This window comes from Fundulus heteroclitus, unplaced genomic scaffold, assembly GCF_011125445.2.
Source record: "Fundulus heteroclitus isolate FHET01 unplaced genomic scaffold, MU-UCD_Fhet_4.1 scaffold_145, whole genome shotgun sequence".
Taxonomy (NCBI): domain Eukaryota; kingdom Metazoa; phylum Chordata; class Actinopteri; order Cyprinodontiformes; family Fundulidae; genus Fundulus; species Fundulus heteroclitus.
This window is the reverse complement of record NW_023396557.1, coordinates 301,797-373,885: the sequence shown is the minus strand read 5'-3', so window position 1 is coordinate 373,885 and position 72,089 is coordinate 301,797. Positions and strand designations below refer to the sequence as shown.

Genomic DNA, 72,089 nt, shown 5'->3' with positions numbered 1-72,089 from the left:
GCTTTTACAGAGCTGGATTTCCTGATCTACCCTCTGGGCTAAGGAAAGACGGGGCTGTGATTCACAAAGTGACCGCAGCTCGTTGTCTTCCTCCTCGAATAGTTCTTCCAAGGCTGTCTTTTTTGATGGTGGTGGCAGTGCCTAAATTTAAATGAGCATGATGTAAAATAATAAATAAATAATATATAAATCAATAATCATGACAAAACAGCATCCAAAGGTCATTACAAATAAATGAGCCAACTTACATAGTCCTCCTCTTCTTCTTCCTCCTCCCCATCTTTGCAGCCTTCTTCAGGGAGCTTGAGAAGTGATGTAAACATTGTGTTTAAAACACATCAATAACTTTTAACACGCAGAGCCGTAGAAGGTCTCAATCAAAATGGAATCAAATGCAATCAAAAGACAAACAGAATTGAAACAGAAATTAATTAAAATACCTCATCTGTTGCTTCCACTGTATTTGCTTTGATTGCAGCTTCCCTGATCCTGTCCCAGACTTCATCACTTTTTACTTTGTATTTAAATCTGGGATCCAGAATCTCCGAATATCAGCTCCCTTCCATTTCAAAAAGGAGGACAGGATGGTATTAGACTAATGGCCAAAAGAGAAGACAGCAGGAAATGGAACCGATACAAAATTCCAGCCGTTAACAAAAATGGCCAGTTAGATGGCGATAACACACTGTAAACTCAGAAAACAGACCAAGAAACAGGACGAATGAATGGACCACTGTATAAGACCATCCTGAATAGTTTACTACTGTTCTTTAATTTCACCCTTTTTGGCATTTTGTATGGGATTATGCAAATTTGCCTAAAATGTCAAGAAAAGATTAAATGTAGCTGTGCTTGCCTGGTAGCATTTGGAGAGATCATTCCAAATGTTCTCTTTGATGCTCCTTGTGAAAGCAGAGTCACCTTCCTGCACAGTGTACTGTTGCTCCAGCTTCTGCAAGATGGGCAAAAACTCACCGCAGGTTGGACTTTTCTCACCGGAGACAGCCAGTGTGGAGGTGTAATGCTTCCGCATGAGCAGCACAAACGCCTCTGCTTTCCCTAAGTCCTCATTGCCTATTTTGGCTAATCTAAAAAATGACATAAAAACAGAAAAAGGATGTATGTAGCATAAATAAACAACAACAAAACCAGTTTAAAACAAGTTTAAGCTATATTATCATTCAAATATATATCACCTTTCCTTCTCCTTGGACTTTCTTATACGTGGGTCTATGGCTGCCGCCTGGATAGCAGGGAACTGCTCACAGAATCTCTCCATCACCAAATAGAGGGAATTCCACCTGGTCCTTACATCCAGGACGAGCATGTGCTTGGGCAGCTCTAAGGGTTAACATACACACAATGTAAATATGTATAATCTAATGATTTATGTACACATACCTATACATCTATATTTTCATGTATATAATGCAATGTTATGAGAGTATCTTACTGAGCAGGTCTTGTTTCTCTTTTAGAACAACTCTTGCCATGTGTGACCTCTTCATTCAAACTATCACTGCTCGAACTCTTGCTGCCCAATTTGAAATTGTGGTGCACTTGTACAGCTTCTGCGCTCCCAGATTGAGCATGTGGGCAAAGCATGGAAATTTCAGGATGCTCAGCTGTTTGATGGCTACATCCATGTTGGCTGCATTGTCAACAGTTGCTGCCACAACCTTTCCTCGCATTCCATATTCCTCTAGGATGTCATCAATCTCCTCTGCTACAGCTGAGCCTGTCTGAGCTTGGTACGCAGCTTTGGTTTTTAGGACCTTTTCCTTTGCCTGGCCATTGCTCACATAGTGCAGAGTAACTGTGAGATAATGATCCTGACTAAAACTTGTCCATCCATGTTTTCAGCTCAGAGATCTGGAGATTTCCCTTTTCAACATTATACCAAGCAGGGATCAAATGGTTGCTTATGCTTTCTCTGCTTGGGGCTTTGTAATTTGGGTTCAGAGCCATAGTCATTTCCCTAGAGAATATATGACAATGAATGAGTTTATCTGTTTAATGTGGAGAAAATATTTTATTTAGACAATCTGACATGACAACCTGACAACAGCCTGACATTCACCTACTGAAATTCAGGGGCCTCTACTGTAGAAAATTAGTGCAAACCCTTAAAGGCATACTATGCAACATTTTTCAGTTAATTAATGTGTTCCATACCGTTTTGGATGATTAAATGAGTCATTTCAGGTCGAACAAAGGTTTTCTCGGCCGCCCTGGGGGTCTGTGGGGGAAATACCGCACTTGCAATTGCAAGAGCTCACGGCCCGCACACGCAGAAGTCTCGCTTTACGGCGAGAACTCCATGTGTTTTTGCTCTCCCATTCACTATATGCACGCGCAAAAGCAACAACAAAGAACCGCGTGTTAACGTCAAATAAACATGCAAGCATATCGAGTTTTATTATCCATCCATCCATCCATTTTCCAAACCGCTTAATCCCTCATGGGGTCGCGGGGTGCTGGTGCCTATCTCCAGCATTCACCGGGCGAGAGGCAAGGTACACCCTGGACAGGTCGCCAGTCTGTCGCAGGGCAACACAGAGAGACAAACAGGACAAACAACCATTCACACCTGAAGACAATTTAGAGACACCAATTAACCTAACAGTCATGTTTTTGGACTGTGAGAGGAAGCCGGAGTACCCGGGGAGAACCCACGCATGCACAGGGAGAACATGCAAACTCCATGCAGAAAGACCCAGGGGTGTACTGGAACCCAGGACCTTCTTGCTGCAAGCCAACAGTGCTACCCACTGCGCCACTGTGCAATAATATTATTATTATTATTCATTTTTTTTTATGTTGGCGAGACGCTACCGCGGCGGCGAGGCGGCGGCGGCGGCGAGGCGGCGGCGGTGGCGAGGCGGCGGCCGAGGCTTGGCGAGGTGGTGGCGGTAGCGTCTCGCCAACATAAAAAAAAGAAATAATAATAATAATAATAAAACTGGCGCCAAGCCGCCGCCGCCGCCGCCTCGCCAAGATAGCGCTGCGGGAAGCTTGATGTTCATACCTTCACTGTGTTAGTCATTGTTTGTACTGCCGTTTTTTCCACTTTTCGTTGCGTTCGCCTGTCTGCTAAGCTCAAAACAACCGCGCCTGGCTTGACGGAGAAACCAGAACAGCTGAGCATCTTTACGACAGTGCACTTTTACTTTCGCCCTCTGGGGGGAGCCTCGCTGGAAAATCAACCCCGGTTGCATAGTATACCTTTAAATAAAACTACTGGTAGCTGGAGGATACATGATTCTAGCTATTGCAGTGGATGTAACGAAACACGCTACAAAGTTGCTCCACAGTTCAGGGAGGGAGAGATTGGTGATGCTCGTTTATTTAAATCATGAGTTTATTTCCCAAAATTGTACAGTAATGCTTTTTCATTAAATGGAGGTCTTCTCCGTTAGATTTAGATAACTGTGACGAGACGGGTAGCCTGGCTGGCTCAGAGGCTGGCAGCTCCCGTTCACTACCTTCTGTTTTCGCTGAGGCAGCCAGAAATAAAATGTCCCAGGTGAAGGTAGATGAGTGTCACCGTGCAATTACAAAGTTTTTTGTTAAAGGTATACTATGCAACCAGGGTTGATTTTCCAGCGAGGCTCTCCCCAGAGGGCGAAAGTAAAAGTGCACTGTCGTAAAGATGCTCAGCTGTTCTGGGTTCTCCGTCAAGCCAGGCGCGGTTGTTTTGAGCTTAGCAGACAGGCGAACGCAACGAAAAGTGGAAAAAACGGCAGTACAAACAATGACTAACACAGTAAAGGTATGAACATCAAGCTTCCCGCCAAGCCGCCGCCGCCTCGCCAAGGTTCTTTGTTGTTGCTTTCGCGCGTGCATATAGTGAATGGCAGAGCAAAAACACGTGGAGTTCTCGCCGTAAAGCGAGACTTCTGCGTGTGCGGGCCGTGAGCTCTTGCAATTGCAAGTGCGGTATTTCCCCCACAGACCCCCAGGGTGGCCGAGAAAACCTTTGTTCGACCTGAAATGACTCATTTAATCATCCAAAACGGTATGGAACACATTAATTAACTAAAAAATGTTGCATAGTATGCCTTTAAAAAACATGCTACCAGTGAAGGGCTGGATTAACGACAAAGGCACACTCCTCTATAACCCCAAAGAGAGGTAGGAAATAAGTTTATTTCTAGAAATGGGATATGATTTACTAGGAACAACATTAAGCATAGCCAGTGATGTAAAACTTGCTACTTACCAGAGTTGCCTTCCATCCTAGTAGTAACTTTAGCCTGTCCGGAAGGCATCAAAAACACGGCATTAAAATGTATCACATGTTGTGCTCGCAGGTGTTTCTGCATGTCTTAAGTATTTCCTCCAGCGGTTGAAATTGTAGCTTTGCAATGATTGCAAAGAGCCTTCTTGCCATCTTTTTCATTTTTAAAATGAAGCCAAGTTTTCGATCTCTTTACTAGGTGTGGCGCCATTTTTTTGCTTTGCTTTTTTTGCCTGGTCACGCTGTACTTGCTTACTGAATGCCGTGTGCGTAACTTGCGTAAAAAACGTGACGTGAGTCGTGCTGCCCAGAGCCGGCGCTCTAGGCTCTGGTGTTGCCGGGAATGGAAAAGAGAATCGTTAAGCGAGCTGCCAAACGGTGCCATGGAATTGGAAAACACGGAACTGGTTCTGAACAGGAACCGGTTTTCGATTCCAACCCCTAGTGCCTGGGCAGAGCATAGTAACAGTTTGTTTAAACTGTGCTGAATATTTCTAATGTGTGCATACATTATAAGTGATTTTTGCTGTTTTCGTGTTGTTTGGTGGGAGACGAGCTGCGCTGATCGGCTGAGTTAGAATTATTTTTCATATTTCTTGTCAAATTCTTTATCTCAACTGGTTACCGCCCTTCGTTCAAAACATGGCTTCACATTAGGCTAGTGAGTTAGCCTGTGATCTCAGAGCGGCCATCTTACACAAGGCACGCAAGGTGGAGGTCCTATGTTGTCAGAGGCAAGGCAAGGCAAGGCAAATTTATTTGTATTGCACAATTCAGTACAAAGACAATGCAAAGTGCTTTACATGATTAAAATATAGCAAAATAAAACAGAATAAAAGCAAGTAGGAATAAAATGCAGATAGAAAAAAAAAGAACAAAAAAGTGGTGATTCAGTTAACTAGAACAGTTGAAGGCAATCTTAAACAAATGTGTTTTTAATCTTGATTTAAAGGAACTCAGGCTTTCCGCACCTTTACAATTTTCTGGAAGTTTGTTCCAGATAAGTGGAGCATAGGAACTAAATGCTGCTCCTCAGAGTCGCCATCTTGTGCGGGGCACCGAGTAGTCCCAAGGCTGTCAGCTGCAGGCTGTTGTGAAGTCATGCTAACTGATTAGCTATCTTTAGCTGATCTCCACCTTGAAGCCAAACTAAAACAAGTTTGATGTGAACTGTGCATGAACTAACATTGCTAGCGGCTAGTTTTGCCAGAAGCGTTCCCCATCTTAGCCTCAGGCCTGTTTTGGTATACCAGCTTTACTACCTCAGAGCTATTTAGCCGGAATTCTTTCAATGCTGTTACCTCAAAGTGATTACATGTGGATTGTAATGGTCAATGTTGAAGCCAATAAGATTCCTAATGAACTGTAAATTGATTAGACATTGCTACCTCTCAATAACAACTAGCAAAGGTGTTGTGATTATTTTGAATCAGAAATTAAATGGTCTCTGAGAGTCACTGAATTATCTCCTTTTGAGTTAATAACTGAATAAACTGAGATATTTTCATTGGCTTGTGATGAAGGAGTAATGGTTAAAACTCTAATTGCAATTATAAATAAAGCCAGCAAATTAAACGTTTGCTGGACAAGTCTTACCCAGTCAACAACTGGTTAGACAACCCATTTTCCGGTATAAACAATTTAATAACTGCTAATTAATAAGCCAATTGTTAGTGCTAATCATTACTGTTTGGCTCAGAACAGGTGGACCCAGTATTTGAGGCAGACAAACAGTTTCAGTTTAGCAGTTTATTAAGATCAGCAACGGAGCGGGTGTCGTCAGCATCTACAGCGGGAGCCTCTGCAGGAGGAGACAACAGGTTAGTGACTTTGTTTCTCTGAAAGTGCTTGTAGGTCGCTAACCTGGTCTTAATGTCCAGTTCAGGTCCGGTAGCAGAGGTAGATCTCAGCTGGCGGGTTGCCAACCCGGTGTGGCAGTTGCCGCTCATAGTCCTAGAAGCAGGTGTATCGGAGGTCGGAGGACAGGCAGGAGGTCAGAACCGTGAAGACGAACGTGAGCAGGATGATCAGGAGGACGAACCAGAAGCCGATGTCGGGAAAGAGTTCCGAGGTCAGAGCCAGGTGGTCATATGTCAGATGAGGTGCCAGAGGGAGATCCAAGACGAGGTCGGGACACAGTTCCAGGTTCGGTACACGATCAACAGATAGGCTAGAGGAGGGCAGGCAGGCTCAGTAGTCGAGGAACAGTTCCAGTCGGTACACAAGCAGGCAGAGGTCAGGCAGGTAATCAGGTCAGGCAGAAATCAGGTCAAGCAAACGGAATCAGATGGGAAGAGGCAGGCTCAGAAGTCGAAAGGCAAACAGGTCAGGATCAGGGATCAGAACAAGGAACGCTGCAATAAGTCTTGCAATAGCTTGAAATAAACTACCATTGCTTTCTGGTCTAGAAGCTGGTTTTATACTAGTGGGAGCAGATGGAACAGATCTGTGGTGATGAGGAATGGGCGGAGCTAAGCAGGTGTGTGATATGAGAAATTAGACCAGGCAACAGTGCTGAAATCATGACAATTACTGGCTCATAACCCTTGATCACAACCATTTGAACTCATTTTCATTATAGCTATCCTTTGATTTTGAATTATATATTATTAAATTATAATTGACAATTGCAGTTATTAATCATCTTCATAATCAAAAACGTGTAATTGCATAACACAGACCCAGTGCCATTATTTTGGCAAATAAAATACATCAATATTGACCCTATATGGATTATTTGTGGCAGAATGCTGATTGTCATAAAAATAACTTTTTCATTCTTCTAAAGTCTGTAGTTTTTAATGCATAAATACACATAGTAATAGTAATATCATCTTTATTGTCACTGAAACATACATTACAACGAAATTTGTTTTCTGCTTTATCACCCTTGGGGAGCAGTTGGCTGCCATGTGTGGCGCCTGGGGAGCAACGCATGCATATTTTGATAAATCTGTAATATTCCTGGCACTGGAGCTGATCTGATTCTTACTCAACACACCTGGTCACTCTCCACACTGCTTGCAATCAACCTCTACTGGCTTCACCTGTTTCCACCTGCATTTAAGCTCTGTCCTAGTCAGTCTCCAGTGCCAGAAAGTCTCTACTCATCTCGCCGGTAAGAGCCTTCCTGCACTTTTGTTTATGAGCCTGTTTTTTTGTTGCCCGAACTGCGCTCTGTCATTTTATGTCTCTGAGCCTGCCGAGCCCTCTGCGATTCAGTCTGCCTGCCTGGAGCTGCATGAATTTTGGTTTTGGACTGTTCTGTTTGCTCACTGGACCTGCCTGGATTGCGCTGGAGCCCTGCCACCTCTTTAACCTTCCCTTGGTCTGGGTCTACTTATCAGTGCCTTTTTTTTCCCTGGACTATTTTGCACATAGCCCTGTTTTTCTGTTTTTGCCTTCCCCTTTGTTAAAAAACCTTTTGAATCTTTATTTACTGTCTGGTTGAATATCGGGTTCAGACATAATCACTACAAAATCACCATCCTCAGTGTCACATTCTTTAATCCAAGTATGCTATTTTATTAACTGTATGCTATTTTCTTCTTATGCTGATGACACTCAGCTATATTAATCCATAAATCCTAATGAATCCAATCAATTACTTTGACTGCAGTCATGTCTTGATGACATCAAAAGCTAGATGACTATAAATTTCCTGCATCTAAATTCTGACAAGACCAAAGTTGTAATCTTTGGGCCAGAGTCCTCAAAAAATAAACTTCTTAACCAATCACTTAATCTGGGTGGCATTAACTTGGCCTCTGGTAATAAAGTAAAAAATCTTGGTATTATTTTTGACCAAGACATGTCATTTAAATCCCATATTAAACGGGTTTCCAGAGTTTCCTTTTTTCACCTCCGGAATATCGCCAAAATTAGAAACATTCTGTCCAGGAGTGATGCTGAAAAACTAGTCCATGCATTTGTTACATCAAGGCTGGACTATTGTAATTCTTTGCTATCAGGACATCCACAAAATGCAGTTATAAGCCTTCAGCTGATCCAAAATGCTGCAGCAAGAGTTCTGATGAAAATCAACAAGCGGGATCATATTTTTTCCAATTTTAGCTTCCCTTCATTGGCTTCCTGTTAAATCAAGAATATAATTTAAAATTCTTCTTCTAACGTATAAAGCCCTTAATAATCAAGCTCCATCATATATCAGAGCTCTGATTACCCTGTATGTTCCTAACAGAGCACTTCGCTCTCAGACTGCAGGTCTGCTGGTGGTTCCTAGAGTCTCTAGAAGTAGAATGGGAGGCAGATCCTTTAGCTATCAGGCTCCTCTCCTGTGGAACCAACTCCCAGTTTTGGTTCGTGAGGCAGACACCCTGTCTACTTTTAAGACTAGGCTTAAAACTTTTCTTTTTGACAAAGCTTATAGTTAGAGTGGCTCATGTTACCCTGAGCTATCTCTATAGTTGTGCTGTGATAGGCCTAGGCTGCTGGAGGACATCAGGATCTAATTTTCTCACTCTATAGAGTTCTACTGTTCTTCAATTATGCATTGCGTGTCGTCATTTCAGCTTTAACTTTCTGTTCTCTCTCTTTTATCTTCATAGTAGGTACACCTGGTCTGGCGTTCTGTTAGCTGTGACATCATCCAGAGAAGACAGATGGTGCTGATTGGCTCGCGGACTTCCTGTTTGCGGTAAGGCGTATTGTGTCACTTCCTGTTGTTGCTGTGTGAACGACGGAGCTTTGCTCCTGGCTCTCTCGCTTTTTATCTTTAAACCTCTTTGCTGTAACATCTGTTTCCAAACATAAGCACTTTTAAAACATTGTCTGTGGCTGCTCATCACGTTTGGGAACTACTCGTGTTTCACACGGTTTGTTCTTTGGCGTGATAATAGGGCGCTAGCCTAGCTTTAGCCTAGCGTTAGCCTAGCGCTAGCCAAGCCTTAGCCTCATAATGGCTTCTCCGTCTCTGACTAAGTCTCCTATCTGCTGCTCTCTGTGTCATATGTTCAGTTATTCCTCTGCCTCCTTTAGTGATAATGGTACATGTAATAAATGTAGTGTTTTTGTAGCTTTGGAGGCGAGGGTGTCAGAATTGGAGACCCGGCTCCGTGCTGTTGAAAAACCAGCTGATAGCCGCTCTTTTGCTAGCGCAGAGCCGCATAGAGTAACTTTACGTAGCGAACCTAAAGCAGTAGCACCCGAACAGCCGGGTAACCAGGCTGGCTGGGTGACGGTTCGTAGGAAGCATAGCTCTAGATTACAGACCCCAGATCACCACCAACCTGCGTTTCTAATAAATTTTCCCCTCTGAGCGACAGTCTCGCCGAGGAGCCGACCTTAATTATTGGCAGCTCCATAATGAGAAATGTGGCACTAAAGAAACCAGGGACCATAGTTAAATGCCTACCAGGGGCCAGAACAGGCGACATAGAATCCTACCTAAAACTACTGGCTAAGGATAAGCGTAAATACCGCAAAATTGTTATTCACGCTGGCGGTAATGACACCCGGTCACGCCGATCAGAGGTCACTAAAGTTGGTGTTGCTTCGGTTTGTGAGTTTGCTAAAACTATGTCGGACTCTGTAATTTTCTCTGGTCCCCTGCCTGATCTGACCAGTGATGACATGTTTAGCCGCATGTCATCATTCAACCGCTGGTTGTCTAGGTGGTGTCCAGAAAACGACGTGGGCTACATTGATAACTGGAGAACTTTCTGGGGAAAACCTGGTCTGATCCGGAGAGACGGCATCCATCCTACTTTGGAGGGTGCAGCTCTTCTTTCTAGGAATCTGGCCGGATTTATTAGTTCTCCTAAATGCTGACAACCCAGGGTCCAGACCAGGAAGCAGAGCCGTAGTTTAACACACCTCTCTGCAGCTTCTGTACTGTTACCCACCCATTATCCTATTGAGACGGTGTCTTTCCCACGGCCAAAACTTAACAGATCAAAAACTGATCTAAAAGGAACAAATCATAAAAATCTAATACAAATCCATACGGATCACTTTGAGCCAAAAAATAAAAGAATTAAATGTGGTCTATTAAATATAAGGTCTCTCCCTCCGAAGACTTTGTTAGTTAATGAATTGATTTCTGATAATCAGATTGATTTGTTTTGTCTCACAGAAACCTGGCTACAAGAGGACTACGTTAGTATAAATGAGTCAACCCCCTCCAGTTATTCAAATTTCCACATTCCCAGATCTGTGGGAAGAGGAGGAGGAGTGGCAACTATCTTTCAGTCTGATTTATTAATTAGTCCCAGGCCAACTAATAATTACAGTTCTTTTGAACATTTAACCCTCAGTTTCCCTCATCCAAACTGCAAAGCAATAAAACCTCTTCTGTTTGTTGTTTTGTATCGTCCACCAGGCCCTTACACTCAGTTTTTGGATGAGTTGTCAGATTTCTTATCTGATTTGGTGTTAAATACTGATAAGGTTATTATAGTGGGTGATTTTAACATCCATGTTGACACTGAATGTGATAACCTTAGTGTAGCCTTTAAAACTATCCTAGATTCAATTGGTTTTGCTCAAAATGTGCATGAACCGACGCACTCTCGGCTCCATACTTTAGACCTTGTTCTGACATATGGCATTGATTGTGAAGAATTAACAGTATTCTCTCACAACCCTGTCCTGTCTGATAATTTTTTAATAACATTTGAGTTTAATCTAACTGAGTTCTCCACCCCCAAAAGAGGGTTCCATTATAGTAGATTTTTATTGGATAATGCTGTATCAAAACTTAAAGAGTCTGTCCCCTTTTTAATATCCTCAGTATTGCAGAAATGCCCTGTAGAAGGCAGCATTGCTGTTTCTTCCCATTCACAAATCGATACCTTTGCTAACAATCTGACTTCCTCATTGCGTTCTGCATTAGACAATGTAGCTCCCTTGAAAAAGAAGGTGATTATTCACAGGAAGCTGGCTCCTTGGTTTAATTCAGAGCTGCGTTCCTTGAAGCACAATGTTAGGAAATTGGAGAGAAAATGGCGCTCTACACACCAAGGGGAATCCTACTTAATCTGGAGGGACAGACTATTGTTGTATAACAAGACCCTCCGCAGAGTTAGAGCAGCATATTTTTCATCATTAATTGAAGAGAATAAAAATAATCCTAGATTTCTCTTTAGTACAGTTGCCAAACTTACCCAGAGCCACAGCTCTGTTGATCCATCCATTCCCTTAGCTCTTAGTAGTAATGATTTTATGGGATTCTTCATAAATAAAATTGATGCCATTAAAAATAAAATAATTGGCATCCTCCCAAACATGATTACCTCGTCCTCAGTAAGTGAGGCAGCATTGGAGGAATCTTTAGAATCTGCGCAGTGTTTGAACTGTTTAGAAGCAGCAGAGCTTTCTGAGCTATCTAAAATTTTAGCTTCATCTAAACCATCTACCTGTATGTTAGACCCAATCCCAACCAAGTTGTTTAAGGACATATTCCCTTTGATCAGTGGCACTATTTTAGACATGATTAATCTATCCTTAGTAAATGGATATGTACCACAGGTTTTGAAAGTAGCTGTTATTAAACCTTTACTTAAGAAACCTTCTCTTGATCAAGATGAGTTAGTAAATTACAGACCTATATCTAATCTTCTTTTCTTATCTAAAATTCTTGAGAAAGTAGTTGCTAATCAACTTTGTGAACATTTACAAAGTAATGACCTACTTGAGGAGTTTCAGTCAGGCTTCAGAGCTCATCATAGCACTGAAACAGCTCTGGTGAAGGTCACTAATGATATTCTCATGGCCTCAGATAATGGACTTGTGTCTATACTTGTCCTGTTAGATCTCAGTGCTGCGTTTGATACAGTTGATCACAATATTCTCCTACAAAGACTTGAACATACTGTAGGGATTAAGGGGAAAGCATTAGGCTGGTTTAAATCTTATCTGTCAGACAGATTCCAATTTGTTCATGTTAATAATAAATCTTCCTCAAACTCTAGGGTCACCTGTGGAGTACCACAGGGTTCAGTCCTTGGACCAATTCTCTTTACTATATATATATGCTTCCGATAGGCAAAATTATCAGACAGCATGGGATTAATTTCCACTGTTATGCTGATGATACTCAGCTATATTTATCCATAAATCCTGATGAATCCAATCAATTACTTCGACTGCAGTCATGTCTTGATGACATCAAAAGCTGGATGACTTTAAATTTCCTGCATCTAAATTCTGACAAGACCGAAGTTTTAATCTTTGGGCCAGAGTCCTCAAAAAATAAACTTCTTAACCAATCACTTAATCTGGGTGGCATTAACCTGGCCTCTGGTAATAAAGTAAAAAATCTTGGTGTTATTTTTGACCAAGACATGTCATTTAAATCCCATATTAAACAGGTTTCCAGAGTTTCCTTTTTTCACCTCCGGAATATCGCCAAAATTAGAAACATTCTGTCCAGGAGTGATGCTGAAAAACTGGTCCATGCATTTGTTACTTCAAGGCTGGACTATTGTAATTCTTTACTATCAGGAAGTCCACAAAATGCAGTTCAAAGCCTTCAGCTGATCCAAAATGCTGCAGCAAGAGTTCTGATGAAAATCAACAAGAGGGATCATATTTCTCCAATTTTAGCTTCCCTTCATTGGCTTCCTGTTAAATCAAGAATAGAATTTAAAATTCTTCTTCTAACGTATAAAGCCCTTAATAATCAAACGCCATCATATATCAGAGCTCTGATTACCCCGTATGTTCCTAACAGAGCACTTCGCTCTCAGACTGCAGGTCTGCTGGTGGTTCCTAGAGTCTCTAAAAGTAGAATGGGAGGCAGATCCTTTAGCTATCAGGCTCCTCTCCTGTGGAACCAACTCCCAGTTTTGGTCCGTGAGGCAGACACCCTGTCTACTTTTAAGACTAGGCTTAAAACTTTTCTTTTTGACAAAAATTATAACTAGTGGCTCATGTTACTCTCAGCTACCTTTATAGTTTTACTGCTATAGGCTTAGGCTACTGGAGTATATCAGGATCTAATTTTCTCACTCTATTGAGTTCTACTGTTCTTCAATTATGCATTATGTGTTGTCATTTCTGCTTTAACTTTCTGTTCTCTCTCTTTTCTCTTCATAGTAGGTACACCTGGTCTCACAGTTCTGTTAACTGTGACATCATCCAGAGAAGACGGCTCACCCGCTACTACCATCTAATGTAGAACAGATTACTAGATCAATGTGTGCTTCTGTGCTTTTTTGTTTCTCTTGTTGTGACTCTGTTCTGTCTTCTGTAACCCCAGTCGGTCGAGGCAGATGACCGTTCATACTGAGCCCGGTTCTGCCGGAGGTTTTTCCTTCCCGTTAATGGGTGGTTTTTCTTCCCACTGTCGCTTCATGCTTGCTCAGTATGAGGGATTGCTGCAAAGCCATGTACAATGCAGATGACTCTTCCAGTGGCTCTACGCTTCCCCAGGAGTGAATGCTGCTTGTCGGGACTTTGATGCAATCAACTGGTTTCCTTATATAGGACATTTTTGACCAATCTGTATAATCTGACCCAATCTGTATAATATGATTGAACTTGACTTTGTAAAGTGCCTTGAGATGACATGTTTCATGATTTGGCGCTATATAAATAAAATTGAATTGAATTGAATAGATCACCCGCTATCACCATCTAATGTAGAACAGATTACTGGATCAATGTGTGCTTCTGTGCTTTTTTGTCGCTCTTGTTGTGTCTCTGAAATCAACTGGTTTCCCCTTATATAGGAAATTTTTGACCAATCTGTATAATCTGACCCAATCTGTATAATATGATTGAACTTGACTTTGTAAAGTGCCTTGAGATTACATGTTTAATGAATTGGCGCTATATAAAAAAATTTGAATTGAATTGAATTAATAAAGATTATTTCTATTTTTCCTCTTTGACAACCCGCATTTCATTCTATTTCATTATATATCCTGTGTCGGCCCCTCCTGGGCGACCTGCTTTAGGGACCCCTTTGGGAGTCCGGGGTTATGGGTCCCCTGACTCCTGCCTCTGTGCTCGGGGAAGGCGGGCCTTTGGTTCTCCACAACCACTATCAAGCTATTTCCTTCTGGATAATTTTCACCTAAACTAGTGTACTCTCACATCTCCCACAGGTGCTGGGTCCCAGGTATTAAGTGTTCACTTATATACAGTAATCTTATAATTTATTTATTTATGTTCTTTCACTTTCTTTTTTCAAGTATCACATTACACATGTCAGCTTACATAATAATATATATGATTTAGCAATGGCATCTAGGTGTTTTTCGATTGTATCTGTTGCTTTATGTCTGTTGGTTGTGCTGTTCTTTTTGCATCTCTCTTTCCAGGTGACGGAGCAGACGGAGAAGGTTTTATCATTCTCTCCCTTTTATCTCTTCTTTCTTTCACCTCTACTCTTTTTTTTTTATTTTCTTTCTCTTTCACTTCTTGTTCTTCCTTTATTCTCCCATTGTAATGTCCATATAATTTAAAAATTCTCCTTGCAGGAATCACAATAAAGCTATTTACAAGCATAAATCAAGTGGAGCACTATGGTGAAAGCTGTTCGCTCCACTTGTAAAAGCAAAATCTGTCGAGCTCTATCTGACATTGAGACATCAATTCCTATTGCCACATTGCTAGACAGGACACTGGGGGGAAAAAAAAAGAAAGGAAATAAAACCCCTTGATAATGGTGATTTCTTTCCACACTGTATAACAAGCCAAAAAGAAAAGCCCACAGTTTTTAAATTACCTTGAGTCTGTCACACAATTTGAGTTTAGAAGTTGTTAAACTATAGTTATCCTTTTGTTAAATAATTGACCCGTTTGCGGTCACCCCAGGCTCTTTTTCTGATTAATGTAGTGTTTCTATTGTAGACTTTTGTAGTAATAAAAACTTGAAACTAACTATATTTTACCATATTTGTTCTGAAAGGCAGGCGGATGTTTACAGCTTCAGTGCTGGACTCTCATACACAACAACGCAACATGTGCCTGAGTGCCCCCTTCATTCCTCCCACAAACATTAAGTAGGATCAATTTAGTACAGTATGATATCAGTGTTCCGTTCATCACATTGGTGGAGGAGATCATACTAAAATGCAGACATGTACTTGCTGACACATTTTCCTCTAATCAGTCATTCTGTCTAACATCCAGAGAACACCACTATAGAATGATGTTTATCTGAATTAACACGATATTTCAATCAACAAATCCTCTCTACTAGGCTAGTGAAACTTAACTAAAACTACAAAGCAAAATTAAGATAAAAAGAAGAAAAGGAACTATGCACAAACAAAATGTACAAAAAGACAAAATAAAATGGTTGATCATCAGAATGACCCAGTGAATCCTGGTTCACTGAACCTAAGTTAAAGAAACAAAGTGCAGAATGAGGTTGAATTAGCTTAACTAATTTAGAACATTTGGTTTCAACCATTCACAATGCAAATCCTGAGTTAAACAAAACATTATTTGATAAAATAACATTTTAAAGAATGATTTGCTTAGTAAAAATCTGTAAACTTTTAGGACGCTTTATTTTATTAATGTGATTATTCCTCTGAGGTAGCTGTAGTGATCTGTCGCTAAATAGGTTAATCCTAATGTTATACAAAACACCATTAAATCACCATTAATGTTCCATATGAACACGGTAATAATGAACATAGCACTATCGAACGCTGTTGGAGTGAAGCGAAAACAAACCGTATGTTTGAAACGAACCGCAGTTGTGTGGTAGACCTTGAATGATATCCGGGAAGCTAATAGCATTATGCTAGTGTACATTCGGTGCTAATTTTAATCGCTTCAAACTCGATTTTGGTTGTAATGAGCGGACTGGAGAACATCATTCATGAGTTGAGGGTTTCAGTTTTTTTGGGCTTGTTTCTGAAAGTGAAGTCGCTTGTTTTGTGACGCTGAAATATCCCTCCGCCTCATAACGCACTGCGGCTCATCCTGACAGGAGCAGAGTGTAAACTCAGAAAGAGCTGCTCTGCCCGTATTTTCTGCAGTTTATGGTTGCAATAACTGATGATAACTGCTGAAAGTAGATTAGGCGGTGCAGATCACCATTTTGAGCAGAGATTGGTTCTAAAGATGAGTTTTATACTTATAACTTTGCAGAACCCAACCTATAAACCGTACTTTAATGTTTATTTGTTGTCTTTTTATGTCTCTTAATGTTAAATTAGTATTACTTTAAATTTAAATGCCTAATACCATGTCTATTTTTGTTTAAGAGGTTAAAAAAATTTCCCCAAATTGGAATCAATAAGAGAATCGATAAGGAATTGAATAATTTCATAGAATCGATAAGGGAATCGGAATCGTGAAAATCTTATCAATTTCCAACCCTACATGTTCATTTCAAGGAGCCTTTCATTATTTTGTGGTTTTGGATCAATAAAACATACAGATGCTGAATTACAATGTTTGTAGTCTGTTATATACTGTGATCTTAAATATGTATGTGTTGACTGGATTGTGTACATGTATTTTTCATGTGGAAACAAACTAAATGTTTTAAAAATTGATAAAGTCTACTTAAAACTTTTCATTTTTGCACATGAGGCTAATATTCTCATTTGCTAAACTTTATGACAGATTTCTACTTAACAAACACACAACATTATTACTGCTACTTTTATTAAACACAAAGTTTACATTACATTCTCTTGTTGCGCAGTAAATTCACTTTAACACTTCTGGACACGTTAAGATGTAATTCAGCTGTGTAGCAATCATCCCAGCATTTTAAAGCAATTTGTCTTCATCTTGGTAAGAAATTACCTCACAGCAGTTATGGAAAGTTAAGGCAGAATTGGTGGTGGGAGCAAAAACAGATCTTAGTTGATTTAAACAATCCAAAACAAAATCAGTTAAAAGCAAAAACTGACTAAAATAATGTAGCAAGGAAGACAAAGAACGGTTCATAAAATAGATTTTAAGACATACATGGTACACATGGATAACATTTTCATGAGCTTCCTTTCAGTTAAAAATTATAATTTTTTAGGCTTAATTTTTAACAAGGCCACCAGTTATAGCAACTAATTTCTTTTAAATCATGATTTTCAGAGGCACTAAAAAGTTTAAGAAGAACACAATAAAATCAGTATTCAACATAAAATACAAACACAATGGAAAGAAATTAAAAGGTTTATACATAAATGAGTAAAAATCAGATTTTTAACAAAAATATACAGCTAATCATAATTCTGTGGTGATTGTACATTGTCAAAATGAACACCAGCCACAACAAACAAACATAAAGCTGTCCTCCCTGTAATTCACTAAGCCTAATCCTAACTGCTACTGAATCTGGGTTGTGAAAACATCTCAATATTATCATAAAATCCTGCAGCAGTGACAGGTAGTACTGGAGAAAATAACTTTGTTGAAACAGTAAATATAGATTTTACAAAATCTTAGTCTGAGACACTGGGTTTAATTTAATAGAAGCTAACAATCTGTTCTGCCTCTGATGATCAATTTGTCACACGAGTAGCTAATGTTGTATCAGAGAGATGAAGGCTTAAATCACAAAAAGGTTTTACTACTTTCAATAATACTTTTACAATATGTTCTTCAATAGGAAATATAAATGTTTGAGGAAATCTATGGGAAACAAAACCACATGCAATCATGATCTTAGTTTGATTTGGTTTTTAAATTAGAATTTTTAATACAAAAAGCAATTTTTTTTGGATTGGAGTAACTCCTGTTTGATCTCACATGTTCAAGTGTTGATTATTTATAGTGTGTTAAGAAAATCTTGACGTGATAGTACTGACTGGGACATTTTTTAAATGTCCTAAAACATTTTAGGAGAATGTATCTTTGTTTATATTTCTTAAACATCAAATGATGTAAAATGGATATCAATTCTTTTTATTGAGAAAAACATCAACTAATCCTCATCCCTTGCTTAGCTTAGAGGCTTTGGTTGTTTCAGCTCCCCGTCATTTGGTTGTTGGGACATTGGTCTTGCCATCTGTCTTACCTGCAAAAAGTACAATTCACTTAAAAGTCAAGTTTTTTACTATTACTGAGATACATACTTTGACTCTCTATAAAATCATTCTGTTAAGTTTAGTAAAGCAATATTTCGTTTTGTTTCACGGTTAAAATAATAAACAGCATCCATCCAACAGCAAACCTGGGCTAAACAGGTTAAACATGTTTATCACAGGTTTGCCACTGAATTTAGACACAGGAACTCAGCTGAAGGAACTAAAGTGTCTATTTAATAAAGATTTGTTGAAGAATAAAATAATGTCTTTACAAAATTTGAATGAAATAAAATCATGATTAACATAAAAAATAGGTTTTTCCTCTTTCTATGTTCCTGCAACCAGGAGTACTGAAGGACATTATTTTTGTTTAAAAGCCTAACTCATAGATCACTAAAACTTTGAGGCTGAAATGATAATATTCAATTTTACTAATCTGAACAGCAACCAGAAGTGCTGTATTGCAGGATAAAGTAGCTCTTATCTATTAGAAGAAGGACTGAGCTGAAAGTCAAACTTTGTTTTCAAAAAGCACATTTGCTTATGATGTCACATCACTGAGGTGTAGAAAACAAATGCAGATTATTTTATTATTTTGAAAGTTATTTATACATAAATAGGCAGCCTGAAAATTTAAGCTTACCTGAAGAGTTTTTTTGTAGTAGTAGTACTTAAACTCCAGTAAGAACTCCAAGGGTAATTCCAATGAGGACCAAACTGGGAGTAACTGAGATTCCTTTACCTGAAATATGGATTACACGAGAATTATATTATGTTCACAATATATCAGTGTAGCAACCTCCAACCCAGTCCCCAAGAATGGCACAATTATAATATTCCTTCTAATATTCACAACTAACCCCAAAATAAAAAAAATATAAATAAATAAAAAAATTGACTTGATTGAAAATTAAAACAAATCAGTGATGACTGCATTATAATCACAGCCAGCATTAATTATGTAATCCCTAAAAAATATAGACCAGCATTGTGTCATAGATCCACAAATAACACACAATCATGAAGGCCTTATTACAGATCAGTTTGTTTTTTTACATCGTACATGTCAATCTGCTGAGATCACAGGCTGTGTCTTTTCTCAGAGCTTGGAGCTGGGTTTGTGGGACCCATTTCCATTCTTGTTTGGCTTTCTAGAGAACTCAACATCCAATCACAAAACGAACACAATGAAATGGACTAACTGCTGCCTCTGCCCTCAGATCCACTTATGTTTGATTTCAACTTCAACAAACAGTAATATGCAACACTTCAGTATAAGAAAAGCTGAAAAATGTGTCCGACCGCCTATAGTGTTAATACAGTTGAGGTTTGTATTGTTATAATGTGCTTACTTTAAAATTCTGATTCACGATAGTGACACTGCTAAATAGCTCCTTAAAGACTGAGTACAACTTTAATATTTATGGGTAACATAAAAAGCCAATTTTTAATGCTTCTTATTCCACTTCAAAATATTTAGGATCTGTTTATGAAAAATAAATTAAAACTTAAAGCACAGCCTGACTTTTAGCATACTATTCAATTTACTATGAAAGATGACAAAAGGTCTGCTGGTGAAGATTCTCAGTCATCCAGGTGATGGTCATTCCAAAAAAAAGTAAAAAACAAACCTGTTTTTCGTAGTAAAAGAAATTTCGCTTCCTCTCCAGGAAGCTTTCTCAATTTACTTCATAGCAGTTATGTGATTCATCTGCATCATTGATTTGTTTATGTTTTTTGTACTTCAATTCTGTTTTTATTTTATGCTCTGTCTTCTTTCTGCAAATAACTTAACTATTTCTTTACTTTCTTACTAATATGATCTAAACATGATTCTTACTGTTAATATTAGTGTTGCACCGATACCGATACCAGTATCGGCCGGGGCGCCGATACTGCACTAAAATGGTGGTATCGGTATCGGCGAGTACCAACAAATAGGTTACAGATACCATTTTGATGTTTGTATGTCACTTGAACGCAGCCTTCTCTCTCCCGACACTCACTAGTTCTAGTGGATTCACTTTGTATTAGTATTTTTTCCTGCTTTAATAAGGTAGCAGCTTGACAAAGCCATGATAACATTATTTTACATCCACGTAGAATGCTGTTTTTCATATATACACACACACATAAATTTCAAAGTAATGGTATCGTTATGGTATCGGCCGATACTGCCCAGCCAGGTATCGGTATCGGGTCCCAAAAATGGCATCGGCGCAACACTAGTTAATATGCACAAGACTTTATAAATCTAAAGTTATACTGATTTGGTGTGTAATTCATTAGTTTTTTTATGTCTCTCACTTTATTTCAAAATATTAGATATAATATTAAAATAATAATATTTAAAAGAAAATTAAGATCTCCCAACATTATTGTTCCTTTTTTGTTTAATTAAATATTTGTACCCATGAAGACATGCTAAAGCCAATGATGTGTTTATTTTATCTCCTAAATGTCCACTGAGTAGATAATAGATTATCTAGAAAAAGTAACACTTATTTATAAATCTAAATAGCACTTGGTTGAACTTACCCCTGACATATACAAATGTAGTTTCAATATCTTGATGATTACTGTTCTCCTGTGTGGCTATGCAGGAATAGCGGTCTGTCTTGGTCACTTTGGTCTCCAAGATGAGATTATAGGAGCCTCCTTTTTCAATGATGTCTGGTTCTTTAACAGAAACCTTGTTTCCAGCACTGTTGTGCCAGACTACAGTGGTTTTAGGAAGACCACTACGAACTATACACCTCAGCAGTGCCCAGTCATCAGTATGGTCGACTATTGAAACTGTGAACAGAAAATGTTATTCCATAAGTTTAACATTCCTTGAATTTTTTCATGTTTATACTTCACAATATATTTGCACAAGGTGCATAAAAACAGTCCTAAAATCTGATCAAGTATAACTGATTCCCTTATATAGCGCTTTTCCAGTCATACTAACCACTCAAAGTGCTGTACACTAGAGTCACATTCACCCATTTGCACTCTCTAATCCACACATTCATACACCGATACACAGCTGGTTAGACAACTTGTAGTTAAATGCCTTGCCCTGGGGCACATCGACATGTGACAAGGGTAAGCAAGAACCCACAACCTTTCGATTGCAAGACAACTACTCAACCCATCAAGCCACAGTCACCCACAAACTTATTTAGACTTTAATTAGGTTGTAACTGTATAATTTATTTTCAAATAGAGATGATTAAGTAACTACGAGTGGTAATCTAAATAACAATAATAAGCAGTTTCTGGGTTTGTAAAACCAACAGACTTTGGAGATTGACATCATGAAAAATATAACTCACCCGTTATAATGACTCCTGTAGGGGGAAAGAAAGCATATGTTAGATAGCTGTTAATGTCACCAACTTGGCAGTAACATGAAACAGAATAAATCCCATACCAAATGAATCTCTATTATCAAGAGTTAAGAGTATTTTATTGTCACCGCGTGTTACCATGGCAAAATTTCTCTTTGGCCACTCTGGTTCACATTACACATAATGAAGGCTAAAACTGACATACAAACAAGCAATGAACAAGGGTTAAAGTTTTCTTTCTTTAGCGTTCAGGAGAGTCACAGATAGTGCCAGATATTCCCTCCTTTTTTTCCATAACATCTGTTGTGAAATCGTGGTTAAAAAAAAACACTGTATTCCCATCTAACATTAAGATTTATTTTCCATTAAAGGTATACTATGCAACCGGGGTTGATTTTCCAGCGAGGCTCCCCCAAGAGGGCGAAAGTAAAAGTGCACTATCGTAAAGATGCTCAGCTGTTCTGGTTCCTCCGTCAAGCCAGGCGCGGTTGTTTTGAGCTTAGCAGACAGGCGAACGCAACGAAAAGTGGAAAAAACGGCAGTACAAACAATGACTAACACAGTGAAGGTATGAACATCAAGCTTCTTGCAGAGCTATCTTGGCGAGGCGGTCGCCGCCGCCTCGCCAAGCCGCGACCGCCGCCGCCTCGCCAGTTTTATTATTATTATTTTTTTTTATTTTTTTTTATGTTGGCGAGACGCTACCGCCACCGCCTCGCCAAGCCGCAGCCGCCGCCGCCGCGGTAGCGTCTCGCCAACATAAAAAAAGATTATTATAATAATAATAATAATAATAATAATAAAACTCGATATGCTTGCATGTTTATTTGACCGGCTGAGCGGAGCGGGGGGGGGGGGGGGGGGAAACAAACTTTGCACCGCTGACCGGCTGAGCAGAGCGGAGCGCATATCGAGTTAGTTTTATTTTTTTTTTATTATTTTTTTGGAATGTCGGCGAGGCGGTAGCGTGAGGGAAACCCTACAATGTTACTTACAATCGCATCAGCAGAAACGTGAGGTCCGCGTCAGCCTTGCAGCCTTCTATGTTTACCCGTGTACGACTCCTCTCTCTGTCCAGAGCCCTTTTCCTCTTTCTTGCCTGCTCCAACATGGGCTTTCGCTGTTTTCTCGCTGGTTCCGCCATGATAACTGCACAAATATCGCCACTGCGCTACAAACGAGCATGCCTTTCACTGGGGGCGTGTAGCAGTTCTCGCCGTAAAGCAAGACCGACTCTCACGATGCACACGAGACTTCTGAGCCTGTGACTGCGGGCCGACTGCTCCTGCAATTGCAAGTGCGGTATTTCCCCCACAGACCACCAGGGCGGCCGAGAAAACCTTAGTTCAACCTGAAATGACTCATTTAATCATCCAAAACGGTATGGAACATATTAATTAACTGAAAAATGTTGCATAGTATGCCTTTAACACTCTGTAACCTTTTCTTTGAGTATTTACAAAGTATAATAATCATTGATCTTGAGGGGCTTTTTTGCCAAGAGCTGCAGTTGTGATAGATCAACTGCTGGCAAGATCAACTGGTTGAAATTTATGCGCAACACAGTTATGTCTAAAGGGTAGGTGGCTGTGTCGATGTCTGTTTAAAAATACTGTACATGTAACGAAACAATTCAGAAAATGTTAGAAATCCAGTTTGTTGAATATATTTATGTTGCCACTGAGAAAGAAAAAGTTTAAAATCTCTCATGATTCCAGAGCAGCATTGTCAAGGATCTTGCTTTGGGAGCTGTTGCTCATCTTTCCTGTCGCTGAGCGCAACAAGATCAACTTGTGACACACTATACCCCTTTCACTTCACATTTAAGTATACCAGAAACAATAACGGAAATTGCAAGGTTGCATAAATAGTTTTGATGGGACTGGACAGTATCTGCTTTATGTGACCAGCAAGTATTTAGAAAACAAATCATCAGCACTTATTTCATAATAAAGAAGGTGTATCCTACTCACGCCCATTCTGTTAATGGATCTAATTAATTCTGCAGAAATCCTGGGCTGGTCTTAGATACTATTAAGTCATGAAACCACATTTGGACTGTTTACTGGTTTTAGCTGCACTGCATGTACTATGGGTTTATAATATGTTGAAGTTCGAATCAGCATTTCTGACAGAAAGATCAAATCTAATAAAATCAAAATCACGTACCTGCTGGTGTGACATCTCTTTTCTGTTCACATATTCAAACTAGAGACAACTATTAATGATTGTAGGCAATAAGATGATTTTTAGGGCAATTAAATGTAATTTAAATGCCAGAGTTGGCACCCAATACTGCAGTGTGGAGTATTACAACAAGATCACAACACGTTTGTTTGTAATATTCAGATAGACAAGGCAAGAAACATAAAGTTATGAGTAATATCTTCAGCACTTATCCATTGGTTATCTACTGGAGAATAATAATAATAATAATAATAATAATAATAATAATAATAATAACTAGAAAAATTTCTGAAGAAATTTAGCAAGGCGCCTGCCACTTGGTGCGTACCGTACCGTCAGAAATAGCAACAGGAAGTAACACTGCGAATTTCAGGTTCCTACGGTCTTCACAGCCCTCGCAGCGGCTGTTGAAAGGTGCCATGTTAAGTCAATGGACCTCCTAGGAGCCTCTTGCTAGCAGCGTTGTCATGGAGACTCACTGACAGCTACAGCCCTCTCTGTCTGTAAAGGTTGAAGAACTCTGGCTAAGCAGCTGTTGGTAGGACCTTCCTAAAGCTATTTCCGGTTAGCAACATGCTAACGGTTAGCCGCTAGCATGGCTGTGTTCAGTATCACCGGGTGATGTTACTCTGTTAGTTTGGTTGAAATCCTGTACTGAGAAGTGCCTAAAAAGGGAGAAAATCCTAAAATTCACCAAATCTGTCAAGCAGAAGTTTGTACAGGCTTCCTAGAGCTAATTCTGGTTAGCAACATGCTAACCGTTAGCCGCTAACATGGTTGTGTATGGTATCACTGAGTGAGTGTACTCTGTCAGTTTGGTCCAAATCCTGTACTGGGATGTGCCTCAAATAGGGAGAAAAAACGTCATTTATAACGTTGCCATGGTAACTCAAAATGGCGGGTGGTACAAAAAATTACTTCATGGGATCAGCACACATGTTTTGATATTCACACTGTGAGGATTATAATACAAAACTCCAAGTTTTCCATACCGGGAATCGATCCCACGACCTCTTGCATGCAAAGCCTGCACTTTCCATCTGTGCTACACTGTAGCGCCATATATGGGCATGCATTATTGGAAACATAAGTGGTTTGATCCAAAATGGCACAGAAAACTGACACATGGCTGAAAGTCACATGGAAATTTTAAAATGTTAAGAGGAAGTGACTGTGCGAATTTCAGATTTCTACATTAATCACAGCCACTGCAGTGAGCGATGAAAGTTGCCATTGTATCTCAATGGAGCGTCTAGCTCTGGCCCTCAGAGTTCCGTCGTCATGGAAACTCACTGACACACCTGCAGCGGCCGAAGTGCAGACACTTTGGTCACAATAAGTCCCATTGGATTATAATGGAGAACTTTGCCTCGAACAACGCACGATTTCTCCGGAACCGTAAATGGTAGAGATGTAATTTTTTCTGTGTTTATTTCGTAAAGGATAGGGGAAGAAGACTTGCTATCGGTTTTTGCTGGAAAAAGTTTAATAAAGGCGTAAAAAATTATGATCTAAAGGACATTTTTATGAAATTTCAGAAATCCTCTGAAAATGATCCCGAACAAATCGCTCTGGCTAAAAAAGTATAAGAGATATCAAAATAATTCTTTCACTGTGAGTATCAGCAGGCTTTTGATGACCATGTAGCTCATTTTCATATTTTTACAAAAATCGGTGTAGGCACAGCGACGATGTAAAAAAGTGGATGATGTGGGAAAATGCAGCTCCAAAGCGATTTCAGGATTTTGCATATTCGCTACTCCCGAACAAATTATTCCTGTGGAAAAACCGTAACAGTTATCCACAAAATTCATTTTTCTTGAGTGCCAGAAGGGTTGGGACATTCATGTGTGAAAGTCTCATGTCTGTACATAAAACGGTTTAGGAGTAGTGACGATGCGAAAACATGTGATGTTTTGGATTTTTAGACGTCATTTTTCAAAACCGCTCCATAGGAAATGAATGGGGGAGGTTTCGGGTTTGTGTCGCTCTGAGGTGATTTGCGAAAAATCTATAAATGCCACACCAATGAGGGTTACATTTCCCGAATCCTGACAAAAATACCTACGTTTTGATGTATAATTTGTCTACGTAGAGTGAAAATTGAGCGAGAAAGGTCAAGTTGTTCGGAGTTTTGAAATCTTTAAAAAAGCTAGAGTGGGCCACTCTAGCGGTTGGAGAATTCCGTCATTGACTTTCATTGTAAACGATGATTTCGCTGATTTTTGGACATGAGCTTTGAGGAGTAACTGTGAGGAGACGATAAAAGATATCCACATCTCGTTTTCACTTCTGAGTAGGTCACAGATATATCTACAAACTGGAAGTTAAACGGTGTTCATAGGTGAAAGCATGGCGACACAGTACAGCGTTGAAAATGGTCATTTTGAGGCTTTTTTGAGGCTTTCTTTCTACCCGACTCCATTCATTCCTATGGGTTTTTTGGGGGTGGTTTTTTGCTAATTTTGTTGCCATGGTAACTCGAAACCCCAATAAAAGTAGTAGCACACATCTCGTAATCGAGCCACAAGTTTTGATACCTATATCGTGGGGGTGCTCGCTACGGTTCGGGCCGCATTTATCGTGATGTAAGAAAAATAAAGAATAAGAAATAAGCCGTTTAGAGGTGAATAGTAATAGGTGCCTCCATGCATTTGCATTGGAGGCAGTGCTGTGCTTCGCACAGCACTGCCTCCTCATTGCAAATGCTATGACAGGCGCCTAATAAGGGGAAAAAGAGTCTGATCTCGATAGATGACCTGTTCCATTGCTCCTCTCATCCTGTTTGCAAGGGTCTTGGAGAGGATTTTGTAATCCGTGCACACAAGAGACACGGAACACCAGTTGTTTATGTCCTGCAAATTACTTTTTTTTTGCAGGAGGGTGATGACCGCCCTGCGACACGACAGCAGGAGCGAACCAGTGATCAGGCTTTCGTTAAAAACTTCTTTCAGGTCCCTCCGCCAAGATATCCCAGTATGCTTTGTAAAATTCAACAATAAACTAATTGATGTCTGGAGCCTACTGGCTCTGCATACTCTGGAGGGCCGCGTGGAGCTCCTGCACCCCCATGGGGCACTCTAGCTGGGTGATGGTCCCCTCGGTGACCTGGGGCAGTCCACTACAGAACTCCCCGAGCAGCTCGCCATGCCCCTTGTACTCACTACGGAATACCGATGTTAGGATATCAACAAGGTCAAGTGGAACGAGCTGTTTATCCCAGAACTGCATGGCACACTTAGATGGCACTGACCCAAAAGATTGGCACATATCTATCAGATACCACCCCGGAGGTGACACAGCTTCCCTGCTGATGTCACAGTTTGGATGTGTACCGCCCTTGTATGGGTGTGTCCCGAGATCCCTTTATAATGTTTGTGTGATGAGCACTCGAGGCCTCCTGCCGATCAGGGGCCCATCAGCGCTGGTGTGACTGTAACTATTTCTCTGTCTTTACCTAGATAAAATATAACTAAAAGCATACTTGTCTGTTTTATGCGTCCTACATTCAAGGTAGTAAAGTATGTGGGGGTCGCCTGACTGGGTAAAACGAACTGGGTCCACCGAGGGTGCTTCACCATAGACACGGCACGGTGAAATAATAACACCGAGGAGTAGAATCTCATCTCATTTAGCTGAGAGTGTATCAGTTTCCTCTGGCCGCACATTCTCTCCAAGTTAAAGAAAAAGCTGGAAGGTGCATCCATTTCCGTGATGTTCTGCATCTGGATCCTGGCCAATGCGCCTTGAACTTTAGTTTCCAGCAGGATTGCTAAAACTAGCTTTTTAGATTTGAGACCTTCAATGGACTCTCGATTAGCTCCAAAGTTCTAACTTCACTATGTTTTCAGATCTCTAATAGATCTAGTGATGTCACAAGTAACATTGAGAGTGTGCTGTTGACACAGCAGTTATATTTGAACTTTACCTTAGTCCCACCACTGTGTCAGACACTTTTCCTCTGTCTAAAACCAGTCTAGAAATAACTCAGTCTCCTTAAAACTACAGTCATAAGTTAAAACTGAGTTGAAATGCCAGTAAGTGCTTTTAGGTAAAATATTTCTAATAAAAACATTACCTAAAACCAGAGAATGATCCATATGTCCATATGACACATGTTAAAATGGTGTTTAAAATGATAATACCGGTAAAGATGAGCTAAAGAAATGTTTTTTCTTTTTCATGTGGGACCATGTGTACTGCCTGGAGCCTGTGTGCATCCTCCTCCATACATCCAGAGGGCCATGAGATGAGACCAGCTACCGCTGAGCCACTACGTGGGGTTCTGAATGATTGCAGTCTAAAAGTTCATCTTCAGTACAGTTAAAATCCCCACCTATAAAAACAACATCCTCCGACCCACAATCTCCCAGCCTTTCCTCAATTTCTTTTGAAAAACGTGTTTTCTCTGCATTGGCACATGGAGCATAAATATTAATAAAAAACATATTAAAATGTTTAAAACCAGCTTGGACTAAAAGCCATCGATCCTTAACAAGGATCGATACACACACACACACACATATATATATATATATATATACACATACACACACACACACACACACACACACACACATATATATATATATATATATATATATATATATATATATATATATACAGTATATATACAGTAGATAGATAGATAGATAGATAGATAGATAGATAGATAGATAGATAGATAGATAGATAGATAGATAGATAGATAGATAGATGGATAACTTCTTGATGGCTGTGTTCAGACAACAGAGCACATCCACATGCAGTGTTGCATTGGATCCAAATGTTGTTCGAAGACCGTCTGATTTGCTGACGTTAGTGGCGGTAGAGCTTGCTCCAGCTGCTGCTGTGCTGTTTGTGCTGGTTGCGGTAGCTAATGCGGACATGACTGTCCACAAAAAAGTAACTTTGACATTGTTAGCTGTTGTCTGCCCCTTCCAGCTGATCTGTGGCTGTCCACAGTGGTGTAGTGGTCCCTGGAGAAGTGGGTATACTCTCCGTCAGGACTCAGTCAGCTGAGCCAGGCTGTTTTGCTGGCTCTGCCTTTCTCCGCAGGTGTTCCCAGTTGACCGGTGGGTGGGGCACACATGCTGGGATTAATGCAGCAGCGTCTTGCCACGCTACAAGAACTGCGTGCGGACAGCAGGAGGATGCCAGAGTGTTATCAGTCGTGGTATGACTGCAGGCCACTATCTCAGTCCCGAGATAGATCTCTTTGAGCTAACCGCTTGCTTTGTGTCTCTCAGGCTTCACCCAAGTGCTCTTGTCTTCTTCCTGGAGAAGTCCTCTCGACAGATCTCCCTTCGGGGACTCCCTCTCGGAGTTCACATGTTACCCCGAGCTCCTCTGGTTCCCCCGCTGTCCCAGATCATTGGATCGGCGATGCTGCTTGGACCCCCGCTCCACCTACGCCCCTCCCTGGTCCCTGGAGCACCTGCCACTGTCGTTACATCATGCTGAGTCCTTACTGTCCCTCCCCGGTCCGGTCGCCGCGCCCGGTGGTAAGCGTACACACCTCAGATCCTTCTCCCATGAGCCCTTCCTCGTCTAATCGTCTCTCCTTACTTTTCAGTGATTTATCGGGCCTCGTTCTCGTTGTTCCCTCATCACCACTTGGGCTGTCACACCACCTCCCTTGCAAAATAAACTGTTAAACTGATCTCTGCTGCCGAGTGGTTTTCTGCATGTGGGCCATTTAAACATTTAAAGCCAGTCATGACAGAAGAACACTCTGGCCAGACAGGTCCAGCGGATTCCTTCGACAGGGCGTTAACAGCCGAGCAAGATCAGATTCGCGGTTTAGAAACCACCGTGTTTTCCATTCAGAATCAGCTGAAGGACGTAGCCACCCAGCTCAATCAGCTGACGGGTTTCCTACAGGCTCAATCTCAGCCGGCAGTTTCCGCGCAGCCAGACCCGCCTACCTAGTCCGTGTCAGTAGATACGTCACCACCTGTCCCTGAGACTCCTTCTCCCTGTCCAGAGAAATCTCGGACTGTGGTGGCTTTTTATTCCAATGTTCTCTTGCGTTTAATTAAAGCCCCCGTTTGTTCCCCCACAATGATTTCAAGATAGCTTATATTTTACGTTTACGGCGGAATCCCGGTTTCCTGACTGCCGACAATTCGGCTGCACCTCCAGTGATTTCATCTCTGAGTTCAAAATGGTTTTTGCAGCGGAGTCGGATGAAACCACAGACTTCCGACGCCTCCTCGCCCTTAGGCAGCGGGGAAAGCGTGTTGCCGATTTTGCAATTGAATCCAGAACTCTCGCAGCGGCCGCAGGCTGGGAACAGTGCGCGCTGAAATTGGTATTTTTTCAAGCATTAGATGAGCCTTTAAAGGACAAACTGGCCCATTCAAAAGAGCCAGCATTTTTAAATGATCTGATCGCTCTAACTATTCGGCTCGATAACCGCCTTAAGGGAAGATCTTGGGGCCGAACTGAGAGAACTTTTGCGTCTCATCCCCCAGATCATGTTGCGGGTCAGCCCACTGCCTCTCCGCCGCCCCCTCCTAAGCCCATGCAGTTGGGTCGTTTGCGGCTCACGGCCAAGGAAAGGAAGAAGCGCATGGCCGACAAATTATGTATTTATTGCGCTTCTCCTAACCCGTTCAGGTGGAACTCAGAAGCAGAGGCAGCCTTCACTAATCTCAAGAACAAGTTCTCCACAGCACCGATTCTCGTGCACCCTGACCCCTCTAAGCAGTTCATTGTCGAGATCGATGCCTCTGACACAGGAGTTGGAGCCGTATTGTCTCAAAGTTTCGATGAGGACCAGAAACTACACCCGTGCGCCTGTTTCTCTCGTCGTCTTACCCCAGCAGAACGCAACTACGATGTGGGCGACAGAGAACTCCTAGCCATCAAACTCGCCCTGGAAGAGTGGCACCATTGCCTTGAGAGGTCCGAGCAGCCAGTACAGATATGGACAGACCACAAGAACCTGGCTTATTTACAAACTGCCAAGAGGCTGAATCCCAGACAGGCTCGGTGGTCCCTTTTCTTTTCTCGTTTTAACTTAAACATCACATACCGACCAGGTTCCAAGAACCAGAAACCCGACGCCTTGTCCCGCCAGTACGCGCCCGAGGATTCTGACAAAGAACCCGCTCACATCCTCCCATCCACCTGCTCTTTCGGAGCTCTCCAGTGGGAGATTCTGAATTTAATTACTGATGCCCTTCCTGCTGACCCTGATCCTGGCACGGGCCCATCTAACCAAACTTATGTTCCCTCTGCAGTCCGGCCCCGTGTCCTCCAGTGGGCACATTCTGAGAGATTTTCGGCCCATCCGGGTGTTCACAGAACCCGCATGTTTCTCTCCCGACGGTTCTGGTGGCCCACCTTATTAAAAGATGTCAAGTAGTTTGTCCGATCTCAGTCCCGGGATAGATCTCTTTGAGCTAACCGCTTGCTTTGTGTCTCTCAGGCTTCACCCGAGTGCTCTCGTCTTTTCCCTGGAGAAGTCCTCTCGACAGATCTCCCTTCGGGGACTCCCTCTCAGAGTTCACATGTTGCCCCAAGCTCCTCTGTTTCCCCGCTGTCCCAGATCATTGGATCGGCGACGCTGCTCGGACCCCCGCTCCACCTACGCCCCTCCCCGGTCCCTGGAGCACCTGCCACTGTCGTTACATCATGCTGAGTCCTTACTGTCCCTCCCCGGTCCGGTCGCCGCGCCCGGTGGTAAGCGTACACACCTCAGATCCTTCTCCCATGAGCCCTTCCTCGTCTAATCGTCTCTCCTTACTTTTCAGTGATTTATCGGGCCTCGTTCTCGTTGTTCCCTCATCACCACTTGGGCTGTCACACCACCTCCCTCGCAAAATAAACTGTTAAACTGATCTCTGCTGCCGAGTGGTTTTCTGCATGTGGGCCATTTAAACATTTAAAGCCAGTCATGACAGAAGAACACTCTGGCCAGACAGGTCCAGCGGATTCCTTCGACAGGGCGTTAACAGCCGAGCAAGATCAGATTCGCGGTTTAGAAACCACCGTGTTTTCCATTCAGAATCAGCTGAAGGACGTAGCCACCCAGCTCAATCAGCTGACGGGTTTCCTACAGGCTCAATCTCAGCCGGCAGTTTCCGCGCAGCCAGACCCGCCTACCTAGTCCGTGTCAGTAGATACGTCACCACCTGTCCCTGAGACTCCTTCTCCCTGTCCAGAGAAATCTCGGACTGTGGTGGCTTTTTATTCCAATGTTCTCTTGCGTTTAATTAAAGCCCCCGTTTGTTCCCCCACAATGATTTCAAGATAGCTTATATTTTACGTTTACGGCGGAATCCCGGTTTCCTGACTGCCGACAATTCGGCTGCACCTCCAGTGATTTCATCTCTGAGTTCAAAATGGTTTTTGCAGCGGAGTCGGATGAAACCACAGACTTCCGACGCCTCCTCGCCCTTAGGCAGCGGGGAAAGCGTGTTGCCGATTTTGCAATTGAATCCAGAACTCTCGCAGCGGCCGCAGGCTGGGAACAGTGCGCGCTGAAATTGGTATTTTTTCAAGCATTAGATGAGCCTTTAAAGGACAAACTGGCCCATTCAAAAGAGCCAGCATTTTTAAATGATCTGATCGCTCTAACTATTCGGCTCGATAACCGCCTTAAGGGAAGATCTTGGGGCCGAACTGAGAGAACTTTTGCGTCTCATCCCCCAGATCATGTTGCGGGTCAGCCCACTGCCTCTCCGCCGCCCCCTCCTAAGCCCATGCAGTTGGGTCGTTTGCGGCTCACGGCCAAGGAAAGGAAGAAGCGCATGGCCGACAAATTATGTATTTATTGCGCTTCTCCTAACCCGTTCAGGTGGAACTCAGAAGCAGAGGCAGCCTTCACTAATCTCAAGAACAAGTTCTCCACAGCACCGATTCTCGTGCACCCTGACCCCTCTAAGCAGTTCATTGTCGAGATCGATGCCTCTGACACAGGAGTTGGAGACGTATTGTCTCAAAGTTTCGATGAGGACCAGAAACTACACCCGTGCGCCTGTTTCTCTCGTCGTCTTACCCCAGCAGAACGCAACTACGATGTGGGCGACAGAGAACTCCTAGCCATCAAACTCGCCCTGGAAGAGTGGCACCATTGCCTTGAGAGGTCCGAGCAGCCAGTACAGATATGGACAGACCACAAGAACCTGGCTTATTTACAAACTGCCAAGAGGCTGAATCCCAGACAGGCTCGGTGGTCCCTTTTCTTTTCTCGTTTTAACTTAAACATCACATACCGACCAGGTTCCAAGAACCAGAAACCCGACGCCTTGTCCCGCCAGTACGCGCCCGAGGATTCTGACAAAGAACCCGCTCACATCCTCCCATCCACCTGCTCTTTCGGAGCTCTCCAGTGGGAGATTCTGAATTTAATTACTGATGCCCTTCCTGCTGACCCTGATCCTGGCACGGGCCCATCTAACCAAACTTATGTTCCCTCTGCAGTCCGGCCCCGTGTCCTCCAGTGGGCACATTCTGAGAGATTTTCGGCCCATCCGGGTGTTCACAGAACCCGCATGTTTCTCTCCCGACGGTTCTGGTGGCCCACCTTATTAAAAGATGTCAAGTAGTTTGTCCGATCTCAGTCCCGGGATAGATCTCTTTGAGCTAACCGCTTGCTTTGTGTCTCTCAGGCTTCACCCGAGTGCTCTCGTCTTTTCCCTGGAGAAGTCCTCTCGACAGATCTCCCTTCGGGGACTCCCTCTCAGAGTTCACATGTTGCCCCAAGCTCCTCTGTTTCCCCGCTGTCCCAGATCATTGGATCGGCGACGCTGCTCGGACCCCCGCTCCACCTACGCCCCTCCCCGGTCCCTGGACCACCTGCCACCGTCGTTACATCATGCTGAGTCCTTACCGTCCCTCCGCGGTCCGGTCGCCACGCCCGGTGGTAAGCGTACGCACCTCAAATCCTTCTCCCCTGAGCTCTTCCTCGTCTAATCGTCTCTCCTCACCTTTCAGTGATTCATTGGGCCTCGTTCCCGTTGTTCCCTCATCACCACTTGGGCTGTCACACCACCTCCCTTGCAAAATAAACTGTTAAACTGATCTCTGCTGCCGAGTGGTTTTCTGCATGTGGGCCAAACATTTAAATCCAATCATGACAATCCAATGTTTGCCCTTTTAGACGCAGCTCAGTAAAATGCTGTTTTAGAAACAATGACATGTAACACTGCTCTATTTAGTTTACCCAAAAATCCATCAGTAGCGTTTACTCATTTTAGCCTAAAATATTTAGCCTAAAACATTCAGCTACTATACTATACTATAGAGCTACTACATGAGGTGTGAAAATACTGTTGTCTCTTTTTTAAATTCCAAAAAAAGTAAAAAAACAAGGCAACTGGACTTGTTTTTCATAGGTGAAGATGTTTCTCCAGGAAGCTTTCTCAATTCAAAAAGTCTGGAGTAATGTGGAGTACCAAGCTTTATACTACTGTCCAAACAAAGGCCTTGTAATGGCTTAGATAACATGCAAATACAACCGAAACAGGTTCACCCCTTAGTAATGGGCATTCGTTAAAGACATTAAGCCAGCAGACTGAACCAAAACTGGTCCACTCCTCTGTAACGAGGAGTCGTTAGGGTTGTTATTGGCCTGTCTTAAAGGAACGATGTTTTGATCACCCATATGAGGGTGAGAATTGAGGTGATGACTGGCCGGAATTAGTCCTATAGCTGCATTATAGGTTTTTGAGAGTTGGAACCTAAGGCCCCCTCCTCTATTTGAGGTTGGTTTCTCTCTCTTAAAGGCATACTATGCAACATTTTTCAGTTAATTAATGTGTTCCATACCGTTTTGGATGATTAAATGAGTCATTTCAGGTCGAACAAAGGTTTTCTCAACCGCCCTGGTGGTCTGTGGGGGAAATACCATACTTCCAATTGCAAGAGCCCTCGGCCCACACCCACAGGCTCAGAAGTCTCGTGCAAGACCCCGAGAGTCGGTCTTGCATGAGACTGTCATTGTCCTGGATGACTGAGAATCTTCACCAGCATATCTCTTTTTTAAAGATTTTATCCAGCTTCTGGCAGGTAATGTAAAATTTTCTTTGGTTTAACTTTGGTTTAAGTTAATGTAAGGAACATGTAAGGAACAAAGCAAAGGTAAAACCTATTCTTTCAAAGCAAAAATATGGGAACACTACTCTAAGCCTTCATTTCACCATGCCTGGATTAGTGTAATTATCTTTATCTGTCAGTCCTCACTCAAATGTCTGCAGCTGGTTCAAATGCTGCTGCACACCTTTTAATGGAAAAACTTGAAATAAAGCACATTACTCCATCCTGTTTGTTTTTAAGGATTTAAATAGGTTATTATTATTATTGTTGTTGTTTTTTTAAATTGTTGAGTCTTTACCCAAGTAATTTTATTATATGTTATTTTGTTTTACTTCCTGTTAAAGTGCTCAAACAAAAAGATTTTTCACACCTCACTTAGTAACTCAAGGAATTATTTTAAACTAAATATTTTAGGCTAAAATATTAAACTGTTTATTGGTTGTTGTTTTTTCTTCAATCCCACCATTATGTTTAGTAATTTCTGCCAAAAGCTGCAGCATTTTCATTTAATCCATCTGAATGCAGTATTTGCAGGCCCTACTCTGATTGGATGGAAAGAAACCTGTCTGTTATTGGCTGGTGAGGTGGATAGTTTTTGAAGTCACGAGCGCACAGACAAAATCCAGCTAGCGCACAGCTGGTATTGAGCGTGGAAGTAGCAGGTCACAGGCAGACACGGAACCAAGGGCGAGGATAGTGGGTTGGGAGGAGTTTATTAGTTTTGAGCTCACGCGCGTGATGTTTAAACACTGAATACCTGTCTCACTGCGCGCTCAAACAAAAGACACAAATATCGCTCCAGAAGTGGGTATACGGAATTCTAACTGAGAAATATACCCTGGACTACACTGTCAGACTTCATGTGAGATCGTGAAGCATTGACACCCATTGTACAAAGCCTCATTTTTTTTTTAAAACACGGCAAAATCCTTCGTCATCTTTACCGTTGACAGGCTGCAGCCATGTCCTGAATTCCTTGTTTTCCATCCACTTTGGTTGAAATTTGCATTTTCCCATTCTCTAGCTCTTTCTCCGCCTCGAGCTTCTTTTCCGAACATTGTAAAAACATACGGCTTTGCGATCAACTGGAAGCAGTTCCGCGCAAACACGCGGAATCAGTTATATCTGATATAATATATCTGACAAAACTGTTTTGTATGAACATATTTTTTTAGGGAAAAAAAGCATTTTTAATGCCACAGATAATTACATTTAATGTCTTTTAAAGCCAATTAAGGCCTTAATTTAAAAAAAAAAAATTTAATGACTTTTAATGCCCGGCGGGAACCCTGTGTGTGCTTGCCTGCTCAACAGCCACAATTTTTTTTGTATATATGTATATATAATGTTGTACATTTATGGTGTGCAGTCTGAGATTATTTATCTGGCAAAATATCAGTTCCAATATTTATATCTAAAAATACATATCTGTATTGATCAAATCCTGTGTTATTTATAAAATAACAGTTTTTCCTTTGGTCAGTATTTACAGTGATATTTACCATTCTATTTTCTTTAGAGCTAACATTTGGGGCGTTTCTAACAATTTCATAGTGACTTTAACCAGAGACAATTATTCATTAATGTCAGGATTGACAGATTCCATTCTTTTCGAAAATAAATTAACTTGTAAAATGAGTTCAAGAAGATGCTGTTTTATTAAAAAGTGGAAGTTTTTAGTTTTCTGCTACACACAGACAACTATTTTGATATATTTTGTTATTAATGTGTTCTAATGTCCCGCTAAGTGTTGTGAAAAGCTTCCCAAATTTTTACGACCCGCCCATAAGCTATTTGTCCAGCTCAAAGTGTTCAGGAAAAGCCCAACTGCTGGAAACCCACCCAATCTGGCAACACAGACACGTCAATTTATTATTATTTTTTTATTGAGAATTGTTTTCTCGCCATTGTAGGTGCACTGTGGCTTGATGGGTTGAGTTGCTTTCTTGCAATCGGAAGGTTGTTGCTTCGATTCCAGTTTCGCCTTGTCACATGCCGATGTACCCTGGGCAAGGCACTTAACCCCATGTTGCCTTGTGTGCGATTGAATGAATGTGGCTCTAGTGTACAATGCTTTGGGTGGTCTGACTGGAAAAGCGCTATATAAGTTCAGACCATTTACAATTTAGGAGTAGTCACAGATCCACTCTTCAGCCTGAAGCATATTAAAAGTTTTTTTGAAAAAAGTGCCCCCCATTTGAAAATGGAATCCCCCCCCCCTTTAATTTGCTTCAGCAGCCGGGTCTGCTGAAAGGTATCATGTGGGGTGGTTTAACTGCCATACAATTGTTCTGTGCTTTTGCTTATCCACAAAAACACTGCCGTAAAGTGGACAAAAGGTTAAAATAAAAGCAATGTTCAGGTTTTACGTATTATCTTTCTGTTTTTTGTGTAGGTGTTGGTCGGGATGAGACAGCTTCTGGGACCTAGACTGCTAGTTCATGATATTTGTTTTAGATAAAAGCATAACCATGTCTTACACAAATTGTGGAGAACTTTAAAAAAGGCCTTAAGACATTCCTGTTTAAAGAAGACTTTTAGAAACCTTATATTGATCGTATTTGTGTGATATGGCAAATGATGATTGTAAAACGCTGTTTTTAATTTCGGTAATGTCCTGGGGATTGTTTTTATGCTGCTATGTAGCACTTTGAGATTTCTTTGAAATGTAAAGTGCATTATAAACAAAATTATTTATTATTATTATTATTATTGTTATCATTATAGCCTAGTTAAAGTCTAGATTTTAATAAAATTGAGAAATTGTGGCAAGATATGAAAGTTGATATTCAAAAGTACTCCTCATCCAATCTGACTGGGATTAAGCTATTTAGTAAAAATAGATTTCAGCCTCTAGATGTAAATGACTCATACAGAATATCCCAGGAAAACAGGGGTTAACTGAGGCAAAACAAGTTTATTTTTAATTTTTAAATTGACTCTTGGAGACTGAATTCAAATGCATACCACAATGCTCAGATTTGTTCAAAATATGAAAGGTATGTTTCATTTTCCTTCCACCTCACAATTATGTTCTACTTTTTGTTGGTTGAGCACATTAAATTACAATAAAATAGATGAAGGCTTGTGTTTCTAAAATGACAAAATATTATATATATATATATATATATATATATATATATATGTATGTATACATACCATGGACTGTCCCCCACCAGGGAGACAGTCCATGGTGGGGGTGTGAGGGGTCCTGATGATATTATGGACTTGGGACATGCAGCGCTGGGATGAAATGTCCTTAATGGAGGGAAGAGGAGCCCCGATGATCCCTTCTGCTGTCCTCACCACTCTCCTCATGTTCCCCCAGTCAGAGGCGCTGCAGCCTCCACACCACACAGAGAGACAGCTTGTCACAATGCTCTCTATGGTGCTTCTGTAGAAGGTTGTGAGAATGGACGGGGACAGATGGACTCTCCTCATCCTCCACAGGAAGTACAAGCGCTTCTGTGCCCTCTTCACCAGTGACGTGGTGTTCACAGACCCGGTGAGGTTGTCTATGATGTGAGGAATTTGGTGCTGCTGACCACCTCCACAGCTGAGCTGTTGATGAGCAGTGGAGCTTGGTGAGGCCGGTTCTTCCTGAAGTCGACGATGATCTCCTTCGTCTTCTCCACGTTCAGGATCAGGCTGTTGTCTCTGCACTGGCCCACCAGCTGCTCCACCTCCTCTCTGTAGTCCGGGTCGTTGTCGTCTCTGATCAGGCCCACCACCGCTGTGTCGTCTGCAAACTTCACGATGTGATTGGTGATGAACATGGGGACGCAGTCGTGTGTCATAAGAGTGAACAGCAGGGGGCTCAGGACGCAGCCCTGAGGGGAGCCCTGCTGAGGGTGATGACATCAGAAGTGTTCTGTCCGACCTGGACTGACTGAGGTCTGTTGGTTACGAAGTCTAGCAGCCAGTTGCGAACAGGTGTGCTGAAGCCCAGATGTTCCAGTTTTCCTACCAGATGCTGTGGGATGATGGTTTTGAACGCTGAACTGGAGTCCAGGAGCATGCTCAAAGGGACGGGGCGTGGGTGGGCTTGGAACCAGTTAATATCTGCTTGCAGTTCTAGTTTTGTATTTTGGTTCTTCTTTTTATTGTAATTTTGCTTAGTAGTTTTAGTTAAGTTGATTAAACTGTATGTTAATTCAGATAAACAGCATTCCATAGTGATGTTCTCTGGATGCTAATTTTATTTCTGTTAATACATTTTACATTTTTAACAGAAATAATGCTCTGTCTTCTTTCTACATTTAATATTCCCCCACTGTCTTACTAATGTGGTCTGATCATGATTCTCTCTGTGAATATGCACAAGATTTTACAAATCTATCACCGAGTTTGTATGTAATTTGTTACATCATTTTGTTTGTTTTTTAACCACATGTGAATTAATGTCTGTTACAGACCTTATTTCAATTCAAAATAAATTATTCTATTAAAATTTTTTTAAGATCTTGCAACAGTATTATTTCTTTACTTGGTTGAATTAAAGATTAGTACACATGACATGATAAATTCACTGATGTCTTTCTTTTGATTTCCTTCATGTCCCCTTAGCAGACAATAGATTATTTAGAAAAAAACAAAACAATTACTGTACATTTAAAAATCAAAAGAGCACTTAGTTGAACTTACCTCCAAAATGTTGATACGTAGTTTCGTTAGCCTGATGGTGTAGTTCCTCCTGTGTGGCTACACAGGTATAGTGGTCTGTCTTGGTCACTGTGGTCTCCAGGATCACATCATAGTGGTTTTGTTTTTGAATGACCTGCGGTTCTTTATCAGAAACCTTGTTTCCAGCACTGTCGTACCACACTACAGTGGGTTTAGGAGAAGCATCAAGAACTTTACACATCAGCAGTGCCCAGTCATGAGTTTCATTGACTGTTCTGACTGATGGTTTTGCATATGCACCTGTAAACAGAAATGTTAATCCATAAATATATCGTTCCTTGAAATGTTCTCATGTAGCTACATCCTCCACATGCTTTTGCACAAGGACCGCAAAAACCTTGATCAAGTAACCACATTATACAGACTTTAGGTTAAATTTGGGTTATTTTTTACTTAAATACGACCAAATAACTACGAGTAGTAATCTAAATAACGGTGATGAGAAAATGTCTGGGATTACGAACAATTAAAAACGACAGACACTGCAGCTCGTCGATGACGTCATCAGAAACGTAACTCACCAGCTGTCTCTTCTCCTGCTCTGTTCTTTAACCTTATGCAACGCGGAGGTTGTATGCGACCCAATATTTACTTGTTAACAATGATAAAAATACACTGCATGCTTTAGTGTAACTGTAAACGTTTACATAGACGTGTTAGCTTATAGTCAATGTTGATTTTTTTTTCGATCCACAGTTACGTAGTTAGCGAAGCGCATCTAAACATCTCATCTTATTTCATCTAAACATCTCATCTTATTTCACACCAGTAAAAAGTTAGAACATATGTGCCAACACAGTTAATATATTTAGTTAGTAAATATGTCGTCAAAACTACGAAAATAAAAAACGTGGTTCGTTCCTATAAGTAAACTAAACTAATACAGTAGCTCCTGTCCTTTAAATCCAAGCAGAAGTAAATTTACCTGGGGGGAAAAAAAACTTCTGCAAAATCCGTTTAGATGATCAGAACTGACTCAAACTTACGAACTAAAAAACGTCCGTAAGCGTTAAACGTTTCTCTAAAAGAGTTGACCAATGATGTTCAGCTTCTCTGACATAGTAACAACCAGGTAGGAAACTAACCAACCAGCATCCACATTTAAATAACTTGAGATGTTTTTCAACCTTTTTGCTCAGACAACCAATCAGGGGAGAGTATCTCTCATCGGTAACGTTTCTGCTTCCCCCAGAGCTGCTACGTTCATCCAGAAGAAACTCGGTTCGTCTAAAAGTCATCCAGAGATTGTTGCCAATAACCTAGACTCTCTTTATCGCCAATATAAGTCAATGTTTTAAACCTCTCTGATGTTAGAGCTAATGGACATTAAAAATGTCCCTTATCTGTAATACTTAAATCACTTTAAAGACTATGAAAGCAGAGATGTTTAAATAACATGTTAGAAATCCTATGTTAGGTTAGGTGTAACATTATTGGTGACGCTGAAATACGGAAGACCTGTTTTAACCAAATATATTGTTTATTTTATGGTGATTGTTAACTCTGTGTCCATCTACTGGTGATGGGCTGTGTTGCGCTTTATATTGTTTTAATCCACAGCATAACACTGTTTTCAAATTTTGTGCAATTATTCTGGAGAAAACTACAGAGCTACTCTGTGAATTTAAATCTCAGTTGTTTGTTTTTTGGAGGTAATTGAATGTGTTTTAAATGTAAACATGGGAAATAGGTCAATATCTGAAAATCAATGCATTTTAATTGCATTACTTAAGTTAAGCTATCTTTGCTGAGATAACAAGTCTGTTGTGTTTCATGAAAGCCTCCTCTAGTTTACTTTATAACAATAACACGTATGTTATGATTTAAAAGGGGTTCAGGTTTTTCAAAAAACATCATGATGACTGATCTAAAGTTTACAGCTACATGGCTGGGATCAACCCTAAGAGGTTAAGATGTATTCTGTAGGAGAAAGGAAATGATATGTTAGTTAGTTGTTCACATCACCATCTTGGGAGTAACATGAAACAGGATAAATCCCATAATAAGTAGGTTTCTATGATTCCTTTCTTTCATCTCTGGAATATTGCTAAAATTAGAAATATCCTATTCAGGAGAGACGCATCCATAACTTGTGGCAAGATAGATTGTTCAATGTTCCTTTACAAGCTCCATATGAAGCACAGTTATGTTGTATTAAATTAATGTGAGCTGGTTTGGAATATTTTTGATCAAATCGCTGTTGTGAGGAGTTGGTTGAGGTAAATCTAGCTTTTTAGAGACACATTTTGCTGTAAATCTGACTGTACGGCTTCTTTCTGAACTAAACTCTTTCAGTGGGGGGCCAGGGAGGAGCTGACAAAGTCAGCTTTTTCCCCAGGTTTTATGATTGATATTTGATCCTTTAATTTTACTATTACTTTTATCTTTTTATTTTGTCTTACCTTTGTAGCACTTTGAGAAACTTCAAATGCACTAAAAATTATATTAATCATTATCAATTTTATTATTATTTTTAAAATAATCATCATCATTACCTCCAATCCCATTGCTTGGAACTTCATTGTTCTTTTACAGACACAAACTGCCAGTAGAACAACCAACTTACTCATTTAAATGGGGCGGACCAAATTGTTTTTGCACATCTTAACCATTTCAGACGCAATCTTTGCAGATCACCTGCAACACATGCTCCTTATTTTGAAACTTTGAACATCAGGTCCAAAATATGATACTTCTACCATTAAATTGTCTCTCTAGTACTCCTAGACCAGTGCATTGCTGTTTCTTTATTTTTTTATGGAGAAGCTTTCTTTTCCCAAACTTCCAGTTGCAGCAGATGGCCGTTCACACTGAGCTTGGTTCTGCTAGAGGTTTCCTCCTTTTAAAGAAAGTTTTCCTCTCTGCTGTCGCTACATACATACTCAGTTTGAGTGATTGCTGCAAAGTCAAAAACACAACACAAGCAACAGTCCACTGTCCATGAGGAGTGAATGCTGCATGTCTGTGACTCGATGCAATCTTTCCTTAGAGATTTCCTGAGAGAGAAAACCTTTAAACCAACTTGAATGAACTGAACTTAAATTGAGAATCTGAATGCTGTAGAAATAACTAGGATCGAATGGCTTGGAATCTGTCTGTATGACCGAATCAAGTTTACTTTTTTGTCAAGTGCTTTGAGACGTGCAGTGATTTGCTGCTGTATAAATAAGTTGAACTGAACTGAAATTGAACTAAAAGTTTTTTCTCAACACATGTCAAAAAAATGTCATCATTATTGCAACAGAGAAGCTACAATATCAAATATTATACACATTCCAAGTCTTTTACAGACAAGACTGGCTTTATCATCCTGGATTGGGTATTTACATCTCCTCAGGGAACAGGTAGCATTACTAAATAGCAAGAACAACTAAATGTAAGCTTATGATATCTGGGCCAGATGAATAAAGGCAAAGCAGTTGAAAACAGTAAATGACATGACAACCAAACACCACCTAAAATCTCAGAAGTAAAAGAGAAAATCGACGAAAATACATCAAGGTCACAATACAAAAATACATTTTCCAACAGGAGATAAATTACTTTATTTGATAAATCTTTTGCAGAACTTATTCTGAGGTTTTTCTGTAATCCACATTGGGATGTAAATTTCATGTAAAAGTAATTTGACTTGAGTTCTGTGGTAATTTTAATACTTTTGCAGACAAATAAGTACTAATCAGTGATGAAAATAAATAAACTAATTAGTCTAAGTGCTCCATAAAATACTCACCAACAGTAAGCACAACTTGGTTAAGATTCTCTGGAGGACTTTGGTTAATGTCAATGCAGGTGTATTGTCCACTGTCGGACACCTTTGCTTTTATTATTTTTATTGAAGCATTTTCGGATATTGCCCCATTTCGAAAATGAGAGACCCGACCTCTAAACTGATCATGTTGAGTGGAAGGGTTAACTGTGCCACTCTCATATAATAATACATCCTTGTCATCCATTTTCCAGTCAAAATTTGATTTGTCATCTTCATGAAGTGTTTTGAGAGAGCAAGGTAGGATGACATCCTCATCTTCTTTGATGGTAATCTTGACATGACCTGAAAAATAAAAACATGCATCATTAAGAGTTCACACATTCTCAAAAGTTAGTCAACTTGCTAGCATTTAACAGAAACAAAGTGCTATTGAATGTATTTATTCCATATTAAGTGTGCGTTATATGTGTGCTTGGTTTCCTCTTACAACAGAAAAGAAACCCACACAAAAAAAGTCTGTGGAGTTTTATGAAGTTTGTAAAAGCAGATACTTCTACTGCCCTCATGTGTCCACGGAGTAACATTACTGCATGTTTAACAGAACCTAAAAAACTTGATGCATTTATCTTTTCAGGTTCTTGTGGCAGCTTGTCTGACAAATATTATTTATTACACAATCTCTGCCTGCCGTCCACATGAACCATACAAACTGGTATTACAGCTTTGTTGGAACAAAATAAATGAACCGAGAAAAGAACATCTATGAACTGAATTAATTAAAAGTTTACTTTTCATTCATATTTGCTTCTTAAATTTTATTTATTTAAATTTACTATATTTTAACAGCATAATGATATATTTTATTCACACGTTAACAATAGATGGTAAGAGATTCAAGATGTCAATTTCTGTTTTCTTCAATTAAGCAGACAAAAGCTTTCCACTATGAGAGTTAACTGAAGCCAAATCACCTCAGATGATTGAAAGTTTTAGTTCTGTAAAAACACCGGAAGTCAGAGCTCCTTTTTTGGGCACAGAGATGCAGAACCAGTAAGCAGCGTTAGGTAAACAGCACATGAACTGTATAGATTACAGGAAACGGATGTATTTTTTAAAAGACACAGCGCACATCCTCCCCTCAGATTATCTGCTGCGATACAAATGATGCAACATTTAAACTCAATAAAAGGCAATCTCTACTTAACAAGCATGATAGAAAAACACGAGCATGAGGCCAGATAGACGCAATCATTTCCTTGTGTGCCTGAGCAAATTCTTATCGGGATGATCGCACAGCAAGGCTGAAGTGCGATCCATCAGAATTGACAGATTTCTTAATATAATGTGTCGATATATTTTCAGAACCTGAACGAATATGCGGCTGCCTCCGATTTTCAGCCTGTTTGCTGTTCTTTCCTAGCATCACGTCTGCTGTGAAGAATGATGCAGCGTTCTCATTATCCTGAACCACCGCTAGACCAAGGTGTGCCGACTGGCTTATTCATGCAGCAAACAGTCAAGGTCCAGACTTTTACATTTCAAGCAGATGATTTATTTAAAACTGACACGAATGCTTTAGTAAAGAATACCCAACATTAGTAATACATATCCAAAAAATATCCGAAAACACTATAATGAATAAAATGATAAAATAAACATTTTTGTTTTTCTTACCAGTTTCATTACCAAACGTTTTTCCACTAAACATCAGAAGGCAGATGGTCAGCAGTAAAAGAAGCTCCATCTCCATAGCTGCTCTAATCTGCCTGCTAACAATCGTAGCGTTCTGTAAAACACAGTGGAGCCTCTCCTCTCCTCTCAGTCTGACTGAATCTTTAACTTTCAGTTTCCCATGAGCAATAAAAACTCAGCCTTCCGGTGCAGAGCCTACACATCTCAGGATGTATACACAAGTGTTTCAAAAATCATTGCAGTCTTTAGCTGTGTTGCATCATTCCATCCTGGAACAGTTCAAATAAATCATTAAAAAGCACAAACGAATATGAGTGGATATAGACTTCTCTCTAGAATGTTTATTTACGTTTAAGAATTGCTGATAGTTCTAGACTTAATCAAAAACACTTTCTAAAGGAGGAACTAGAACTGAGGCATGGTTCTTACTGCCACTGCTGCTGACCGGTGATGAGAACAAGCATCAGAGGTGTTTGTTTAACAGTAAATATAAGTATATGTTTTGGGTTAAGGCTTTTGCCCACATTTCCCTGGAGTGTTTTGTGTTTCTGAGTCTGATTATGGAGTCTGAAGCAGTGCAGAAGGTGGTTCTGGAGCAAGTCACAAAATAATGAAAGTTTCTCCGGTTCAGAATAAAATTGAGTTATCACATTAAACGCCATCTCTGCTCCAGAGGAGGATATGAAATTTTCTCACTAAGGGTATATCAAAGGGCCACAATATTCATAGAGGGGCCAAGTATTTGTCCAACATCTTTGTACACAATTCCTTTTTGGTCATTTTGGTAAGGTGTTTACATTTCACCAGTCACACCATATTCAAGCACTTGAATGTAATTTTAATGTAATCTCTCCTTACCAGTTTAACAGGCATTTTTCCTGTACATAGACAAAATATTCACAAACGCAGACAGCATGTGAGAAAATCCAGCAGTTTATTCATGCAGACGATCAATGACCTGCCATTGGTTGCCTGAAATGTTGACTCCATCCGAATCACTGAGCTATATAATATACTGGAGTGCTAATCACCGTCTGTTTGAACGAGTCGCTTTGAAGCCACCAGCCGCCATATTGGTACTCCCTATTTCCCCCCAGTAACTAGGGAATATGTGCGCTACAGCATCGAATAACGAGGATTTTCTCATGTTCAGGGGGGGCTTAAGACTTTTAAAATGTCAAATGTCATATACTTTTATGTTATGTTCTAAAAATATCAAGTACTGAGAAAGTCATGTGCGGAAACATTTTGCATTTTATTCATTTAAATATATATGTTTAACATTTATAAATATATAAATAACAATATACAAAAACATATATTTACATATGTGTATACATATATATATACATAAATACATATACACATACTTATATATACATATATATATATTTAATATGAATAACATGTAAAATATTTCAACACCTAATTTCCTAGTAGTTGATAGTGTTAGTACATCCACTGACTGTAGAATTACCTGTGAAACGTTTTCACTCCACGCCAGAAAACTGCTTGTTATTGCAAGCAAATCCTATGGGATTCTGTGAGAGTAGGGAGTAGCAAGATGGCGGCCAGTGACTTCAGTTTTTCGGCAAAATCAGCACTACAGTGTATTATATAGCTCAGTGATCCGAATACCCTGAATAGTAGCTCCTAGCTCCTGTTCCTTGACCTTTCATGAGGTCAGCAATAAGAACTCGTGAGGAGGAAAGGAACTTCAGACTTCTGTGTCAATTTCAGACAGCCTGTGACGCCAACATCATTACGTGACGGAAACACACATGGGCGATACAAGTCAAATCTGGGCCTACTGCCTTCCGAAAATAAACTACAAAATGCACGCTCTCTTTTCTTTGGACATTTTAGTTGATTTCTGTGGGGTGGCTGTGCTTATACGTCATGTAATGCAAAGGATTGTGGGATACCTTAAGGGACGTTGCGAGGCTAAACTAGTCGTGAGAGGAAGCAAACAGGCTCCTTTTCCTACCTCCTTCCTTACTGACTGCACTATTCAGTAAGGAAACTCAAGATATATATTTTTTTGAATTGCAAGGAATGTATGAATTTCATCATCTACAGTCAATAATATCATCAAACTATTCAGACAATCTGGAGAAATCTCAGGATGTCAGTGGCAAGGTAGAAAACGAATATTGACCACCGGTGACCTATAATCCCTCAGGCAGCACTGACATTCTGTAAAGGATATTGTCACATGCAAGTTCAAATTTTACAATGCAAAGGGGAATCCACATATCAACTGCACCCGAAATGCCACTTCTCTAGGCTGGAGCTCATATCAGATGGACTGACACAAAGTGAAAATGTTTGCAGTGGTCTGATGACTCCACTTATCAAATTGTTTTTGGAAGTCATGGATGATGTGAAAAAGAAGAAAAGGACTATTGGGATTGTTATCAGTGCAAAAGCCTGCATCTGTGATGGTAGAGGGGGGTGTTAGTGCTCATGGCATGGCAAACTTGCACATCTGTGAAGGTACCATTAACACTGAAAGGTAAATGCAGGTTATGGAGCAAAACATCCTTCCATCCAAGCGATGTCTTTTTCATGGACGTCCCTGCTTTTTTGAGCCAGACAAGGCTAAACCATGTTCTGCACGTGTTACAGCAGCATGGCTTCTGTAGTAAAAGGGTGTAGGCAGTAGACTTGCCTGCCTGCAGCCCAGACGTGTCTCACATTGAAAACATGAAAGATTATCAAACACGAAATACTACACCGGAAACCTTGGACTGTTGAGCAACTGAAGTTGTACATTGAGAAAGAATGGGAAAGAATTGCACCTATAATTATTGTTCTCAGTCTCAAAATGCTTATTGAAATATCTTGTCTTTGTTGTGCATTCAATTGAATAAAGGTTGAAAAGAATTAGCAAATGATTGTATTCTGTTTTCATTTACATTACACAATGTCCTGACTTCATTGGAGTTGGGGTTGTAATACAGGTTTGATAATTACCTTCTCATCAGAAAAAAGGAGAGTGCATGTATCTTTTTTTGTGCATCTGACAACTTTCAACTGTCTTCTCCTAACCAGTCCCATCATGTAACCGTTAATACTGGAAATGCTGCATGCTGAGAGAAATCACATAGTTTATTCACACTTAAACAATAGCTTCAAACTGTTGATTTCCGTTTTCTTCAATTAAACAGACAAAAGCTTTCCACTATGAGAGTTAACTGAAGCCAAACCACCTCAGATGATTGAAAGTTTTAGTTCTGTAAAAACACCGGAAGTCAGAGCTCCTTTTTCGGCCACAGAGATGAAGAACCAGTAAGCAGCGTTAGGCAAACAGCACATGAACTGTATAGAATATAGGAAACGAATGTGGATTTTAAAGACGCAGCGCACATCCTCCCCTCAGATTATCTGCTGCGACACAAATGATGCAACATTTAAACTCAATAAAACGCAATCTCTACTTTACAAGCATGATAGAAAAACACGAGCATGAGGCCAGATAGATGCAATTATTTCCTTGTGTGCCTGGGCAAATTCTTATCGGGGTGATCGCACAGCAAGGCTGAAGTGCGATCCATTAGAATTGACAGATTTCTTAATATAGGTGTCGATAAGTTTTCTGAAAAACTGAACGAATGTGCGGCTTCCTCCGATTTCAGCCTGTTTGCTGTTCTTTGCTAGCATCACGTCCGCTGTGAAGAATGATGCAGCGTTCTCATTATCCTGAACCACCGCTAGACCAAGGTGTGCCGACTGGCTTATTTCTGCCAAACAGCCAAGGTCCAGACTATTACATTTCAAGCAGATGATTTACTTAAATCTGCTATTGGGTATTCTTTATTAACAAATATCCAAAAATATGATAAATAAGAAAATGATAAAATATATATTTTTTTGTTTTTGTTACTAGTTTCATTACCAAATATTTTTCCACTAAACATCAATGGAAAAACACTGATGTTTAGTGGACGGTGGAGCAGACGTGTCTCACATTAAAAACGTGAAAGATTATCAAACACGATATACTACACAGGAAACCTTGGACTGTTGAGTAACTGAAGTTGTACATTGAGAAGGAATGGGAAATAATTGCACCTATAATTAGTGTCCTCAGCTCCCAAATGCTTAAGTTTTATTAAAATTATGGGTTATGTAACACACTGGCAAACATGCCCCTGTCCCTTTTTATGGACATGTGCTGCTGACATCAAATAAAAACAATTTTTGACTATTTGCCAAAAAATAGTTTATCAGTTTGAAAATTAAATATCTTGTCTTTGTCTTGTATTCAATTGAATAATGGTTGAAAAGAATTAGCAAATGATTGTATTCTGTTTTCATTTACATTACACAACGTCCTGACTTCATTGGAGTTGGGGTTGTAATACAGGTTTGATAATTACCTTCTCAGCAGAAAAAAGGAGAGTGCATGTATCTTATTTGTGCATCTGACAACTTTCACTGTCTTCACCTAACCAGTCCCATCATGTAACCGTTAAAACTGGAAATACTGATAGTAAGAAAACACATCAGTGGGAATAGGGCCGGAGGGGAAGAGTTAAACTGTAGGGCTTGGAAGCAGATTACCTCTTGCATTTATAGGAATCATTGAAGTAGAAAGTACATGTCAAATAAAAAGCAGCAAGCAATGCATTATTGTTTTGTTTACATGCATGCATCAATGAGGAAAATTAACTTGAAATGGCTTTAACTCAACATCCAACAATTTCATTAAGACAGTTTTGCAAACTGAACTAATAGAAAAGGCTGGAAATGATTGAGAAATCCTACTACTATAACCACAGTTAAGGGTAGATTTTTTTTTACAACTCAAACATGCTGATGGAAATACATAGCAAATGCTATCTGCTTCATTTTATACAAGGAAGGAAAAATTCATGTGAATTGTTTCTCTTTATTTTTGAGGTGATTGCTTTATGACTGTTCCATTTGTCCACAGTAATCAGAAATTTTCCAGCTCTGAGTCAGAAATTTCAATTGGAACGGCCCCTAAAGTTGGATTTACGGGTCAGAAAGTTATTGCAACAGGCTTATACTCGACTTCCACATTCATGATGACTGCTACTTGCAGCAACATTGAGTAAAACTTCATATTTTGACTGTTTTAGCAGTCAAAGTAAGGTTGAAATGATGGTTAATTCTGATAGATGTCCTCTAAGCAGGGCTAGAGGTTTATGTCGAGGAGGTTGAGCGGAGTAGTTATATTGCAGACCATGTTTCGGTGGTGCAAGCAAAAATCCGGATACCCAAAACGCACATTCCATTTCTTCAAGCAGCAGTGGATTGATTTCTGTATCATCTTCATAAATTATTAGCTTTCTCCTGCTGCTACTGGATCCATAGAAAATGTTCGGCTGCGCTCCAAAATTGACTGTCTGCCTGGTTCAGGTTCTGGCTAATTTCTTCTGTCAAGTTAAGTGAGGCTGTCTCTGGATCAGAGTGCAGATAGGACTTAGGAAGCCGCATGATGAAATTAAGGTTTTAAATGGATATGTTTTGGTTTATTGTGGATACTGAACTTTGGACAAGAAACAGCCTAATTCTCAGCCTGTTCATCATTATCATATACCTGTTCCTCACTGTCTACCATCCAGCTTTCTGCCTTTCTCTTAATCTCTGCTCTCCTCACTTTTGATCATTCCCTAAGCTAAACCATAGTTAAACCTTTTTAATATTAAATAAGAAATTTTATGTAGGCCCACATTCACACCTGTCTCCTTGCAACTTAATTATTAGGTTCTATCTTTAAAATCTTATCTTTTAAGATCATCTATATTTTACTTTTCTCTTTGCTACGGATGCTGTTATGTGAAAAAAACGGCAGTAAATCTAACAGCAACATGGATTTGACTGACTGAACTGTGAGATGGATGAGGTGTTGGGGAGACCGGGGCTAGTTGTCACACTTTTTACACTCATACATAAATATTGGAATCAAAACACCATATATAAAAAACATTTGTACCAGATGAAAGACCAAAGTCTCAGGTATATATTTTGCATTTGGTTATATTTCATGTCTTATTCCCGTGCAGAGTTATAAGTGATCTAATGGAGCTTGTCACCATGTGACAAGTTGCCCCTCCAAGGGGTAAGTTGTCACACTATATGGGGTAAGATGTCACACGGGGTTTTGCAACCAATAAAATAAGGGCAAAATTAATTTTGTTGTCATTTTTTAATGTTAAGTGAATAAATGACAATAACTCACTTATACTATTTATGAAATAACATGAAATAGTATGCAACATGCATTACAAAACTGACACTTAAACATTGAATACAAACAAAAGAACAGAAGAAACTCTCACGAGTCAGACTCCTCATTTGAGTTGCAGTTTTAGCATAGCCTATGTAGATTGAATTGCCAGGAGCACATGCATCATATGAAATAACATGAAATAAAATGAAATATTCTGAAACATTAATTGATAGCTGTCTGACCCTGAATTTCCGCTGGTGTGAATGTTTTACAGCATCACCCCAAAGTACGGTAATTGATATTAAAGTCCTTCGCTGTACTCCTGTTCGACTTGTGACCTAGGGTCACCTGCCTGACTGCCCTCAGCATCACGTCAGGTGCTGCACGGCCATGCTCTGTTTTTCTTTTATAACTCACTTTGTCCTCTCTTTTAAGTCGCTCTTTTTTCTGTAAAAATAATGTAACATTTTTATTAGGATGTATTGATTTAAATTATTTTTGAAAATTAACATGTTGGGGTAAGTTATTACATGTGACAACTTACCCCCAAAAAAAGTAGTGACAAGTTGCCCCAAATTACCATGTTTGCTAATGCTAGCTCTATCTTAATGTTAGGCTAAATCAGAACAATGACTGAGCTATGACTGGATGCCTTAATATCTAGTTTAACAAGTCCATATGTATAACAGCTAGAATTTTTTATCTGAATGAAGGTTCTTTAAAAAAAGCATATTTTTTACTTTGGGTAGTGGAAAATGGTCAATTGGTGCTCACCTCAACTTACAATGTCTTGTCCTCTTCTCACTCAGTCCGTGAGACTTGACCATGCAAAGGAAAAAAACTAGTATTCCATTTTTTGGTTGCACCCTCTGATGGAGAAGATAATTGCAATGTGACAATTTACCCATGTGACAACTAACCCCGGTCTCCCCTACATATGTTAACATCCACAAAAACAACTTTTAGGCCTTACAAAAACCCTGTAAGGTGAATCTTGCTCTTCCTGCCAGACGCAGAATAAAGTTGTGGGCAACAGTGGCGCAGAGGTTAGGGAGTTTATCCTGCAATTGGTGGGTTGCCATTTTGATCCGATCTCAGTCGTTGTGTCCTTGGACAAGACACTTCACCTGCATCGCCTGCTGGCGATGGTCAGAGGGCCCGGTGGCGCCGATGTATGCCAGCCTCGCCTCTGTCAGCTGTAGCTGGGGCAGCTGTAGCTACTTACATAGCTCATCACCACCCTCAGGGTGTGGATGTGTGTGAATGTCTAACAGTGGTGTGAAGCGCTTTGTGGTCATCAGACTAGTTAAAGCACCATACAAGTACAAGCCATTTACCATTACCATTTAAAGCTCCAGCTTCAGAGTCCTTCAGAGCACACATAACATGACTCATCTGTAGTGTTAAGTACAGTGATATTTTCTTCTGATAAAATGAGGAAAGTAGGATTATGACTCTTAACTTTTTAAGTAAAAAGGATACATTAAAAAATGTTTTTGCTATTCATTTTGATTTGTAACTAAAATGAAGAAATCCTAACTCTTATTCTGAAATCAGTTAATAAACTACAGACAGTGAGAGTTGTGATGGGAAAAACCAGTGTAAGAGTGAATGATTGAACCTAGATTCAGTAATAATTAACATGTAATATGCAGGTAATGGTGGAATTATGACTCAGCAATCATTAACTATTAAGGATGACAAGATTACTCACCTATGAGTAGATACTAAGGACCATTACAGTATGCGCAATCTTGGAGTACAGTTAATTATTTGCAAATATACTTTTTATCACAGATTGTTGTGCTCAGACAATTGAACGGACAATTTGCTGAATTTACGTTGTATTCCAGCTGTATTGTTTACAGCTATTTATCATTATTTATTCAGCAAACAAACATATATAATTTTTATTCTTATAAAGACATAGTGAGAGCAAAAACTTTCACCACTCTGAACCACACAAATGTCTTAGGTTTGACCTTTCACTTATTTTAATAAATGTTTTTCTCAAGGTTACTAGGAATTCGTCCGTTTCCCTTCAGGTGACAATTCCTCTTTACTCATTAATTCGGTGAGCAAGCTGTGACTGGTTCCAAGATTTAATGAAACATATCCTGAAACTTTCTTTCCCCTTTCTCTTCTATTTAATCACAGATTAGTTAATTGTTTAGCGGCTTATGATGTACTGGTGGATGAGCAAAATGGTTTAAGAACTCCTGGAGATAGGCACCAGCACCTCTCGCGACCCCATGAGGGATAAATGAGTAAGAAAATGAATGAATGGATGGAATTTTCATATTTACATACTCGTTTTTGGCTGTTTGGTTTCCCATTCCTTTTGTAGTGAAACAGGGAGATTTAAGAATTTTGTTATGTGCAGATTATATTGTGTTGGTCGCAGAAACTGAGATTAGGTTACAGAAAATGTTCGCTTTATTAAGTTCATGGTAAAGGAAATGGAAATTTACAGTCAATAGAGATAACTATTATTAGATAGGTATGTCTGTTCAATAGCTTAATAACACAAACACTGACTCAGTTAATCACATGGCAACTTGAGTGTCCAGAAAGGCGCCTTTTAAATAAAATGTGTTATTATTAATAATGTAAACTGAGCGTCAGAGGGGGAATTAACTGACTTTTGGGGGTGGTTGTTATTGCCAGGTGGGCTGATCTCTCTCCCTGCTGATCTCAACTGACATTTTTATTCATAACCATCCCTCATATTTATAGAGTATGGTTCAAACAAGAGAAAGTGACCAGTGGGCAAAAAGATATGTGGAATATTATCTCTGAATGAACAATCAAACCATGAATCTGTTCGGCTACAGCAAATCCTGTCATATAAAAACTATTCACATTCAATTTTACACTGGAAAAACATTTCCTGTACTGGAGAGTCCTGATTTCAGCAGCAGCATTTAGATGGTGCATGGACTCGAAAATGGTCACCCAAAAAAGAAGATCCAGCTGAATGGGTCAATATTTAGTGGTTCATCTACACATGAAAGACAAGGACACCGTTTGGATGATAGCATTATTAACATTTTGTACAAGGTAGACAGGTGGTGCAATAAAGAATGAAAGAAGTCATCTGTGGTAAGCATAGAAAAACAACAATCGACAGGATGTGGCCTTGTTTCAATTTTTCTAACACCTGCAGGGCAGCCTTGTCTGACTCCACATTCAAGTCAGACCTTGAGAAATGTGATCTAAAAGGTTGGCCTCATTGCACTGTTTGTCAAGCACTGATCTGAATAAAGGGTTCGACCAGTAACTCCTGTGGCCTCGATACCCTTATTGTTTGTAATTGTTTTGACTACAGCTTACAAACCTGATACTTCCAACAAATGTTCAGAACTAAAGAAACCTTTTGGATCAAAGGTCAATGTCATCCAGAAAAAGGAGATCCGGTTGCTGTCTGTTTCACATTACCATTCATGACCGTTATCAAAACTATTCAAACTACAATGAAGATAGAAGCAAATAAATAAAACCTATCAGCTCTGAAACCGGTGTGAGCTTGTATATGGTTTCCTGCATGTAGTAAAGATAAGAGATGCCTTTATTACTGTAATTACACATAAAGAGTAGGTGAGTAGCTCTTTATAGTGAATAGAAACTAGATCAAGCCTTTCACTTGTAGAAAACACACCTGGACATAGTAACTACGTTTCAGCTGTAAGGTGATAAAATACTGTTTCATTTCTAACGAAACATTTAAAGTTTGTCATTGAAAGACTGTACTTAAACTGAAAAGACTTTATTTACAAGGTAATCCATTGTTTGTAAAAAATAAAAGATTTTAGATTAAATACATTCTTAACAGCTGTACGCTTAGAGACTGTTGTGTTAATTATTGTGTCACAAAGAGGATTTATTATCAGCGGAGCCAGTTTTTATTTCATACGGAAAGAAATTTTAGAAGAATTTTATTGACACATTTATTTAAAGACTTTGGCTCTCAGACATCGGCAGGAAACATTTGTGCTGAATTTTACTTTAATATGCATAAGCAGGTATAAGAGAACAGGGATGTTTCCCTCCAGGTCTGAAACTGATGGTGGAGTGGAGATAGACAAAATTTGGTCAGTCCATACACGCTGGTTGGTGAGACAATCTGTTTGAACTGTATTGGTGAAATCTAGTAGAGTGCGAGAGCTGATACTTGTGCTTCACTCAGACCCAGAAAGATAGATGTCCAGTTTGGATAAACACAGGTTTGCATGAACCTGTCCATTATGAGCAAGCATGAAGCAACAGTGGAGAGGAAAAACTACCCTTTGGGGAGAAACCTCTGGCAGAAACAGACTCAACATGGCGGTCTTCTGCCAGACCGATTGAGATGTGACAGGGAATGCAGTAAGAGTCCGGGAGGAATTACACTCTGATAGGGACAAGGTTGAAGGAGCACCATGGAAAAGCCAGATGGAGCTAGGCTACGATGGTGGAGAAGGGGATGGAGGTGGATTGTATCCGGGTCATCAGAGTCTAAATCAGACATTGTGCAACCACTGCTTGCGCTTGGCTGGGTAGCAGGCTGAGACGTGGATTTGAAGTTCTTTTAAGATGAACCCAGGATGCTGATTGGGCTTCGTGGAGGTGTTGTTCAATGCTGATTGGCTTGCGTCGGAGGCGGATGAGCCTCTGATTGGATGAATGTAAGTAATTCAGTTTCATCAGTTGAATTTCCGCCTAGGCTTCATTTTAGTTATATTTGACATGGTGCCCTGTGGTAAACAGGAATATGAATAAAATAAACTAATATTAAGTCTGGTGATATTTTTTTTAGTCCAAGAAGGACAACACTGAGCGTTAAAAAGAGAGCAGGTGAGGGAGAATTTCCCTCTTTTCTCTTTTTTATCTGCCAAATAAAGGACATTACATGTGAGTGCTTCCTGAAAAAGCACCTAAACTATGAGGAGAGATTTTATTGTTTTTTTGTAGATGAAGAAGGGAAAGAAAAAAACACGTGATCCATTCTGCTTGTAAATCACTCAACACTGTCTCTGAATGCAGGAAGTAGATAAGTGATTCCTGTCTCTAAACAATGTACACAATGTTTTATTTTTTTATTTTTTCATTTTCAAGCTTAAACTCTCTCTGCCATGATGGGGTATTCAGAGCGTTTCTGACAAAAATCCAGAAAAGCAGGGAAAAAAGTATAAAAAATATAAACTACCTTGTGTGAACCAAACGAAGATAGAAGCAGCCAAATATGGTGTTGAGTATCATAACCAAACATTTCTATTTTGGTCAACTCTATTTGAAAGTTTTTTTTTACAGAGGTATTTGCAATCTTGAGTCCTACTGTCATCTCCAGGTGAAAGAAACCAGGTGTAACAGGCTATAATTGTTCTGTCTCAGTTTGATTGTAAGGTCATAATGCTTAACAGTTAACGTGCTGCACAGATGCTGTAGATTCTGAGAAGGAGCTCTTGGGTCTTGGCAACTGCACGGTAAAATCGTCTTTGTTCCTTGTGTCACGATCCTTAAAATCGGATCGTGACACTTAGATTAATCTTATTTAACCATTTTGTGTGTTCAAGTAATTGTTATCTGAAGAAGTTTGCAGCTCAGAAACCTGAAGCTAAATCTTTTTGCATGGTGTCTTTCTCCCTCTAGTGTCAAACTGCAAGAACTGCAGGAAGTAAGAGTCCTAAGGGCACAATAAATAGAATTAGAATAGAATTCAACTTTATTGTCATTGCACGTGTCACAATTAAAAGCAACATAATGCAGTTTGCATCCATGTAGAAGTTCTTCAGTGGTGCACAACAACATTGTTATGATTGTTATTGAGTGAGTGGATTATAACTGTAAGTATAAATACATACTGGCTATGATTGTACAGATTTTGAATGTGAAAGGTTATAAATACAAAGTAGATTATCTCTGTACTATCACTATAAGCACAACTATGTGTGTATACAGGCTATAAACATCCTATAACTGTACTATAAATGTATGTATAAATATATACATGTTATGAGTGTTCAAACTATGAACAGGTTATGAATATGAAAAGTTATAAACAGACTATAAAGAATAAAAAGTATATGAAGAGTATTACAAACAGGGGTAGATTACCAAGGTGCACAGTATTTACAGTAATAGTGAGCTAATAGGTAAAAGTACAGGTAGGTAGTTGTTGGTTGTGTTATTGTTGCCTGGTTGTCTTGGTCCGGAGGCTCCCGTAGGGCCTCCCAGAGGGCAGGAGAGTGAATAGTCCTTGATGATTTCCCCAGCCCTTTTAAGACACCGCTTCCTGTAGATGTCCACTATGGCAGGAAGTGCTGCTCTGGTGATGTGCTGGCCGGCTTTCACCACCCTCTGCAACGCCGAAGCAGAGTGGCTGCCGTACCAGGATGTGATGCAGTTGGTCAGGATGATCTCGATGGTGCAACGGTAGAGGTTCACCAGGATGTCTGAGGACAGATGGTTTTTCCTCAGAGTCTTCAGAAAAAAGAGCTGCTGGTGAGCCTGCTTGGAACAGTCTGTCGTCCAGGTCAGATACTCAGAGATGTGGACTCCCAGGAACTTGAAGCTGTTCACGTGTCCCACCGCTGTCTCTTTAATGTAGATGGGTTGGTGTTGGTTGGCATTCCTCCTGACGTCCAAAATTAGCTCCTTGGTGTTCTCTGCACTGAGCAGCAGGTTGTTGGTGTCACATCACTCAGCCAGACGAGCCACAATGACAGTCCTTTTTGACGTTCTCTCTGTAAGGATGTAAAAACCTAATATGATGAGCTTGTTTTTGTTTGCAAAGATTCCCAACAAAAAGCAAAATGCAAATGATATGAAGTAGCAGATACAGCGTGACATGATTGTATCTGTTTTTGAGTGTACTGGATGTTTTTGTTTAAAATTTCGGATGTCCTCTTCTGGTATATGTCCTACTTTCCTTCACTGGGATATTATTCTACTTTTGTTCTTTTTTTTGTCTGTTTCTCCATGCTCTGAGCTTAGTTGCACCAGAGTCAGATGTCAGAGTCAGAGTTCACCTTAACTTTACACTTTAAGGTGAACACCTTAACTTTATGAAAAATAAATCCATTTTTCATGCTTTGTTATACATATTCTTAGTTTTAAATCTATATAAATGCAAGTGTGATTAAACAGGAAGAGTAATGGAGAATAAAATCAACTTTTAGTAGCAGCTCACTGGGGAGTTGTGCTTTTTTAAAAACAGGCTTGTGAGCACCACATATGGTCCTGGGGGGCTACTGGGTGCCCACAGGCACCAAGCACCTGCTCTTTGCCCATTGCTCCTCACTTGGGCCCTTGTCAGCCCCCGACCGACTCAAGAGGACCTGAGGATGCAAAGACAATATGTTAGCCCACAGTGCTTTTAACACCAATTTACACATTATATATAAATTAAACAGCACTTTACCTGGTTCGTCTGTGATTTCGGTCTTAATTTTTGAGGTTGCCATTGTTAACTATGAAATAACAATGATCAGCTGGCCCATTTAAATACACATTACCATTCATGAGGTGCTTTGCATTTACCACTTATGGTTGAATGTGGGCATGTAGGGGGCGGAGGATAAGGTGGAACCTTGTACACAAACGTTGAGATGTAGCTTTAATTTATAAAGAGGAAATTGGTTGCTGGTGTATGGAGGACTAACATACACCATGAAATTGCTGAAGAAACATGTATGTGATGTTAAAGGTTACAGTAAAGTTTTACTCACCACAAAGTTCGGTTGCCTCCGATTTAAGCCTGTTTCCTGTTGTGATAACACGGATAACTGAGAATTTGCAAAGGCATATTACAATAAATTCAAATCTGGCAGGGGTTTAATTATTTTTGGTATTCACTCTTATGCTAACCTAATCATTTGGTCCTATCCAAGTTTTTCATTTAATAATAAAAGTAACTTAAATACTTACACGTGTTGGTGAAGATTCTCAGTCATCCATGTCATGATCAATCCAAAAAAGGTTAAAAAATAATACAGTTTGGACATCATTTCTTCATTCAAGATACAAAGCATTTCTTAATTTTTTTTTTACAATAAAGTACATTGGTGAAGATTCTCAGTCATCCAGGTCATGAAAAAATGTTAAAAATAAAACAACTGGACTTCTATTCTGAAGCTGAAGACATTTAGAAAAAAACAACTTTAAAAGGAGGTGGAGGGCTAAGGTTTAAACTTTCAAAAAGTTACAACACAGCAATAAGTTTTATTGCTGCCAAGTTTCACCCCAATTCACTCCTCTAAGCATGTGACCACAACATTCCTCCTGTGACCAGGCAAACGACTCTCCATTGTGAGTCGTTCATTTACCGTCTGAAGCTGATTGTTATTTTTAGCGGATTTAAAATCCAGTTTTGATACCTGTGTAACATTTGTTATTATTGTCATTTTTATCATGTAAATGGAGGAAGAAAAAAACAATATCGGCAGCACTTGAAAAACCTGTATCCATCGATCTTCTGTGGAGTGCGAAACAAATTGATGGTGACTGCCTTATAATCACAGAGATAGCTTTAATCATAATATGTGACCCCTAAAAAATATACAGACTGCCATTGTTTCATAGATCCACAATTAGCACACAACCATGAAGCTCCTTAAACAGATCAGTTTGTTATTTTACAAAACACAAGTCTATCAGATCTAAATGTATACAGCAGCCTTTGGGTTAGGTGTGCCACCTGAAGATTTTCAGTGGCCCCCCACCTAGCTACACCTGAAGACAACTTCAAACAGAAAGAAGCCTTGATATAAATCTTACTGACAAATATTTGGTAAGAATTGAAAATGAACGGTCACAGACACTTTGCATCCAATCTGGTCAAACTTAAAAAGAAGAATGGGGCAAAACTTTCAGTCTCCAAACCAGTAATGCCTGCAAGAAACACACTAAAAAGACTTACAGCGAAGATTGGACTGACGTCAAGTATTGAAAATGATTTCATCTTTTATGTAAAACTGAAACATACACATGAGAAAATATGTATCAATGTTTGTTCATTTTACATGCTGTCATTCAAAATAAACACAGAAATTAAAGGAAAATGCATCAACCTCATTTCCTTGGAGCCCAAACTTGTCAGTTTTACTTTTTTCTGTTCACACAAACAATAACAGGAAAGTATAAGGCTTTTTCCATTTAAGTTAATAACCTTAGATTAAAAGCTAGTAACCATGAGTTTACTATACTGTATCAGCTATAAGCTGATATGGTAAGCTCAAATATTTCTCTTCAAACAATGTTACACTATAACAATGCAGCGACCCTAAGGATGCTCCTGACACTGTAGTGTTGTTAGACCCATCGCACTGTTCATTTGTTTCATATTTTTCAGAATAACTTGCTGTTTCTTTTCTATCTGTTTATTGGTGTTGGAGTGCTGGAGAGTTTTGCAACATGAGTAAAGTGTCTGTTCTGTTGAGTGACAACCTCATTTTGCTCCGCTTTCAGGTCAGTGCATAAGCCTTCTGATAGCTCCTATTTGAGGAAAAATTAAAGCACAAACAAATATAAAATGTGTCATAGTTTATGTAAACCCAGCACCATATAGAAATAATAATAATAATAATAATAATAATAATAATAATAATAATAATAATAATAATAATAATAATAATAATAATAATATTTAATAATAATAATAATAATAATAATAATAATAATAATATTAATAATAATATGTCATTATAATGCTCTGGGTTTACTCACATGGCTTGTCACATGAGTAGTTTACTCCAAGGCTTTATAATGACATTCTGTCTGCCAGCTAAAAGACTATTCTGATTGTGGACTGAAAAATTAAGCCTGACATACAATTGGCCACCAGAGGGTAGTAATAGACAACACAAAAACAAAGGTTGTTCAACCATGCAGCTGGAATGGGGAGTTTTCCAAGGATTATTTCTGATAAATTTTTTTTTCCCATTTTCTTTTTTTACAAAGAAGTCATTCGCAGGTCTAATTGCCATCACCCATGAGTTGATAGTTGAATAGCCCTGCAGTAATGATTATAGAAAATGTACATATTGTTGAATATGAATATTAATGGTTTACACTGTCTCTCAGATGCTTTGGTAAAGTTGCAAACGCCTTAGCTATTTTAAGATGCTGCTGTACCACCATGAATTTTTCATACAATGACATATTGTTATGTAAATAGGCTGCTGTTTATCCACTGTTTAACTTGAATATTGGGGTGTTCTCTGATGGCGAAGGGGTTGTGAGCACGACCCCTGTACGGAGGCCTTAGTCCTCCACGCGGCTGACCCAGGTTAGATTCTGGCCTGAAGTCCTTTCCCCGCATGTCTTCCCCCCTCTCTCAAACCCACTTTCCTGTCAACCTACTTTGTAAAAAAACAAACAGGAAAACAATATAATTTTTTTTCTATATTTCTTCTTTTTTTCACCTGAGTATGCCATATTATCAATAAATATAGAATATTAACTCTGGTATTTATTTTTATTTTTGGTGTTTCTGATAAAGCTAATCCTCTATCGCTCTAGAACTAACTTTAGATCAGATTAGATTGTTTTTTTTCATCATTTTAATCGTGTGTAAATCTGTTTCTTTGGCCCTATCAGTCCCAAATGTCCCCATTGTAGGACAATAAAGGAATTTCCTACCTTATATCTATTAAATAGCAATAATGTAGGGAACTAAAGATCTAGATAAGCTTTTCAAGAACACCAAACACCCAAAACGTGCTAGTGAGGCAACAAAGGAGTACAACAATAGGAAACACATTAAGGGAATGGACTGGTCCAGTCTTCAGATCTAAATCCTACAATACATTTGTAGAGGGAGCTGATGATTCTAGAAGCAAAGCAGCAGCCAAGACACCAGGGAAGGAAATTGGATCAAAATTGATGGGAAGATGGAATTAAATACTAGGCCGTCCTGGAAAAAAATCTAGTAGAAGCTGCAAATACTTGTTGGACTGTTGCAAAAGTTCATCCTCCAACATAATAATGACCCTAAGCGTAGAGCCAATGTGTAGTAATAAATAATGGTTTGGTGAGAGAAATTATGCACTAGCAGATGTCTGAAAGATTATAATAAAGAACTTTTTAATTTGATATATTCCAGAAGCCTATATTAGCTGTATCAACATCTGCATACATATAGTAATGTGCAGTATTATCTTTTGACTTAAAAAAGCTATACATGTAATGACTGGAAAACGAGGACCCAGAATACAGCCAGACAAGAGCAGATATTGTTAAGAACCAGTTTATTGAGACAAAAACTGCTGCAGGTCTAGGGTGAATCGCCAGCATCTGAGACAAGAACCACTTCTCACAATCTACTGTGGAATAAACTTCCTTTGTTTCATGTTGTCTTGAGATTCTGGACTCATTCAACAAGTACCATAAAACATTCCTTTTCAAACAGGGTTTTCCATCAGATGATTTAAAATGTTATTGTATTTTATGTTTTTAATTTAGCTATGTTAGTAATTTAAGTTTTTTATATATTAATAATGTTTTTTTTTTATCCTCTGTCTTCTTTCTACAAGTAAATGTGGTCTGATCATGATTCTCACTGTGAGTATGCACCAGATTTTCTAAATCTCTAACTGGGTTTGTTTGTAATTTATGCTTTTTTTTGTTTGTTTTAATAAACAAAAGATATGTTTAAGTTTTAGTCAGTGTTACACTGATGCTTTTATTTTTATCTCCTTCGTGTCCACTTTGACGACAATAGAGAGTTTAGAAAATTCACAATATATCTGAGCAAGGAGCACAAAAACAGTTACAAATTAGATCAAATAACTGATTCCTGTAGAAAGAACTTCTTTTCAGAACAGCACATTTTATTTTATAAAAATGCACTTATTTAAACTTTAATTAAGTTCAAAATTTTGTATTATTTTTATATAAAGACGACTAAATAACTACAAGTAGAAATCTGATTAACTACGATGAGCAGTTTGTGGATTTATGAACAATTAAAAACAACAGACTTTGGAGATCTCTCCTTCATGTCCACTTAGCAGATGATAGATAATTTAGAAAAAAAGAAACAATTACTATATATTTAAAAATCAAAATGACACTTGGTTGAACATACATCTGAAATGTACAAATGTAGCATTAATCCAAATAACCATGATGCACAGTTTCTGGGTTTTGAACAATTAAAAGACTTTTGAGATCGTCGATGAAGTCATCAGAGATGTAACCAGTTGTATTTTCTCCTGTTCCAAAGCAGGGGTTTTATGCAACTCAATATTTACATGTTAACATTGATAAAAAATATACTGGATGCTTTAGTGTAATTGTAAATGTTCACATAGATGTGTTAGCTTATTTCAAAGCGTATAGCCAGTGTTGTTTTTTTTATCCACGGTTACACATCTTAGCGATGCACATCTAAACATTTTTCATCTTATTTCACACCAGTAAAAAAGTAAGAACCAGTGTGCCAATGTATCTCTCTTTAGTTAATAAATATATGGTCAAAAAAGCTTGAAATAAAGTGCTACGTTCAGAGGTACATAAATCAATCTCTTTGTCATGAACTGACACATCCATGTGAGGAGGAGGAAAATGCTGAGTTTGACCCCTAGAATGCCACCTCTACTGTCGAGCATGAAGATGGAAACATTATGATTTGGATCTGTTTTTCATTTATCTTTTCACATTCCTGTAGCAGATTTTCGACCAAATATAATTTATTGCACAATCTTTGTCTACCATTTACATGGACCATACAAACTGGTATTACAGCTTTATTGGAACAAAATAAATAAATATTGCAGAGACAAGAACATCTATAAACTGAATAAAGTAAATGTAAAATCTTTCTTCAACAGATACAAAGGGTTGCCTCTGAATTCCGTGTAAGGCGGGGTTCAGGACAGTTTTGGAGGAATGCACCTAACGGCTGCACTGAAATAGTAGTGCCGACTTGCTGCGTTCCTTGGCAACGCAAGGCCTCAGTCAATCGTTCCCCTAAATTGTTTGTTAAGTGTATGTGATGAACGGTTGTACTGGAACTGAATTTTTGATTGCAATGCAAATTGTGGCTATGATACAGTGTCCTGTATCATAGCCACATCTCTGCCGTTTGTAACAAACCAAACTTTATTAAAATCGGGTGAAAATTCAGGGGGTTATGATTTCTTTTAGTTGGGCAAACAGCTTCATCAGTACAAATAAATGCATTGGGGATCGTGAAAGACCCATCCAAGATGGTGGTTGCTCTGCAACTTTAGCTCCAATAGGCAAAGCCGGTCCATGGGGTGTCTACATATATAATATCTCAGCACTACATAACCAACACATGCGCAGTAGATTCTAGGAAGAAGTGATTTTGAAAGACGTAGCACATTAACATCTCCCCTCAGATTCTTTGCTGTGACACAATGATGCATACTGGTTTTGCACCTAACTCATTTACATTGTTGGAGAACTACAGGAAAAAATTTTTCTCCACTTCAGTATAAAGGCAGAGACAAAAATACATAATTAAAAGAAGCAAAATCCCACAGTTTCTTGCACACACACAAAGTATGCAGCGGCTAAAACACTTTTTAAAGCAGCTGAACAAAAACACTCTCTAACTCTTCCCTCATTGTGAAAAGGCTTCCACAGCAACAGACTGGTCTCAGCATCATTTTGCTTTACGACTGAAAGCAAAATGGGATCACACACAACAGAAGCCAACTGAACCAATCAAACTGTCACAGAAACTCATCAGATAGTGAATGCTTTTGAAATTACTATTATTAATTAGTGGAAGTACACTTTGAAATATGGCAAGCCTAAATGTGAGAAAAAGGGTAACAATGCAAGGAATCCTATCTTGCAAAATATCCACTGTTATGTATTACTTTCTCTTTCTGCTCCTGTCCCTCCCTCACCCCTGCCTCAAGCCCTTGATGTCCCTGCAGGGAATTGATGTATTTACAACAGAGAACATTACATATAGTAATGTGCAGTATTATCTTTTGACTTAAAATAGCTATAAATGTAATGACTGGAAAACGAGGACCCAGAATACAGCCAGACAAGAGCAGATATTGTTAAGAACCAGTTTATTGAGACGAAAACTGCTGTAGGTCAAGGGTGAATGGCCAGCATCTGAGACAGGAACCACTTCTCACAATCAGGAAAGCAACAGGGAGAGTGAGTGTAGGTTCCTGTTGGTGGGAGATGTCGCTGGTGAAGCCTGATGTGATTCTGAGTTCGATCACAGCGACTTGAAGGTTCTTAATCCTGGAACTGGCAGGTAATCGGTGGTCGAGAAACAGGCACAGGGTCAGAACCGTGATAGCTGAATCAGGCAGGGTGGTCGGGGGAAATAACCACAGTCCGAGAGCAGATCCAGAGTCAGAGCCAGGTGATCAGAAATCCAGGGAAAATCCAAAGCAGAATCCGGGGGCAGAGTCAGGGCACAGAAATAGGTCAGAGATCCAGACAGCACAATAATCTGGTCCGACAGACTTGGCAGGCTCATAGTATCAGAAGGCAGAAACAGGTCAGAAAGCAAGCAAGCAGGCATACAGGATTCAGGATGCTGAATTAGGACGCCATCTTGATGGACGACGACCGTGCAGGACCCTAGACGGACGACGTTGACGACTGTACAGGCAAGCAGGCAGACAGGGTTAAGGATGCTGGGTTATACTAACTGGTGGCTTGTGATAATCTGGCACTAGTGACTGGTCTGAGAGCTGGTTTTATAGTCAGTGTTGCAGGTGGAACAGGTGAAGGCTAATGAGAATGGTGCGGAGCTGCACAGGTGTGTCAGATGGAAAATCAGACCAGCACTATGCCAAGATCATGACAATAAAACAGTATTTAAGCCTCTATCAAACAGAATCTTAACTAATTCAAACTGATTTGCAAATATAAAATATCTTAATATACTGTCCATTCTGTTTACAGCATAGCCTAACCCTTACTGTAAAAGTTTTCACCATAGACCTGACCTCGATCCCTGTATCATTCATTTTGCATCCTTTTTCTCTCTCCTTCATGGTGCATTGCTACTCCTAACCATAGAGAAATGGCTTCAGAGATCCACGTCTAAAGTACAACTCCTGAGCATAAAGATGGCCAACATTAAAACAAAACATGGAAAATAATCCTCTTATTGGTCACTATGGAGAAACATGTCAAAAAAATGTCAGAACACTAGTGGGGTGTTCTAGTGCAGATATCAACCTAATCATAATCTAACCCAAACCCTTATAGCAATTAAACAATTATTGAACATGTATCATATATATTTCACTAATCAATTTAACCCCTCACTTAAAATTCCCAAGTCTCTTCATCTTTCACTACTTTAACTGCCTCACTGTTCTATTTGCCATCATTCTCCCTTTAAGACATTGTACATAATGTCTGATATAATAGTAATCATACATGTTAATTAATAGTCAAGTAGGATTAGGTGTTGCCCTTGTGTTGTGTAATGGTTACTCACACTGGTGTTACTCTTTTAAAATAAACAAAGCAAGTCCTGCTGCCGTCTCAGCTTTTTCTTGGGTGTTGGTATTGTACTGAAACAAAACATTTTGGCAAGTGTTGGCATGACTTGGGACCAAGTTAGCAGGTAAATAATGAACAAGTGACCATCCCAGGGTTAATACAATTTAACTCAATATATATGGTTTCTAAATAGAAATGTAAACCAACTACAAGACATTATAAACAAGCCGTATTAATGGCTACGTTCCTTAGAGTATGGAGGCTGTTTTACATCATACAAAAGACTTTCTGTATCAGACCGTCTGCTCTGCTAATGACGCCTGCTATTGTCCCCCACAGAGATATAAAGTCTATATTGTCTCCCTTCGCCCATCCACTCACAGCTGCTGAGGGGTGGGGTGAGTGAGGGATGGAGTGAGCCAGTGACAAGATGATGTGTGTGCCTTCAAAATAAAAGCATGTGAGGTATAGATTTCAAAATCATATTTGTTCTCAGCTTGGCATATTGTTTGGGTCGGACAAACATGCCTGACTCTAATATTACAGAAAGGCACATTGGGTCACTGTCCTGCGGAAACATGAACAGTTGCCCCAGTCTGAGGTCAACAGTGCTCTGGATTGGTTCCTGCTGCTAAAAACATCTCCATAGCATGATGCTGCCATGCTTCAGTATAGGATGGTGTTGACCTGGTGATGAACGGTGCCTAGTTTCCTCCAAACATGGCACCTGACATTCTCACCAAAGAATTCAATCTTTGTCTCATCAGACCAGTCTCTTGTGATCTGAACCTTTCAGGTGCTTTTTGGCAAACTCCAAATGGGCTGCCATGTGCCTTTTATGAAGGAGTGGCTTTCTTCTAGCCACTCTACCATACTGGCCTGACTGGTGGATTGCTGCAGAGATGGTTGTCCTTACAGAAGGTTTTCCTCTCTGTATAGACCATGGGGTTCTTGGTCACCTCCCTGACTGAGGCCTCTTTCCCCTGATCGTGCAGTTTAGACACCTGGCAGCTCTAGGAGGAGTCCTGGCAGTCCCAGACTTTTCCCATTTTCCAATTATTGAGGCTTCTGTGCTCATAGGGACCTTCAAATTAGCAGAAATGTTTCTGTACCCTTCCCCAGATTTGTGCCTCAAGACAATCCTGCCTCAGAAACAGACAATTATTTTGCTCTGTCAACTGTGGGACCTTATATAGACAGGTGTGTGTGCCTAATCATGTCTAATCAACTCAATTTACCACAGGTGGACTGCATCTAGTCTTTAGAAACATCTCAAGGATGATCACTGGAAACAGCCTTCACCTCAGCTCAATTTGGGGATTCATGTCAAAGGCTGAGAATATTTAGCTAAATGTTTTTTTTTTTTCTATTTTAAGTAAATTTGCAACAATATAAAAAAGTCATAAAATTCATAATTGGGTATTGTGTGGAAAAGTTTGAGGTAAGAAATCTATTTAACACCATTTGGAATAAGGGTGAAACATAACTAAATTTAGAAAAATGCAGCACTGTGAAAACTTTCTGAACTGCAAATTACCTGAAAGATACAATAAACTCAGCAAAAATAACAAGGGTGATCTAATATTTTTTCCATCTTTGCATAAACATGAACATAGCATTTGTGCTGGTCTTAAGTAGCTCTGATCTATTTATTCTTTGTGAAGATGTTAAATATCTAGTAGTAGTGCTGTTTCAAACCACAGAGTGAAAATGTGTTCATTTGTGTTTCTTTAAACGCAGAATAAATCTAAGTCTTAGTTTTTTTTTTATTGCTGCTCCATTTTATTAAAAAGAACAATCATGCAACTTTATTGATTTGTGCCTAAAGTTAATAAGTGGGTATTCATTTGCAAACAAGTATTGTTTTTAATTACTAAGCAATGACCCATGACCAATTTTTTGAATTTCCTTCGATTTGGGACTGACTGCATTCAGGAACATCTGTTAAATACAATCCCTCAAAGGAAAAAGAGTCATTTAGGCACAACTGACTTTTATTGGTTAGGAAATTGGCCCTAATATTTTTTTGGCAGATAAAATTTAGCTTTTTGTCCATTCTGGACATCTTTTCAATGAAATATAGACCTTCAGAGTTAAAGAGACACATATCAGGCTGAAACAGTATTTCATTGGTGAGACGATAAGCCATTTTTTTTTTTTTTTTTTTTTTTTTTTTTTTTTGGTAAAGTAAAACACAACATTAAGCAAAATCTTACATTTTCGGCAGGAAATCAATCTCATTCAATCACCTTTTGGCAGAGAAAAAAAAACACATTTCAATTGTCATGAAATAAGCCATAATCACTTTCTGGCAGGTGGAATACTGAAATTAATTTGAGTCAGGAAATAGGCCATAATTAATTTCTGGCAGAGGAAAAACTCTCTTGATTTTTGGCCATTTTTTCATGTGGGACTTAATGCATTCAGTGGGATCTGTAAAATATAATTGCTCTGAGTAAAATACTACATTAGGCAATCTCGAGATTTGGCAGTTTGCACTTGGCCCAGTACTACCTCTTCTAACATTTTTCAAAATAGATAAATTAAAGAAAGAACACTCCCTGTATAAAAAGACAAAATGACAAAAAAAAAAATTTTTGGATCATTTATTGAGTCACATTCACCACAGAACTGCTACATGACAGAATTATTCTAAATCTAAGGCAGCACAGGCAATGTGGACAACAGGAATGGATCTCAGCAGAGACGTTATTGTTGGTACGGTTCTCATCTAAACAATGTGGCTTAAATGCTATCTTAAAACCTCAGAACATCTTGAAAAACTTGCTATTTTTGCCTTGATATTTGATGACACTGAGCACACAAATCAGGCTGCTCATGCAACTGTTGTGATGATTTAGGCCTTTGTTAGGGTGTATTTTTTTGTCTGTGTTTTTTTTGTTTTTTGTTGGACTAACTGGTTGTTCCATCTCCATTCCATACTCCTCAAACATATATTACGAACATATCTCCAACATAGAAAGCAGACTTGTCTGTTCAACTTCTTCAGCGGTCACAAGTTGGGTGGAACACCTAACAAAGAAATGTTCCTACATTAAATAGTCATGAGTCATGAGATTATCCCATACACAGATAACAAATTAATTTGCGCTTCTACAATAATATTAAGCATTTGTTCAAGAAAGACAGTCTTTCTTTTTTTGGATGTTCATCAGACCCATTTTACATGCATTCAAAGAATCCTAATGATAAAGCAACTTATGGTGGGTATAGTTGAAGTTCCCCTTTCTTCATGTAAAAAAAAGCTTTACCAACATTGAACATTGCTAAAACCCTGTGGAACAGACATCAGTTTAGACAGTGCTGGGAGTTTTCCATGCAGAATTGTCTGGCTTGAATTTCAAAGTGTGCCGGGAAAAAGTGTTGCAACATCATTCTTAACTTTACCTGCTGAACTGCAGAAAGTCCTGACAGTGAATAACAAACTCTGTAATGTGGATTTTACAAAGTTTTCCAACATGTGTCTGCAGTAACAGTGTTAATTACGTCATCAGCGATGCAGTCATCATAGATGTCCTGTAAGCAGAGACAGTGCCACTATTTTGTCAAATAAAATAAATCAATATTGACCCTATATATAGGGGTAGTGGTGGCCTAGTGGTTAGAGCATTGCGCTTGGGAGGTTCTGATTTCAACTCCCCCACACTGCCACTCTGGGTCCCTGAGCAAGACCCTTAACCCGAGACTGCTCCCTGGGCACCGCACAGTGGCAGTACACTGCTCCCCAAGGGGATGTGTTAAATGCAGAGAACAAATTTTGTTGGCATGTATGTTGCAATGATAATAAAGACGATTATTTTTATTATATAATATGGATTATTTGAGGCAAATTGCTGATTGTCATAAACAATTTACTCTTTTTCATTAATCTAAATACTCTGTCGTTTTTAATGCATAAATAAAAATGCATATTTTGTTAAATCATCATACTCAGTTGCACATTCTTTAATCCAAGTATGCTATTTTATGAAGTGTATTCTATTTTTCTCTTATGTTTTTTAATACATTTTTAACTTTGTGTGTATTGGTATGCTTCAATTTTCCTTTCACTTTACCGCTGGTACACATTAATTTCCCCACTGATGGATAATAAAGATTACTTCTATTCTTCCTCTTTGACAACCCCCATTTCATCCTATTTGCAAAAAGAAATCTAATTTATTATAGCACAATCTTCAGTAATTGAAACGTATAAATTATGTTATTCAATATGCTTGAATTAATTTAGACTTGAGATTAATTTATTTAAACCTTTTATAGGAAGGAAATAAAACCTTTTGACAACGGTGATTTTTCTCCACAATGTATAACAAACCAATAAGAAAAGCCAACAGTCTTTAAATTACCTTGACTCTGTCAAGGCAAGGCAAGGCAAGGCAAATTTATTTATATAGCACATTTCAGTACAGAGACAATGCAAAGTGCTTTACATGATTAAAATATATGAAAATAAAACAGAATAAAAGCAAGCAGGAATAAAATGCAGAAACAAAATAGAACATGGGAGAATAGAAATTAAAAACAAACAAGTAAAAACAGCTGGACTACAAAGTGAGCTAATGATGTTTCAGTAATACAGTTCAATTACTGTCACACAATTTGAGTTTCTAAGTTGTTACATTATAGTTATCATTTTGTTGATAATTTCCTTTTTCAGCCTTTTGTCAATGTGGGACTGACTACATTCACCAAGGTATGTTAAATACAATCTCTCAAAGAGAAAAAGGGTAATTTAGGCAGGACTGAATTTCAATGGGCAGGAAATCGGTCCTAATAATTTTCTTTTTCAGTCAGAAGTCTTGTTCCAAGTTTGTTTTTATTCTGAAATGTGATGCACCAGATCAGAAGCTTATAATACAAATCCAAAAGGCAGAATTTAAAGGTTTGCTTAATTTATTGTTTCGCTATATTGCTGTAACATTGTACGACTAAGGAGAATATTCCTCTATGATTCCAAAGCTAAAAATGTACATGTTGCATTAACTAAGTGTTTGCTACTTAAGAAGAATTTCTCTGTATGGTAAATAATAGAGGTTACTGGTATCTGTACTGAAAGGCAAAAACTTTATTACTGCTACTTTAATGAAACACAAAATGTTTACATCACATTCTCTTGTCCAGTAACTTCACTTTAACATTTTGAGACAAGTTTGGATGTAATTCAGCTGTTTAGCAGTCATTCCAGAATCTTAAAGCAGTTTTTCTTTATCTTGGTAAGAAATTAAACATCTACCTCACAACAGTTGTGGAACGTTAAGGTGGCATTGGGGGTTAGAGCAAAAAACAGGTTTTGGTTGAATTAGCAAAATCTATATAAAAAATAATATTAACAAGCACAAATATAACTATATAAAAAGTGAAAAATTAAAGATAAAAACTTAATTTGAGTGACTTTCATATCAACATTCAAATAAATTACTTTCTAAATAATATTATGAACGTCTTCTTGTTAATGTGACTTCTGAGCTGTTTGGCTTAAAAATACATTCAGTGCGCCACAAAATGTTCATACTCCTTTAATTTCTCTTTAAACTCATAGGCACATTGGTTAATTTAAACCAATCCAAAAAACAAA

General features: G+C 39.3%; 2 protein-coding genes across 3 annotated transcripts in view; both read right to left on the bottom strand.

Annotated features, from left to right (window-relative positions):
* Nucleotides 1-16,848: 16,848 nt before the first annotated feature.
* On the bottom strand, nucleotides 16,849-45,118 carry LOC110367906 (protein turtle). Of its 2 annotated transcripts, XM_036129184.1 has the most exons (9): nucleotides 44,839-45,118; nucleotides 43,186-43,506; nucleotides 41,365-41,372; nucleotides 39,974-40,004; nucleotides 39,414-39,692; nucleotides 21,522-21,536; nucleotides 20,740-20,997; nucleotides 18,845-18,943; nucleotides 16,849-18,191 (listed from the first exon to the last, which is right to left on the bottom strand). In XM_036129184.1, the coding sequence occupies exons 1-8, from the start codon at nucleotides 44,912-44,914 to the stop codon at nucleotides 18,873-18,875; spliced, it is 1,059 nt and encodes a 352-aa protein (XP_035985077.1). In that variant the 5' UTR covers nucleotides 44,915-45,118; the 3' UTR covers nucleotides 16,849-18,191; nucleotides 18,845-18,872. The 2 variants fall into 2 exon arrangements, with proteins under 2 accessions (XP_035985077.1, XP_035985078.1); XM_036129185.1 differs by lacking the exons at nucleotides 39,974-40,004; nucleotides 41,365-41,372.
* Nucleotides 45,119-70,845: 25,727 nt separating this feature from the next.
* The window catches only part of LOC105922979 (V-set domain-containing T-cell activation inhibitor 1), a 21,231-nt gene continuing 19,987 nt past the window's right edge, over nucleotides 70,846-72,089 (bottom strand). Inside the window, exon 7 of the mRNA XM_036129186.1 lies at nucleotides 70,846-72,089. This exon is cut by the window's right edge and continues 1,167 nt beyond it. The gene's annotated coding sequence lies outside the window, so the exon portion shown is untranslated.

Bases quoted from the DNA above. Each gene is read 5' to 3' on its own strand.
- LOC110367906 (XM_036129184.1), bottom strand. From the start codon at position 44,914: ATGGAGATGGAGCTTCTTTTACTGCTGACCATCTGCCTTCTGATGTTT. The intron at 43,507-44,838 runs GTAAGAAAAACA...TTTATTTTTCAG, and splicing joins AACGTTTGGTAATGAAACTG to GTCATGTCAAGATTACCATC. The intron at 39,693-39,973 runs GTGAGTTACGTT...TTCTGTTTACAG, and splicing joins AGCAGGAGAAGAGACAGCTG to GTGCATATGCAAAACCATCA.